The following is a 71,598-nucleotide window of genomic DNA, read 5'->3' as shown; positions in this document are numbered from 1 at the left end:
GGCCATGACAGGGTCCTGATCTGGTGATACTCCATCCACACCTTTACTGGCCTGGCGGTTTGTAAAAGACCATAAGGATTGAACCAAAGCCGACTGGAGGGTCTCCTAGTTCGTCTTCTCTGATGAGTCCAATTTCACAGTAGGTGCAAGACTCTGTGGCTTGTAGGCCTCTCCAGGTCTCCGTCTAACCATCAGACGACCATGTGTTGGGCAAAGCTGAAAATTGGACTCATCAGAGAAGACGAACTAGGAGACCCTCCAGTCGGCTTTGGTTCAATCCTTATGGTCTTTTACAAACCTCAGCCAGGCAAAGTACAACGTTGTCCCGGAAGAAAAACTTGCTTCCTTTTGCTCTGACAATGTTCCCCAACTCTGAGAAGTGTTTTTTCCAGCAGGGCAATGCTCCATGCCACACAGCCAGGCCAGTAAAGGTGTGGATGGAGTGTCACCAGATCAGGACCCTGTCATGGCCAGCCCAATTTCGAGACCTGAATCCCATAAAAAAAACTCTGAAATGTGATCAAGAGGAAGATGGATGGTCACAAGCCATGAAAAGAAGCCGAGCTGCTTGAATTCTTGCGCCAGGAGTAGCATAAAGTCACCCAACGGCAATGTGAAAGACTGGTGGAGAGCATGCCAAGACACATGAAAGTTGTGATTTTAAATCAAGGTTATTCCACCAAATATTGATTTCTGAACTCTTCCTAAGTTAAAGCATTAGTATTGTGTAGTTTAAAAATGAATATGAGCTTGTTTTCTTTGCATTATTCGAGATCTGAAGACACTGCATCTTTTTTGCTATTTTGACCAATTGTCATTTTTCTGCAAATAAATGATCTAAATGACAATATTTTTATTTGAAATTTGGTAGGAATGTTGCCAGTAGGTTATAGAATAAAACTAAAATGTACATTTTACTTTAACACATACCAATAAATAGTAAAACCAGAGAAACTGATAATTTTGAAGTGGTCTCTTAATTTTTTTCCGCGGCTGTATGTCAAAACATCAGGCACTCCTTTAAAGACATGATAAGACACCACATTATGGCCAGGAGCGGATGCAGCCCTTGCACAATGCATAACCTCTTACACCTCTCTCCATCTGGGCGGGCCATCTTCTCCAACTGGAAGAATGTCTGCCAGTTCCACGAGTTCCACATGCCTCTTATTGCCAGTGTATACCTGTTGAAGATACTAGTCCTTTCTTCCAACTCTCAAACTTCCTGTTTTATCGTGAGTGAATCATTTAAATGTATCTCTGCAGAATGAACCCCCTTCCAGAAAGCACCATGGCAACAGGTACTCTTCATCTCTGCCTGCAGTACACTAATATCACCTCTCTGTTCATCATCTGCTCGTTCCCATTGCATCTTGAGCTGCCTCCTCTCTCAAATCAGCCTTTCTATATCAAGCTGTTGCCATGACTTGGCTTCACGTTGCTTTTCTGACAAACTCCATATCTTTCCAGGCAATAATTATAGATGACCCCACCCATGCAGTTCCGCTTGCTCTCCACTGTACCCTTCAAACCGTCCAAAAATCCTTTAAAATCATCATTAACGCAACTTCATTCCTTGGCTTCAGAAGCCCCTGGCCATCTAACCTGCTCATTTCCCATTTTCTGTTCTATTCTTTCATAAGAGAACCATCCATAAAGATGTATGAGGTACGTTTTGGTAATGGGGCTCACTGGAAATGTTGTCCAGTATACAGTAGGCCTACACTTCCAAACTGCACTGTAGCCTGCTCACGACTATTCACAAATCACTGCATACCCTAAATTCTGCATCAAAGAATTTGCCAAAGAAGCAGCAGGTTGGCCCTCCCTGTGGGGTCTTTAACACGCTGATCTCTGCAGCCTACTCCAATAGGGCTCAGATACACATACGCGTTTTTGTAAAAACGGGACGCGAGCAAATGCATTGATTCCTATGGTACGGCGCGTTTAAAGCGTGCGCCCCTTCTCCACCACGGGTTGCGTCTTTGAAGCTTTTTTTAGGTGCGCTTAAAAGTTGAACTATTCTCAACTTTCCAGCGCAAGGCAGGGAAGCGCACCGCTTCGGTTTTGGCCGCCGCACTTTGCCAAGGCGTTACTGAAGCGTTTCTGCCTGAAAAAAGACGCGTATGTGTATCTGAGCCCTTACTAATCTCATGAAGGGTGTGGCTCTCTTTGCAGAACACAAATATTCACCCTGCCCATTAGTCACCTTGAATTTGATTCAGCAGCTCTGTTGGTGGAACACTCTCAGTTTCCACTTAGCCTAAGCTTAGTTTAAAAAACGTGTCAGTAATGCAACCATTCCTGTCCACACCACCGTGTAAACCAAATATAATTTGAGATAGCACAAAAACAAAAGCTCTGCTTAGTTTCAGGGTGTGACAGAAAAGGGTTAGATTCAAGATATTTGTCTTGCAAAACAAACTGCCCCCAGAAAATGCATAAGAAACGTCCACTTTTGGTCAACCCAATGAATCTAACCATGAACCTCAAGCAGGTGCATAGCATACAAGCCCCCTACGCTTTAAAATTACTTGCGCACATCATCAGTCAGGGTATGCCAACCTCAAGATCACCTGGGTGGATGCGAGGAAGAGCGCAATGTAAACAAACGAATAGACTGCAGTTCTTTACCTGCGACACTGCAGTCAATACAGTTTCCATTCCCAGCTCTTTCCAGAAGCTCCAACAAAAGCCGTCGGTTCGTCTCTGTTGCTGTGGCCATACTAACGGTGTATTCCTGTGGTAAAGACGCCGCGCGTAAAGGCGTTATCTCTGTCTCGGCAGAGTCGCCGGTCTGTAACTTGAATCTAATCTAATCTATTCGATATACCGACACTCGTGAATTCGAGCATACTTTCGATTTCAGTACTGTGTATCCAATCACGTAGCAATATCAAACACGCAGTTTCATAAGTTACATTTAACACAGCAACGGAAATAAGTCAAATATACAAACATTAATGCGCGGCAGTCGGTGCTGCTCGCAGCTTTCGCAGGCGCTGAGCACGACATGCACTCCACAGTTTCCCGTCTGTATCTCGCCCTCTTTCACTCTCGTAGGACAGAGACCTCAAGCGGTCATTTTCAATAGTTTCTTCGGTCAGTGAAAACCGTTACAATTCTAAGAGTAATTCCATAGAACTCAACGATAAAAGACATCTGTTAGTTGGAACCCGAACTGGCTTAATATATACGAGCAATAACAAGCAATTACTTACACAAACAGGGCGTAACGTCTATTTCTCCCTTGTTGCAACTCTTCCCTATGAATCAGCTGTTCCGCTGAAAATGCCCTTTTTGCGACACAGCCTTCACAATCGAAGAATCATCGCCTTTTGGTCATTCTTCCTCTTAAGGTTGACTTGCATGCATGTTTCATGTGAGTTTTTTGTTTGGCTGCCGTATGAAAGCTCTACCAGTCAACAACAGTTGGCCTACTTCCCAAGTTTAACCCTATGGATTTAACCATAAACCTAGAGCATTCACAATGGGCACAGACATCACCCGTACTCACTGAAAACAGTTAGTACCTCCACAAAGCGGAGCACAGAAGACAAGCGTAAACGGTTATATCTACATAAACCAAGGAGTTTCAAGACCGTGCCTAAACGAGTAGTTCATTACAGAATATTTATGAAGGCATACAGCCGTCGTTATTCACTTAGACAGAGGGATGTTAGAGGTAATTTTATCAGTTTAATTGTCAAAACAAGTACAAAAGTCAGTGTAGCAAAATGATTTCCCATCTGGTCTACATTATTTCTAAAACAGGACAACATTGTTAATCCAGTATGCACCAATTACTAATGAGACAAGAGTGATATTTCGCCATGACATTGACTTCTTCCGCCTTTAATTAAAAATAAAAAACAAGTCATAAAATAAAATCGACGATGACTATTGCAGGCTCTGAGGCGATGCAGAGAATCTAGCAGTGCCGCCCAGAAAAATGACGGGCAGAAGGGAGGGACGGACTCGCGACACTCTCTACCGAGAGGAGTTGGAGCTGGAACGGGAGCGATGTCGTCTGCGGCCGGGGGATCTGGAACGGGAACGCCTGCGTACAGGGGATCGTCGCCGCTGGGGGGACCGGGATCTGTAGACGTAGAGAATGGAGCACGAATAAGACCGTTTCATTTTAACAAATAACAAGTTTCCCCTTGTTAACTCAGAGCCTTTCAAACTTGATTTCCAGTGGCGTGAAACATCTCAATTTTTGGTAGTCACAAAAGGGAATTTGGAGAAAACTGTTACTGGAAATGGGGCATTTTGCACCAAATGCAGATGCCTTTTAAATAAATACAACTTCTATTGACCCATTTATTCTGAGTAAAATTAGACCAGATGTAGCCTAGCCATGAAGTGTCCAAGCAACTACATTGTAGCCAAAGGACATCAAACCTAAGGGATATTTTACATGCATGCAACCGTCCCTTTAACCAATAGGATGAGAGTCAGGCAAGACAGCAGTCAGAGGAAAATACCAACCTTCGCCTCATGCGGGGGGGCGTGCGGCGCCACATGGGGGGAGGCGGGGGCATCCTCCGCGGGGGCGAGACACGTCGTGGGACAGGGCGAGCACGCTGGGTCAATACAGCCATGGCTGAGATCTCCTGTCCATCAATCTGACCTGAGAAAAATAATAATAAGTGTGTGAAAAATCAAATCAAATAATAATTCTTGATGTTGCAATTCATGAACATTAATTTGGTCCTTGTACATGGGTTTCAACAGAGTTTCATCAGAGTGTTTGAAACCCAACCTCTAGTGAAGCAAGTCTTTCACTACCCAATTACGTAACAAAAGCAAGAGACGCCAATACATTTCAGAACGTATATTAAGAAAAAGGCTAAATTGCATGTCTGCACCTTCAGATATGGTCTTAAAATGACTCAACAAGTTATGTCCCCCCCTTACTTGCAGTTTAGCGACAAGCCACTATTGGTAATGTTTTTCACAAGCATCACCAAGAGTTTTGGCAAAGACACAGCCCTTTAGAGTCTCTTGTACTACACTTTGAGATTATGCTGCCTCACATCAAATGAAGTAAACGTTGTCTTTTAATGAGATAGGATAGTGCAGAACAGGCAGGGAATGAATGAGAGAGGGGTGAGAGGGATCAGGAAATGGCCGCGGGTCTGATTTAACCTGGGGTCCCCGTGGGCACTTGGGCCGTGTACGGTTGAGACGCTGGCGCTTGCACAACAGCTCCCCTGGGGTAAATGTTTTTAACAAGTCAGCCATTCTGTGACTCACTTCCAACTAACTCTAAGATGTAACCACTATTATCTGTATAAAAACTAGAAACACATGGTGGTAGGGGAAAGCAGTCCCTTTGTTTTTGTTACGACACATCTGATGTTTTTTGTTTCGAGACATGATTATAGTTATATAGTGTCATACTGAATGAGTAGTTGACTCATCCATGTAATTCCCCCCCCCCCCCCCCCGTCTCTGCTCAGCTCCTCAGAGCCCTGGGCAGGCAGCTTACAGAAGGCTTGGGAGGTCAGCAGTTAAAGACGCAGTCCTCAATTCTAGCAAAAGGTGGTTGATGTTTCAGCTCAACAGCCAATCAAATGACATCCGTCCCTTCTATGCTCCTGAAGCAACATGTTGATTGGCTGGAAGTGTATATGGCTTCCCATTCACAAAGCCAGAACTGTGTACCAACACCAGCTTACCTCCGTCCATGTACTTGAGGGCTTTCTGAGCCTCCTCTGGGGTTTCAAACTCCACATAGGCATAGCCTCGTGACTGGTGTGGGTGGAGTCTGTCTGGAGGCATATCCACCATCTTTATCTTCCCATAAGTAGAGAAAATCTCCTGGATGTGTTCCTACACAATACAATAGGGAAAGAAACAAAAAAACAACAACTTTAGCATTAACGCAAAGACTTCTGTGAACTGTGACAAAGCTGGAGAGCTGATGCTTTTTTTTTTTTTTTTTTATCTTCACACTTTTAACATAAAGTATTCAATGTCAAAAAAGCTGTCCACACATTCACTTATAGACATCTCTGGTTGTCGAGTTAGATTATAAAACTCCCCTTGTACGTCGCTTTGGGACAAAAGCGTCTGTTAAATGACTAAATGTAAAAGATTAAAGATATAAAGTGCTATAAAGTGAGCAATAGAGCTGCTACTCTGTGATCACTGTGCAGATGTGCTTGTGATTACAGGTCATCTACAGCCAGTTCTCACAGGGATGAGTACCTTAGTGACGTTCCGGGTGAGGCGTCCAACGTGAACTTTGGTGGGTTTGGGGCTCGGAGATCTTTTCTTTCGTTCGTTCTTCTCCTCTCCTCTTTTCTGTGACCTGATAAAAAAGACACAACTGTAGTCATCCTGCCATCTTACGTCACAGGACAAACTGACAAAATACAGCATTCAAAGAAGACACACAGGCTCAAAACCAGATAACTGTGCTATACTTCTGTCCATAGACTAGCCACCAACATCATCTGAAAGGGCGAGTCCTACTCTTCATTTTGATACGGGTTTCCCTTCAGGGCTATGAACACTTTGTTAGTAGAGTAGAGAGGTGTGGAGATAGACTGCTTACATCTCTGCTTATATCTCTGTATCAATGACTGCTGAAATTCCATGTAATTTCAAAGACTGGCCTACCACACATTCATTTGTTGCAAAGGCTAGCAGCAGCACCAATGGAAAGTGATGGACCTGCCGTTTAAATTGATATGCGATTCACGAAGAAGCAAAAAGTACTTTCTGAGATATGCAACCAAGTTTAAGGGGTGTGAATTTGCATCCAACGGTCTGTTACGGTTAAATACCACAATCCAACATGAAGACATACGCTTTCGTAAGCAGATAAGCAGATCGGTGGGAACCATCATGAGCTATTAAGCGATGATGCATGTCTACTATTTATAGGCCTTCAACCTACGACTGTATACACCCCTACTCACTTTGAACGAGACCTGCGTCGGTTGTCATGGCGTCTGCGGCCGGGGCTAGGAGTCCCTGATGAAGAGGAAGAAGAGGAGGAGGAACCAGAGCGGCTGGAACCAGAGCGGCTGGAACCAGATGAGGAACTTGATCCGCTGGAGGAACCAGAGCTAGATCCAGAGCTGCTGCTGGAGGATGAGCTCGAGCGAGACCTGAGAGGGAGAGAGTGTAAACGATTTTTATCAGTGAACAGTGTTTCAGTGAACAACAAAAAAAAACTGATAGTGCACAGAGATGAGTGTTTAAGCAAAAGAGATGAATCTACGTCAGCAGAGAAATGCAGCCTGAGCCTTGAGGAAATGGAAGCAAACTATTCTAAAGCAATAGCATTTACACTCCCATGGTCAGTCTACAGGGCATCATTGTAAATGGTGTCTACGGAAGACCCTCACAACATTACCACATTATTGCAATCTTTGTCATCACAACTCTGGGAAGATATAAGACACAAGTCTATGTGAACATGTCCCTTAAATTAGGTCATCAGTTGTACTTTTTTTTTAAACTGAAAGTATATTGTGGTCGTTTCTCAGTAGCAAGAATTCTCAGCTTGATGTTACTGTGTTAACCAAACAAACTTGTGGAGATGGAAATGACTGCGTTGCAAGCATTTTGTATGTGCAAACACATTGAGGGGACTAATTAACTGAATTTCTACATTGGCGGTACACTGGTCCATTCTGGTGGCTAGAATAACCCCTAACACGGCATACAACTGGTAAGCGTAGGTGGTTTATGTACAATGTGTGGTTTACCAAATTCATGGTGTAAATACACGAGAAACATGTAATCACACCCTTCACATTAGTGACGGAAACTCACAGTTGCTTAGGGTTGAGCCAAATGTGCTAACCCCATAACAACATCACAACTCATGTTATTGATAATCTCGCAGTCCACCCATATCAACACAGTAGCTTCACTTTCATCTGCCCTAGTGAAGGGTTAATCAAAACCTCAGCAAATGCTCTCTTTGTATATATTGATACTCCAGCAGCACCGTCTTAGTGACACCAATATCGTGAAGGAACTCTGATTCACGTAAGAATAAATGTAGTAGTAAAGTAGTCATTAGAAAGAGATGACTGAAAAAATTGCATCTTCTCCCAACCTGCTGCTGCTACTTCCGGTGGATGCACTGCGGCGTTTGCGCGTCTTGTCTCGGCCACGGTCTTTCTCTGCTCCCTCCTTAGTTCCAGATTTCTCTTTGCCTCGCTCCTTGGGTTTATCCTCAGACCGCTCTTTCCGTTTCGTGGGTGATGGTGCCCTGTGCACGGAATGAAGAAAACACTTGTCTCACCGAACAAACCATATCAATTATCTTTACCCAGCTAAGCCAACCGCTAAGTGTCGTTAGATAGGAGAAAGGTTTCCGCACAAGCGGACCAAAAAGCTAACTACTTTCCAGCAGTTGTACTCGGCGAGTTGGTTGTGTTGCTATACAACTTCAGATGAATAACCCGAAATGTGTACCCCTATATCAAATAGCTAGTCCTATGTGGAAGTAGTTAGCTTCCTTTCCTAGCAAGCGTCAGCTTACTCCAGCTGATGCACTTTGTAAACACCACTGCAAAAACATCCTGCATGCTAACAGTTGGGGTTAACACAAATTAAATGGTCTTGACCCAGTGTGAGATTAAGTATTTCTTCCCTCAAGTACATATAAATCCATCAAATGCAAGATCGGCCTAGTTATCAGCTGTTTAGTGATCCCCTAAACGTTTGCATGAAAAGAGCCCCCATTCATTTGAATATAGTCGACAAGTTAGAGCCATCAAGCTAGTAAGCTAATTTGATTCGCTTTATGTGCACGTAGGATACAAATAAATAATGATTCAAAGTGTGCTCATGTTAATGCATAATTCAGACTTTCTGTATTTAGCTAACATGAAATATAGGGAAGGATTGAAGTAGATTCTGCGTTGCAATACTTACATTTTCGGAACAAGGTAACAAACAATTCCCTCCCACTTTCCCGGTCTGTCGCAGATAGATGATGTGTCTTAAGGATGACGTCATGGCGTAGTCGACGTGCAACACGAGTGATTTGTGTTTACATTAGGAAAAAGAAGTAGTGGCTGTCCTGTGCCTTTGAAACCTAAGCTTAATTTAACTCAAATTAAGTGGTCAATGCGTTAAGGCAATAGCCCTACCCCTTTAGTATGTTTCGGCAAAATGTTCTTCCCCAACTAACGTTAGTTCATCTTTATTATTAACATTAGCTAACTAGCGATAGCGATTAGCTCGAGCTACGTTAGGTAACGTAGCACCTATCAACAGTTTGCTGCCCTTTTCGTAAACGCAAGGCAAGGTGAGTTACCCTGTCTAAGGATATATGTGTATTTAATGGAATAACGACAATGTGTTATCTAAATGCGAGGTGTGTTTGCCTGCAATATGTTTGGTAGTAACATCAATTTGGCAAGATCTGACTTTAGGGGGTGTGAACGATATGAATCCAGGTCTGTGGAACGGTGTCATGTAAAGATATGGTCTCTTTCACTAACATGCTATTATAAGATTATTTTTTTCCCTGTTTGACCAAAGTGTTAAGGTCAAGACCCTTGAAATCGGTGACCATGGGTAGGCTGGATGACGCCGCTAAGCGTAAAGTGGTGGAGCTCCGGGAGGCTGGCTTGAGTTTTCGGAAGATAAAGGCGGTTCTGGAGCTGGAGAACATCAAGGTGTCTGCACAAGCTATCTATTTGTTCCTCAAAGAGTTCAATGGCAGGAACGGGACAAATCTGGCGGCGGGTGGTGCTGGTGTGCAGGCCAACATGGGGGAGAGCAGCACGGGCAGCAGGAACAACAGTTGGAGAGACCAACTCCAGCTTGGGACCCTTATGCGGGAGGCATCCCGGGTGGCTGGATACTCCACCTCCCCTGACCCACCTCAACAGGGAGGATCTTCCTCTGAAGACAGAGGGATCTTATATAGTACTGGTGCCACAAGTGGAGCCAGCAGAGGCGGGGTAAAGGGAGTGAGGAAAGAGGACGAGGAAGAGGATATCCGCATTGTCAGCGTGACTTCACTGGCACAAAGACCTCCGCAGGATGGGGTCCACAGCCAGCGGACAAGCATGACCACAGGTGTCGGGGCCATGACGGGGATCTTTGCCCGGAGACGCCTCACTCTCTCCCCTGCCACCAACCCAGTTCTGTTGGCCCGCAAGAGGCTGCTTGATAAAGCCCTGCTCCACAGAGCAAGAGTAGGCAGCCCTCTAGTGATTTACTGTTTTGCTAGACTCATGCTTTGTGCGTATTCATATTCCTTTATTTTGTCCTTGCAGGTCAGAGATGGCGGTCTATCACCTGGCCAGCAGGTGGCGACACCAACGAGGAGGGATCAATCGTGGCGTAACATGATGTTGCCTCAGCCGGCTTCCTCCATCGACCTCACCACAACCAGACCCCAGCAAGTGGTGAGTGGATCCCTTAATAACGAAACACTCATCGGGTCATATCTGACCAATATAATATAAACAATTCATTACCATGCTGTTACTTTATCCATGAACGTCAATTCAGAAACCCAATGTTTTATCTATTACCTTTTTATATAACTTAGCCTTAACAATTGAGAGCTAATGGCTTGCCTAGTACTTCTCTGAGAAAATATGTAAACAAACACTTACCCTCACCCTACAGAGGAGAATTGTGGATGGGCATCCAGATGTGAGGCGAGGTTTCCAGCCGCGGATAGGTGTCCCAACACCGCCCCGTGTGGGGGTCCGACTCCCGAGTCCTGCTGCTCCCAACACAACCACGCAGGCTTCCGTTGCCAACCCTGGCGTTCGCATCCAGCATCCCGCCAACCAACCGCAGAGGAGGGAGCCATCGCCGAACTACCAGCCTGGGGTCATGGAGGCGCTCCGTCAGGGCCTCGGCGAGCAGGTGCAGGGCCTGGGCTCGGAGGTGCGCAGCCTGGGGCTGGCCGTGCGGATGCTGGTGGAGCAGCAGAGCCGACTGGAGAGGGAGCAGGTCCAGCAGACGCAGGTGCAGAAGCAGATCCTCAGCACCCTGCAGTTCCTGGCCTCCAGGCCAACGCCGGGCCCCTGCGCACTCACCCACCCCCCCACCCCCACGCCCCCGTCTCCAGTCTCCCTGGTAGCGGTGTCTTCTTATGGTCAGAGCAACTTCACCTCCACGCAGAGCAGCTACACCCAGGGCTCTCTGGCTTTGAGCGAGAGCTCTGTGCTGGAGAACGCGGAAGCTTTCTCTCTCTCCGGAATGAGTTCGGCAGGCATGAATGGCTTCAGCGTCTCGGAGAGTCTCCAGCCAGCGCACACACACACGTCGCCTTCTTACTCGCAATCCCTCACACACACGCACACGCCTCTAAACTTCACACAAACCCCTGTGACTTCGCACACTCAAACGCACAGTCCGATTCTGCACCAGAATCAGGGCCTGTCGCACACAGACTCTTTTGAGGACAGTAAGGACACAGAGTTCCCAGACGGACGAGTGGACAGAAACCTCCAGGACTACAGCTCGTCCATCCCTGGCATCTCCCCCCTCAGTCTCTCGCCACAGGAGCCCCAGCTCAACATCATTAAGGTGGAGACTGACTGAGACCTCCAGGAACACTACAGGCAGGATTCTACCGCAGGAACTTTGCCACGAACACAGGAATATTTTCATGGTTTTTTTTCTCCTTTATAGGAAATTGTGCCAACATTTTTGCCATCCACTCCAGAACAGGTACAGTGGCTTGCAAAAGGATTCAACTCTCTTGAAAGTCATCACCATTTTCTGGATTCCAAAATATGCTTACACATATTTTCCGTGATAAGTATATCTAACCCTTAGAGAGTGTGATTTTTATATCCAGGGGTTGTTTACTACTCATAGGTAATACCTAATTATGTTTGATTATGGTCAAATAAGTGGCAGCCCTGAATTATTTGTGAATAATTTGTCATCTGTCTAAATACGGAGCTTAAAAGTACAGGGGTTTGAATACTTAGCAAGCAGTACACTTTTTAATGAGGTTTTTTTTATAATGTAAGTAAACAAATAGGTTTTTGTTATTTTAATGCCTTGGGAAATAGTAAGTAAGTAAGACTTTATTTATATAGCACATTTCATGCGCAGCACTTTGGTCAGCGTGAGCTGTTTTTAAATGTGCCTTATAAATAAATTTGACTTGACTCGACTTTGACAAGAGTTGCAGTACAAAATGCTTTACGTAAAATCAATAAACACATGCTGCAAGAACAATGCATGGAGTTAAATAATGATCAACATCAGATCAGAACCTGATGTTCCGATAAGCTTCTTGAATTACTATAATCATGATAAAAGTAATAAAACCCTTTTGCCTGTTCAGTCGGAACCATAGTATTGTTTCATAGATTCCGCCTTTCCCTGTTAAATATTTTCCTCAGCTATGTTTCCCCCGCCCAGAGGCCTACAGGGGAACGGAGATAGATCTCCTAATTCATCTCTCCAGAGACTTGACTATACCTCGTATAGCCCTCGCTATATTTGCCGTGCCCTAAGGACTGGAAAATAAAATAGAAAGCAGCGAAATATATGTGTGAAAAAAATATTGAAGCCACAATATCATTTCCGACAGTGCTATGGTACCCTTAAAACAGTTTTACAGAGAGATAGTAAAAATAGAAGCATATATGTTCACAATTCCAGCTTTGCTCCTACAGGTGGTTGCTTTTTAATGTACACCTGGTTTTACCAGATCTAGGGAGAACAGCATGTTCTTACTATGCACCTTGGACGTGGATTCATCTGTACAAAGATCTAAAGCTAGATACATTTATATCCATTGATAAATGTGAGGCATTTATCATGCAAAGAGTAAAGACATGAGACTGAGACCAGTGAGTTGAAATCGCTGTCTAATGTTGTGTATTTCTGTATTTCATGTTGTATATGTTGTGTTTTATGCTGTATTTGTTACCAACACAAGTTTGTATGGCTGCTATCTAGGCCAGGGCTCTCTTGTAAAAAAAAGATTTGTTTTAACTTAATGGACCTTCCGTGAAATAAAAAAAAAAACTAAAATACTAATTGGGAAAATATGTCTAAGTCACTTTTGTAAGAAAAATAGTGATGACTTTTAGGGGATTACATTTTTCCAACACACTGTGTTTTCATTAGATCCTGTGCCAAGTTACGCTTAATACTTGTTGCTGAATGGGCAATTGTAAGCCTCCAAAAAGGAGAGAGCGAAAGAGAGAGAGTGTGTGTGTATAGTTTGGTTTGTCAGCTCAAAAGAAAAAATAACAAAAATGTTCTATTTGCTACATATACAGTTTAACTCACATAGTTGTCTCAGGAAAAACATTACTGCATTCATTTAACAACAAAACCGAGTAAAAAGTAGAATAAAAGACAATGGGGACCAGAGTGGCACAGAGACACATGTAGATATTCAGCCGCATGAGCTCACTACTGACTCTCATGATCACAGTTCTTCTAATATGATGGAAAAAGCGACCCGGAATTCTCTGAAACTGTAATGTCTTTTTGTAAAGTAACATACATGTTCAATTACACCTCTTCAGGCGACCCTGTTGTAGATAAACAGTTATTTGTGCTGCTGTTTCTGATTGGCTTTAGACTGTTACTGAGTAAAAGCCTTACATTTGCAGGGGGCCTTTTCATATCCACACTCTCCATTATATTATTTACACTGTCGTCTCCAGTATTCACTGCAAGTAAGTAAAATAAACATTCTCACCCCAGAGGTTTGAGCGGGCAGCTCTGATTTATCGTCATCTTACATTTAAGAAAATCAGAGGAATTGATAATGTTGTGCACGCTATTGATGTAAAGAAAGTACGTGTTGATGTTGACTGTGCAAAAAGTCTTTGTACAATTTGTGTTTCCCAAATCAAAAAAATAACCCAAATATACCCTGTAAGAAATTAAGGAAGTTTCTTTGTTTCTGATGCAGCAATCTTTATTCCAGTGAAGTGCAGTAACGAAGCACGTGCAACATACTCCGGATTCAGCGGTGTAGGTCTGAACCACAAGCATCTCCAATTCTAGCCATAGATACTGTTCTAAGACACCTCCTAGGCTTTGAATGTAAATCAGCTAGGCTTGTACTGCGAACAGGTACGGCAACCTTTTGTTGTTCTGTATGATAATTTGGTTTCTCTGACTGAGATGGTTCTCAATGGCCTCACCCATTCCCATACTATGATTAATTGCAGTCACTCACACCTCAGTTTGCTTCCTGACCCCAGGTTTCTGCGCTAATCCAGTGTGGGGACCTTTCCTTTGTTACCATGATTAGATAACCATTTTGGATATTCTGCTGGCCAACTTTTGGCGGTCACAGCAGCTGCTTGATCATGAATCTCACCACCCATATACCAAAACTGCCAAGCAAGTGCTGAAGTCCTCCATTGACCTTCACTCCAACCCCTCAGCTGTTGCACATATACGATTATCCTACCCATCTTCCCACAAATCCTGATTGCTCTTGTACTGTACTAATGTCTTCACAGAGATTTCAAAGACAAGCGGGGTCAGACGGGGTACTGTACATGACCTAAGAGTACTCAGATCACATTGTCTTGATCCATAGGTGGTCAGGGGCACGCTGTGATCAAACATCTCTGTTAATGCACTCTCAGCAGTTAGTGTCACTCTAATCTGTGAAGCATTGAAGGGGTCAAAGGACATCCGATTCAGATCTGGACGCATTGAAAAGGGCATTGTATTAAAACACTGTGCCCCTGTGATCACACGTCCATGCCAAGTATAAACATGATCACAGAAAACAAGGAAACAAGGAAATATGTCCTGGCTTTTGCCTCAATGTTAGCATCAGTCTCCAATTCTCCATGTAGATCTGTTTTTTTTTTTTTCAATCATTCAAGAAGCCTCTGTTTCTTTTCTAGGTTACTGCTTACCTGATGTAAAGTTGTTACAATAACCTTCTTGGCTACCACAAAATGGAACTACTCTCGTCTGTCCATTTGTGTGTGTAAAGCTTTTTAAAACTATAACGTACCAGTGTATGTTTTATGTACATATGATCTTGACCATGTTTATTTAAAACATTTTTGACAATAAAATCGATTGACAAAGAGTATGCAGGATGGTTACAGACTGACTTGGTTTTTCATTGATAACACATGAATGCATGGATAACTTCAACCTTGCACTTTGCCCTTTCTTTCTTAAAGCAGCAGTAAGCTTTTTTGGTCTAAAACTAGCACGGTAAGTGGTGTTGTTTGGCTAAATAACTGGCGGCATCCTGCTCTAAAAGCTTGTTTTCATTCTCCTGGAGTGAATCAGAAATACACGGTGCATAGTATGGGCAGCTAGGGAACAACAGCTGTGTTAATCTGTCCGTCAGATGAGTATACGCCATAAAAATGAATTTAGAGAACACACCTATAAAAACACCTACAAAATGGTAAAATCCTGCATAGTGTTGCTTTAAAGAAATATTTTATAACATACAAAGAATAACATTACAACAGTAAATCAACAAAATAAGTACAAAATGAACAGCTTCCCGCTGTTACCTATTACAAGCTAGGACGTATCACTTAAGAATTCTCGTGTTTCCTCAACACAATACATACAATATAAAATGACATACATTCTCAAAGCACAGAATGTCCTCTAGCAATTGTGTTAAATCTCCATAATAAACTAAGAATAAGAGGTTGCAATGAATCAGTATCATATGAATATTAAACAATATTTACACTTAAGCTTATTAGCATTTTTTGAGCCAAATGTTCCTCTATATGTCAATGGTAGGAACCTCAGGAGCGGCTCACTGCACACAGCTTATGGGGGGAGGGATTAAGGGTGAACCCCACCGATGGTGTGAGGTCCAGATCGTCCTCAGAGACACCAGGAGGAGGAGTATAACGGAAGCGTTGAAGAAGAGTGGTGAAGAAGAGGAAGAGTTCCATCCTGGCCAGACTCTCTCCCAGACACACCCTGCGCCCTGAGAGCAAGGAGAACATGTCCGTTTAGCACACAAACACACAAACACACAAACGAGTAGAAGTAAACATGCAAAATGGCTGTGTCCAGGCAGACTCTGAATAGAAGCCCTCAAAGCACTTTCTTGAGTTCTGTCTGGACGACGGTTATTGAGTTCTGTCTGGACGAAGGTTACCAGTCACCAAGATGACACAAAAATTGTGTATGGAAATGTTGACTATCACAAGGGTTCACTACATAATTCGAGAGAAGCATAAATATTCTTGTCCAAGTATTCTGACCAACAATGTGTACCTGCTGAGAAGGGCATGAAGGCGTCTCTCTTGACAAACCGCCCCTGTGCATCCAGGAAGTGTTCTGGGTGGAACACGTGAGGTTTGGCCCATTCAGATTCGTCCGTCAACACTGAGGTGAGCAGGGGGAACACTATTGTGCCCTGCACGGCAGCACAGCACATGTCAAAGGACAAAAAAAAAAAAAACATTCAAGGACTTCACTAAAGTAAAGCTAGTTTGATGGTGCATCAAAACAGTTGCCCCGGATACCAAAACCACACCTTTTTTATGAAGAAGCCCTGGAAGTCAACATCACAGCTGGTGGTGTGTGGGATACCCATCGGCACGATGTTGGCTAGTCTCTGCGTCTCGTGGATCACGGCGTCGGTGTAGGGCAGGCTCTTCCTGTCCTCCACCGCAGGCTGCCGGTCACCGATCACCCTGTCAATCTCCTCCTGCACTCGGTCTGCAAACAGTTCGCCATGAAGTTCAGTGCATTTAACAGTCACTCTCACTTGGCAATCTAAGCATGATCAAATCCTTCGCCAGCTGTTGTGACATTCAGTGAGCATACTAAATCTGCTGCAGTGGTTAGAAGTCCCTCTTACCCTGTATGTCGGGGTACTTGGCCATCAGCAACAGTCCCCAGCGCAGTGTAGTCCCTGTGGTGTCAGTGCCAGCTGCAAACAGGTTGGCCACAGAGTGTACCATATTTTCCTGATTGAAGAATGTGTCCTTCTGTCCTGATTCCTGTCAAACACAGTCCTAGTTTAGCCAGTTAAACTCTGTTGGAAAATGCTCTGCCCTTCGTCCGGCCAAGATGTGACACAAAATCTGTATGGTATCACTGTCAAGCTTCCATACATGAAATTTCAGATAGCGTATATGGTACTCAAATGGTAATTTATCATATTTTGATGGGTTCTCTGTAATATGACTTGAAAATCTGCCACCATCCGCCTATGACTGAAAAGTAGGCCTTGGAATTTGGGTATGCAATAATAGGCGGATTGAGTAAGTTTAGCTGGTTAGAGGTCATCCCTAAGGGAGTCACTAAAGCTAACACATCGTTAAGGAGACTTAGGAATCCTCATTCGGAGAGAGGATGGCATTTAAACATGGTATTGTGGGAAATGTAGCTGTACAATTTGTCTGTCACAAATAAAAAAATAACATTATATCTTACACCCATAAAACAGCACTGCCAAGCAAATGCTGAAATCCTCCTTTGACCCTCACTCTAACCCCTCTGCTACTACGCATAGGCTTAACCAGGCCATGCGCTCACATTTCCATGGAGAGTTCCAAAACCCTTATTACAAGGGATTGTGATTTTTAAGTGCTGACATGCATGTGCATTTAGCAGCAAAATCAGTATGTGTGCATTTCATTATTCTACCTGCATCTGTGTAAGTGTGGGGCATTAAGGCTATATATAGATTATATATATGTAGTATATAGATTACAATATAGTATATTTTATTGATTATATATACTTTATTATAGATATAGATATAATATAGATTATTTAGAGTACATAGATTATTTCTCCAACTCTGCTTCCTCTTCTGAAAATACATTTCCAAATATACTTGAGATGTGAACAAGCATCCGTCTCTGTGAAATGAACGACATCTACCTCTGCTTTCTGTTTCTGGATCAGGAAGGAGTCAACGAATCCCCTCTGCTCACTGGGGTTCAGGGTGTCTTGCAGTTCCTTGATCAGTTTCCTCATTTCCTCAAAATGCACTACTGATCTGGCCTTGAAGGTTCGCCAGTTCCTCAGCAGGGGCCCCATCCATGGGAACATGTTGAAGATCTGCAAATATAGTAAGCAATGTCCCCCATGCTGCAAATTACCATTACCGTTACCATACCAAATGGCCAAACTATTGCCATACCATGCTAAATTAGCATGCTAAATTACCATTACCATTTCCGTTACCATACCGAATGGTGAAAAAATTGCCATACCATACTAAATTACCATGCTAAATTACCATACCATTACTGTTACCATACCAAATGGCATAACTATTATCATCCCATATTAAATTACCATTGCCATGACCATACCAAATTACCAAACTATTACCATGCTAAATTACCATACTAAATAACCAAATTACCCACCTGAATAGAGGCAGTTCCCCCCAGTCTGATGTTCTCATTGGCTCTGTTGACCATGTCTTTAAACCTGGAATCATTGTAATCAAATCTGCTGCCGTACACAATAGCACAGATGATATTGGAGACGGCATAGTTCACCGGCTGCGTCGTATCGAATGCTTTACCTGCATGAAAGAGGGCCAATCAAAATGCAGGTCCTATACATAGGTGTGTTAAATTGATGTCTGTATTTAAGCATCACAAGGCAATACGCAGTTTGATTGGTTTTACCTTTAAAGTTTTCAAACACCTCTGACAGGTAGCGTGTCTCTTCGATAATTTTTTCTTCACTGCCTTTTTTTCCCATGCCAAAGTCTCGCAGGTTCGACAAAGCAAACCGCCTCATCTCTTTCCACTGATCTCCATTTGCGAAGATAATTCCTACGATGGAGGAAACCAGGAGAGCAAAACATGACTCTACACTTTTGTTTGAAAACTACTAAAGATTGCCACTTCACAGTCGACATGTAAGTATGTTTTTATGGACTGAAATTCTTGAATTCTGGATTCTGAATTCTGAATTCTGTTGTTCTGAGCTGAAATGTTCCTCATGAACATTCAAGAACATGCAAGACGATGAAACAGACTTACCATGTCCGTCATTTAGCTCTTTGAATATGGGGGTGACTGCCCTGTCCCCAAACTCTTCTGCACGGCCAACAAGTGCCTCCTTCACTGTCTTATAACCTGCCAAGACCACAATCTTCTGAGGCCCAAAGTGAACCGTAAAGACAGATCCATACTTTTTGGAGATCTGTGGGTCAGTTCAGTCAGAAGTAAATATTTTTTATGAATCGAAGTGAAATTCCAACATCCTGATAATTAGCATCATAATTAGTGTATAATCATATAGACAGACATATGTGGAGAAAAAAACTGCCATTATATGGGCTCCAGGCCACAGATTGTTCAAGGATATATTCTGCACACACACACACGCAGGCACACACACACGCACACGCACCAGCGCACGCACACACACGCATGCACATACATATAGACAGACACAGACACAGACACAGACACAGACACACACACAGACACAGACACAGACACAGACACACACACACACACACACACACACACACACACACTCACACACAGACACACACATATGGAAATGCAAAGATGTCACTAAATGGTTGGCAATGACTACACATGGCAGCTTCTCCTGATTTTTGTCGTGAGCCATTGGACACACAGTCTTAATGCTTATAAATATTTCATGAACCCTCACCTCACACAGAGTCTCGTATAGTTTATGCATATCCAGCATCAGCAGGTTACCCAGGATGGGCAGTGGTCTGGGTCCTGGAGGTTCCTTCCCTTTCCCTGGGTTGCTGACACCGGAGGAGTAAAGCCAGACAAACAGCAACAACAGCACGGCCACCAGCAGAGTGAATGAGGGGGGAGCCTGGAGAAGTCCCTCCAGTAAAGCCATGTGTAGAGTCAAGTGAAGAGACAAGATGATGAAAAAGCTGTCCCTTTCTGAGGTTCTTGCTGTGTGTAAGGTGACAGCGAGTCCCCTTTTAAAGGCACTTCTGATTTAAAGGAGGAGTCATATGATAAGAGTTATTCATAAAGTTATTGTTTCTGCACATGGCCAAGCAGCCCTTTTACCCACACTGTGCATCATGTGCCAAATGTACACACATCACTGTACACCAGTGCCAGTTTAATGAGGTTAATGATTAGTTTGTGTTTAAGAGGTTTGCCAAGACCTGAGCCAATCAGCGAGCCCATCTCTACCTTACCTTTCTCCCAGAGAGGGTAGGGAAACACCTCCATCCTCAATTACTCTTCAAGCTGAAGGCTAAACCTTCACCTGATACCCCAATAAAATTGCTAGAGCGTCAGTTCCTCCACTGGGCTGACTGCCAGGAATTGTCCTTTCATGATCGTAAATAATAAATCAGGGACTGGCAAAGTGTAGCTTTGATGAAACATTGCTTACGCCGTCCTTTATTTCATATTTTACTCGGAAATATTGGTGCTTAATTCAGGAGGTACTTTTTAGATATTGCATTGAGGCTGAAGCTTTGAGTCTATCTGCAAACGCTTATCCCTCATTTATGTTCAAATTCTATTCACATCGATTATCCTTGGGGTCAATTTGACTCCAGCAATTTAAACTTAAAATTATATTATTATAATTATTTTTTTTACCCAAGCTTATGTGTCAGGTACTTTAGGTTTGTTTGGTGACTACCTAAATAGCCCCACCCATCCCCGATACATCCTGAAAACATCTTACACGACTATAGAGAAATATGAGACAAGACGATGAAAATGCTGTCCTTTCTGAGGTTCTTGCTGTGTGTAAGTTGACAGCGAGTGGTCATATGATAAAAGTGATTCAGTTATTGTTTCTGCACTTGGCCAAGCAACCCTTTCACCCACACTGTGCATTGTGCCAAATGTACACACATCACTGTACACTAGTGCCAGTTACTGAGGAGGTTAATGATTAGTTTGTGTTTAAGAGGTTTGCCAAGACCTGAGCCAATCAGTGAGCCCATCTCTAACTTACCTTTCTCCCAGAGAGGGTAGGGAAACACCTCCATCCTCAATTACTCTTCAAGCTGAAGTCTGAACCTTCACCTGATACTATTTTTCAGATATTGTATTGAGGCTGAAGCTGTGAGTCTATCTGCATCTGTGTGGATATAGAAAATATATGAGGATATGGTGTTTGCTAAGTGCTTATCCCTCATTTATGTTCAAATTCTATTCACATCATTATCCTTGGGGTCAATTTGATCCCAGCAATTTAAACCTACAAAATATTATATTATATAACTATAATATTTTTTTAATGTTTTTTTTTTAAGTTTATGTGTCAGGTACTTAATGTTTGTTTGTTGACTACCTAAATACCCCCACCCATCCCCCTTATACATCCAATACCCCCACCCATCCCCCTTATACATCCAGAATACATGTTACCCGACTATAGAGAAATATGCAGATCACCATAAAATCTCACTGATTGACCTAAAATTGGAAAGAGATATCCTTCTGGTGTTTTTATGGCTTCTTATTATTTCTCAGTAAACATTGTTTATATCTATAACATTTGGAAGAAAAAACTATTTCTGTTATCAAGAATAGTAACAATGTGATGAAAAAAGTTGATATTTCTTATATATATAATATATATTTTATACAATTAAAACAGCCTGGGTCAAATTGACCCCAAACAACACCTATGCGTAAAGTATACAGTACAGGACATTGAAAACATATCATCATGTTAATTTTGTGCTTACCCAGTTGTCCCCATTAAATTAGGAAAAGCAATTAAAAATGAAGCAAAAATAATGATGTCAATCATTTATTAAGAGACGTTAAACATTGAATAGGGGTCAAATTGACCCCAAACATAATAAGAGGGTTAAGTAGGTCTGCTTCGTCATCACTCTATGATCCTGGGTAAAAGTTAAGTGGCAGGTTCTCTGTAGTTGGCAGAGTGCCGGCTGTGGACGCCTGTAAAGAGCAGGCGAAAGGTAAGAGGTGTGTGGGGGCTGCCAGTGAAAGTGTGTTCCTGTGAAAGGTGTCATTACAGGTTACAGTCTTATCGCTTCCACTCTGGGACACAGTTCAGAGGGGACATTACCCAGCAACATGCAGTGGTTACTTCCAAACATGTATTGCTTTACTGTGGTAGCAACAAGCCTGTCAACAAATAACCAAACACTGTCCCACTTTCACAATTCATGGCAAATCATGCATCCTTTTGTATATGAATATGGTTATGGTCAACCCTAGTACAGGAACAAGACACATACCATGTATGTTATATTGGCAAATACTGATGTTTATCAAGCCTTTAGAAAAGCACCATCCTTAAAAGTAGGCATGTTGTTGTTCTTTGGCAACTGAAACTTTGGATACCACTGAGAGCTGCTAATTAGTTTAACTATAATTTAATGTGAGAAAATAGGTATTTGTTAAACAAGCACCTCCAAAGGGCTGTTGTGCAAATTATTTGAATCATCCATTAACCAATTTAAATCATCTTTGCTCAAATAATTTCTAATTTCTGTAGTTTTCGATGTCATATGTATGTGTTTTACATAATCCTTCCTTAATGGTAGGACATATTTGGGGAGATAGTGGTTCAGGAGGCAGAGGAGTAATTTAGCGATCGGAAGGTTGGTAGTTCGATCCCGACTCCTCCTCACCAAGTGTTGATGTGTCCTTGAGGAAGACACTTTACTACTGTCCTTACTTTACTTTACTATTTATATCACTTTGCACTATCCTCACACACACAAGCACAGGACTATGCACATGAACACTCTTGCACTACTTTCCACTACTTGCAACTCTGTCACAAGTAATGCACAATGTTATATGGGGCCAGATCTATCCTGTAACTGTAAACACCCCACCCCCTGTGTACATGTTCTCCCTATGTGTATTGTTTTTGTGTTTGTATTTATTGTGATTTTTGTATTTATTGTAATTCATGTATGTATGTAAGTGTAAGCTACTGGATGACCTTTATTTCCCTCGGGATCAATAAAGTATCCATCTATCTATCTATCTATCTTAACCCCCAACCGCTTCCGATGTGCAGGTTGGCACCTTAGATTGTGTAATGAAGTAAAACATTTAAAATCTCTAAGGTAAGGCAGGCATTTGACTAATGTTACATAGCACCATCTTACGGACACTTTGAGTTAATCTTTTGTGTAGTCTTATGTCATGATTCTGCAACATAAAAATACATAAAAAACCCTTGTTTATGATTAGGAGGCCACACACATCGTTTACAATTATGATATTGTTTACAATTATGGTATGAGCCCCATAGATTATTCTATGTTACAAGTACAATTCACTTCTTTTCACTGTGCAGGACGTGAGTTGAAGCTCAATAAATGATTGAAGATTGGAATTCTATTTTTGTATGCTTATTATCAGGTATGCAGAGCTGGCAGCAGATGCACAACAACAAGGCTGGAAAGCTAAGGTCTGCCCAGTTGAGGTAGGCTGCAGAGGATTTGTAGCCACCTCAACATCCAGGCTTCTCCGAGAGATGGGAGTGCGGTGAAAGGACCACAGGCAGGCAGTCAAAGACCTTTCCAGGGCTGCTGAAAAGGGAAGTCAGTGGCTGTGGATAAAGCGGAAGGACTCCACCTGGGCTGTCGGATGAGTGATGGCATCTAGGGAGTGAGCCCGGGACGCCGGATCTCACTGCTGAACCCTCTGGAGGTGTCGTGGGTCAATCAGCGAAACATCAAAGAAGGAGGGGGCCCACTTGATAACCCATAGGATGCCATCAATCATTCGACCAACCCACAGAGTCTCGAGTATGCAAAAAAAAAGGGATTTTAACACCATGTCCTACATAACAGATCTGATCATCTGGAGAACCAGTGACTGCTGTGAAAGAGCAGCTGGCAACTAGGGAAAGACCTTGTGACGGCATGGAAAGACAGCTGGCAGGAGGGAACAGACCCCAACGGGGCTGCCACGGGCTAGCTACCCGTGGTAGCGGGACTCAGCACGAACGGTGTATGGGTCCCACCCACCAATGGCTACGAAAAACTATAAGAAGAAAATACCCCCTGAGTCAGCGAGAGCGGGGGCGGAAGATGACTCATCGGCGGATAACCCGGTAATTGACATAGGAACGGAAATGACTACGAGTTTGATGATCAGCATACCCGAGACTGCAACAGCTACAGCAGGACACAAGCTCCAGAGCTGCATATGTGGCTGGGCAAAGGTCACTTCCACCAGAGGCCTAAATATACATCAGGGCAGAAAAGGGTGCCTAAAGAAGGGTCAACAGGGATCTCGCATCGACAGCTACTTTCTGAGAAGCAGGTCGAGTCAGTCGACTGAAGTTCAGCAGCAGGGCCAAAACCACAGTCTGCAGGACATCAACATCCCTGTCCCAGAAGAGGTAGAACCTTGCACAGGAAGCCAACCTGAGCCCAGCCCAGCAAGACCTGCAGTGGAAAAGAAGATCCAGGGGCGAAGGCCACTGATCAAGTGGCCAAAATCCTGCGAAAAGGCACTGTGGATGGAGGTCAACACTGACCTCTGCAACATCTTAGAGGGGCTCAGAGGCACCACCAGGAAGAAGCTGGAGAAAATGGGAGATCTTATCTACAGCTATGGATCGGAGCGGTTTGGAGAAGTCGAAAGAAAGAGATCTGAACCAACAATCCCCACTAAGTCCAGGAGGCAGAAGGAAATAGATCGTCTAGTCAGAGAGAGGAGGCAGCTGAAAAAGCAGTGGAGGAAAGCCAAAGAAGAGGAAAAAGAGGGCATAAACGTTTTGCAGGAGGACATCCGGAGTAGACTTGCGACACTGAGGAGAGCGGAAAATCTGGTGAAGAAGCGCAGGAGGAAGGAACAGACAAGATCACGCTTCTACAAAGACCCCTTCAAATTTGTGAAGAGTCTCTTTACAGCGGAGAAGAATGGAAGCCTCTCAGTGTCAAAGGCAGACCTGGAAAAACATCTAGAAAAGGCCTGCACAGATGCCAAACGCCACGAAGAGGTTATTCTCCCGTCTGACATGCCACCAATCAATCCGCCAGAGCATCAGCCGGATATCAGCCCACCCAGATGGAGCGAAGTGGAGAAAACCGTGCGTAGAGCAAGGGCTGCTTCAGCCCCAGGTCCTAACGGAGTTCCATACAGGCTCTACAAAAATGCACCAGATGCCCTGCGTTTCCTCTGGAAGCTCATGAGGGTGGTCTGGCAAAAGAAAGAAATACCAACATCCTGGCAGAGAGCTGGAGGAATCCTCATCCCAAAGGAAAAGGACTCATCAGAAATCGGCCAATTTCGCCAGATCAGCCTCCTGAACGTTGAGGGGAAGATATTCTTCAGTGTGGTCGCTCACAGGCTGGCAGGATACTTGCAAAGAAACCATCTGATTGACACATCAATCCAGAAAGCAGGCATCTCTGGCTTCTCCGGTTGTCTGGAACATGCGAGTACCATCTGGCATCAGATCAAGGTTGCCAAGACGGAGGGAACAGATCTTCACGTGGTGTTTCTGGATCTCGCCAACGCCTTTGGCTCAGTCCCTCACAACCTCCTTTGGACCGCCTTCGACTTCTTCAGGGTTCCTGTAGGCCTAACAAGCCTTGTCAAGGCCTACTTCCAGGATGTGCAGGTGTGCTTGTCAACAGCAGAGTACACCACAGCATGGCAGCATCTACAAGTGGGAATTATGGCCGGCTGCACCATCTCCCCGCTAGCCTTCACAATGGCCATGGAGATGATAATTCGAGCATCTCGGTGGGTGGTTGGAGGACAGTTAATAAGACCTGGCCTGAGACTGCCGCCCGTGAGAGCTTACATGGACGACCTTACCACCCTCACCACGACCAAGGCTTGCACTGTACGGCTGCTGAGGAAGCTGCAAGATAACATCGAGCTGGCTCGGATGAAGATCAAGCCGAGCAACTCCAGAAGCATCTCCATCGTCAAGGGGAAGCTGTCAGACCAACGCTTTCTCATTGGCGATGAGCCTATTCCAACTGTCTCCGAGAAGCCTGTGAAGAGCCTTGGTCGATGGTATGATGCCTCCCTCAAGGACAAAGAGCAGGTAGATCAGCTCAGGAAGGATGTAGCCAGCGGCCTTAAGAACATTGACAAAACCGCACTACCTGGCAAGTTGAAGCTCTGGTGCATGCAGTTCGGGCTCCTGCCACGCCTCTTATGGCCACTAACCCTGTATGAAGTCCCGATCTCGAAGGTGGAAAAGCTGGAGAGGATGGTCAGCTCATATGCAAGGAAGTGGCTTGGGCTTCCCAGGTGCCTCAGCAGTGTAGGGCTCTATGGCAAAGGAGTTTTAGAACTGCCCATTTCCAGTCTAGCAGAGGAGTATAAATGCGCCAAAGTTAGACTGGAGATGATGCTATTGGATTCAAGTGATCCATTTGTAGCCCAAGCTGCCCCCATCCTGGCTACTGGGAGAAAGTGGACCCCACTGGAGGCAACCAAGCAGGCACAAAGTCAGCACTCAAGCACAGGGACATCGTGGGCCGAGTGCAACATGGGAGGAGTGGTCTTGGAGCTGTAGCCAGTACACCAGCCTGGAACAGGGCTACTCCGTTCCAGAGACGCAAGCTGGTGGTCCAGGAGGTACGTCAGCAAGAGGAGGCAGCAAGGTGTGCAAAAGCTGTATCACAGGCAAAGCAGGGGCAATGGATGACCTGGGAGGGAGTGGAGAAGAGGAAGATCTCCTGGCAGGAGCTGTGGGAGATGGAGGCATTCAAGGCTAGCTTCACCATCAGGGCCGCCTATGATGTACTGCCGTCTCCCAAGAATCTTAGCCAGTGGTACGGAGAAGACCCAACATGCTCTCTCTGCCCGACTCCAGCTACACTTAAGCACATCCTGGTGGGCTGCAAGACCGGCCTCACTCAAGGCCGGTACACCTGGCGGCACAACCAGGTGCTACAGTGTCTTGCGGCAGTGCTGGAGAGTCGACGGATGAGCGTCAATGCCCTTCCTCCACCATCTCGTAGACCGGCAACAACATTTGTCCGGGAGGGCGGGGGCCAAGCCACACTCACCTCCTCAAGACCAGAAACTGGACAGCTAGGTGGGGCACGGGACTGGAAGATGCTGGTAGACTTAGGCCAGAAGCTACATTTCCCAGCAGAAATAACAGCAACAAATCTGCGACCAGACCTCGTGCTTTGGTCGGCCTCACTCAAGCAGGTCTACATCATCGAGCTCACGGTGCCCTGGGAGAGCGCAGTGGAGGAGGCCTACGAGCGCAAGAAGCTCAGGTATGCAGAGCTGGCAGCAGATGCACAACAACAAGGCTGGAAAGCTAAGGTCTGCCCAGTTGAGGTAGGCTGCAGAGGATTTGTAGCCACCTCAACATCCAGGCTTCTCCGAGAGATGGGAGTGCGGGGAAAGGACCACAGGCAGGCAGTCAAAGACCTTTCCAGGGCTGCTGAAAAGGGAAGTCAGTGGCTGTGGATAAAGCGGAAGGACTCCACCTGGGCTGTCGGATGAGTGATGGCATCTAGGGAGTGAGCCCGGGACGCCGGATCTCACTGCTGAACCCTCTGGAGGTGTCGTGGGTCAATCAGCGAAACATCAAAGAAGGAGGGGGCCCACTTGATAACCCATAGGATGCCATCAATCATTCGACCAACCCACAGAGTCTCGAGTATGCAAAAAAAAAGGGATTTTAACACCATGTCCTACATAACAGATTAGAAAAGAAAAACAAAACAAAAAGTTCACTTCAAGTTGAAACTAGAGACAGACATTTAGAATATCAAAAGTGTGTTTCTTTTCTTAAGGTAAAACTCAAGACAAAAGCAAGATGTAAAGAGATGACGGTTACATAAAGTGCAGATTAAAGTCAAACGTCAGCCAATAGCGGGCAAGATAAAACTCCTGTGAAACTTGTAAAGGACCAGGGTATGTGCAACAATGGCCAGTTCCCAAAAAAATGGAAAGGTCAACAAATCTTTAGGCGACAGGCAAAGCGTGCTCTCGTCTGACCTTGCAAAATTAACACCAGCCTCTATTTCCTGAGCCCAATTTTGTATTAGTGTGTAAAAGAATATATAATTATGCAGTGGCGGTCCGTGCATTTCACTACTGGGCCTTCAGTGATGTCCTACACGATGTTAAACTGAGTGAATCCACCTCCTAATACTATCATTATGACGCCATGGCTCTCGAACCATTATATTTATGGGTGATTCTTTGATTGCGGGCACTTTTATGTCCCCAGAGGTAAAATGTCTGTTTAAAATGATATTGTACAAAATAAATAGCTTAGTTATTTTAAATAATATTTATTGTACTATGAAACAAAGTTTTACACCCCAATCATGAGGTTTTCTATTTTTAAAAATATTGTAAATACTAATACTTGGCCAAATAGGCTCGTCCCCAACCCAGATTTTTAAACTTCTTTTCTCCAAAACAGATATAAAATATTATTATCTCATTAATAAGGGTCAATGTATGTTATGTTAACATCTTTAAAAGAGTGTAGATATATTAGCTGTGTTCATATCTATACAATTTGAGAATATTTTTTAACAATATAGCCCTGTCCCCAACATATATTTGTATGAGGGCAAGATTTGTTTATGCTGTAACCATGGAAATGAAGGCTGGCAGAGGTGCACATGTCAGCCATGAGGGAGGAGGGTCATTTGATAGCTTGAAAAGTAAGTAATTTATTATTGTTTTCCTCTTACCCATAGAGTACATCAGTTCAGCGTCATTACCACGATGGCTATTACAATAACACTTTTTGTGAAAATAATGAAATATACAGATTATTCATATGTATTTTAAGTACAGTTTGAACTAGCTGCTGAGTGGTGTTAGCTATTCAAAGACTTAGCACCCTTTATCCTGAAAAAAATAAAAAAATGTCATTACCACAACGGTCATTACCGACACAAAACTCACTGTTCTGGTAATGACGGGCTGTTTTGGTAATGACATGTTTTTTGTTTTAACATTGTTATCTTAGTGAGGTTTTTGAAATTAAGCGATGTAAAACATAGTTGAGTGGTGTTATAATGGAATGGATCACTCTTTAAATCTAATTCTGTGCATTTTCTACATTTTCCATTCAGTATGGCACCCGGAACATCGGCACAGAGGTCTAGAAAGCATAGAAAAAGACTAAAGGAGGATAATAAACTTGTTTGAATTTGTCATGAGTTATGTGTTTGAACATTTTGTTCTTTTATGTCAGTGTTAGTTGACAGATAATCTGACTACTTTTTTACACTTTTAGTCTTTTGTTTTGACCATGAAGTGACTCTGTCATTACCGCAACAGCATGTCATTACCGCATTGCTATTTTAATGAGTTTAATTAAGCATAAAAGTCCTTTACAAATGATTTTATTTGAAATGTGGTGCTGTAGATTAATACCCTAATTTTATATGCACCTATTCAAAGAAAATTTGTATATTTACTTTTATAGAAATTAAACTAAAGTTCGCATTGTTGAAATCCTATAAACATGATTTGATATTGAATACATGAAAATATACATAACTTGATGCCTGTAAACCTTTCTTTATTTGAAGTATTGTTAATAGTGCCCCATTTTTACTACATGGATGAGATTACATTTTGTTCCTATTGGATCATTTTAATTTAAAGGCAGTTTTTGATGTTGTGATGGTAATGATAACAAGTAAGCATAAGCAAAGATTATCAATTTTAATATACCGTTTATCTAGGTGTCTCTATCGCCAATAGGCTGCATATCATTTGTTAACAAACGTAAAACTTTTTTTTGCAGAAAGATGATTTTCTTTGGCCTGTTAGTGGACTACCTTCACAGTATGGTGGAGGGCCGCCAACCTCTGAGAACAACGCACAGAGTGTGCAACAGGACCCGTTCAGCCTGCGGTGTCTCCAAGGCAATTCCGTATAAGACGCTGCGGCGGGGATGGAACAGCTGGGCTCGGAGACTTAGCATCAACATGGAAGAGGTATTTTATAATAGAATTTGTAACATAAAAAGTAAGAATTACACATATGAACATAATTTGCTGGAACATTGAACATTACATGGACCAATAAATCACAACAATCGTGTTTTTTTCTGTATTGTTATAGGTATTCTCTTGTAACATCTGCGGCAAGGAGCCAGGAACCATCATCTGTGACGGTATATTAATCAACTTTTTTTAAATGAGTGTAGAACTACATACAATAATGTGTTTCAATCCTTTTGTGCACCTAGAATCTAATCTAATCTAATTGTGCATTTATAATCTCTAGGAACAGCGATGGGCTTTCGCAGAGACCTCCTCCAGGACGAGCCCAGACCACCAGTTGGAGAGGACACGCCAACCGTGACTGGGTCGCAACACAGCCAGAGGGTTTTCATAAACTGCGCCCGAGGACTTCTCCTGAGGTATTCAGGGAGCAAGCGAAAAGGAACAGCAAAGGGATCCTCCAACTCAGGGATCAGCGATGCCGAGATGGAGGATCTCCTAGACCGTCTGCACCAGGTGAATCGTGAGGACGTGGCAGCCCTCCTGAGACGCCTCGTTGAAGAGGGATACACAACGCTGGCTCCGAGGGCACACAGCACGTTCCTGTCCGAGCTGGCAAGAAGTACGCCGGTGTGTGGGATGGTGCAGATCGCCGGGAACACGGATGCAATCAAGACGATCAAACTGGTGGCAGAGGGTACGATCGACTTAAAGAACTCCCGCTTCCATCAGTACCTGGGTCATCTGCAGAAGAAGGCGCCAGTACTGACAGAATTTCTGTGCAGCGTGACCGAGGCAGGCCGCCTTCCTACAGACATTTCTACTGTAGTGCTTGCACTAATGACTGTTCTCACTGAGACTTTTGAACAGGTCCCTCTGCCTTCCCCTGAAAGCTTTCCTGCTCCTCCCCCTCCATCGTCTCTCGCCTTTTTCCCCTCCCTTCCTCAACACTGTGGTCTGCCACGGTACGAGATTGACAAAGCACTAAAGACCAGAAGTACTGACAGCTGTCGGAAGGAGTCGTATGGGCATCCCACTTTGACACCTGGGATATTCACCATTTTCTGTCCACACGGAATCTGCTACGGGTTCGAAGCCATGCGCAGCTGTGAGTCTCCACATCACCCCTTTGAGATCCTCCGGACCGGCTTCAGAACTGTCCCAAGAGTCATGGTGTACGACAACAGTTGCCAACTGCACAGGTATGCCATGAACAGGGATCCACATTTTTTCAAGAAGACTGTCTTCCTGGTAGATAGATTTCACTTCCCGGGACACGTTGGGTGCTCCCTTGGATATTGCATGGACAGCTACAGTGCTGCGCTCGACATTGTGTCCATCAACTCCCAGGTTAATGAGCAGGCAAACTCCGGCCTCATCCGGATACAGCCGCAGCTTGCGTACATGTCTCCGTCCAACTTCATGTTCCATGCATCTTTGTTCCTGGCGGTGAAGAACATGGATCTGCAGGAGAGACAGATCGTGGAGGATGACTCAGATGGAGAGGATCTGTGACTTTCAATTTCCTAGTGCACTCCATTTGACTTTATATTCTTTGACTTTTGACTTTGTTAGTTGATTTTTTTCTTTCATATTGACCATTGTTACCATTGTTATTTTTTTGTTCAGCCACTTAACATTTTATAGTGTATTCATATCTATATCTACTTATTTAAAAGTGTTGTCCCTATTCATTGTATTTATATCATGCCTCCTACCTCATTTTCATTTTCTATATCATGCCTCTTACCTCATATTCATTGTACTTATATCATATCATGACTCATACCTCAATCATAACTTCTATTGCTACCTTCACCTGTACCTGTATCATATCTGCACTTATGACCAACTATTGCTACCAATGTTACTACTGCTCATACCCCATATATCTTGCGCTGTCATATCATACTGAATAAAAATGCTAGTACAATACATTATCTGTGTGCAGTGTGCAGTGGTAATGTAAGTTGATATTGATATATGTTTTTATTCAGTCACGCACAGTAACAACAAACAAGTTCAACACTAATAATAATACATTCAAAGTGACTGAAAAGGCACAAGCTGAAGCATAATGCTTGTATTTAAGCCTGTCCTGTTTGACCAATTTAAGCTACCCATCAACGTATGCATTTTTTGTTTTTACAAGTAATACATGTAATGGAAATAAAAAAACAAACAAAAGAATTGCCTCCAAAAAGTTAGTCACAAGAAGAGCAATGAAGCTCCATGACTCTCATCCTGAGCAACTCTGTGAACTTTTCATCTGTTAAAAAGTTTCAAACTCAGGGCCTGATTTACTAATATGCGAGCGCTTCTTAATCTGCGTTCGCAAATTAACGCACGGTGTTTTAGCGCATTTTAGTTGGTATTTATCAAACCAGATCGCGCTGGGCAATCTGTGTTTACTCCGCCCTATATAGCGCCTGATTTACTAACATTGCGACCGCTGCTTAAACTGCGTTCGCACATTAACGCACGGTGTTTTTCCGTATTTTCCGTGGTATTTATTTAGGAAGAGAAAATGAAGCTACAGCAAGTGGAGATTGATATATTGGTTCACGTTCGCTCAATCACTGAACCTGATTCAATGTGTGCGCTGCTATAATGTTGTTCTGCCCGCCATCACCTACAGCAAGATGTTTAAAAGAACACGATTATAAAGAATATGCTATTGGTGGCATTAATGCATAAACTGTCTATTATAACAATATAGATGTGTACATGGCGAGATTAATAATTTCTACAAGGGACATGGGTTCACTACAATATATATGGACGTGGGTGCAATCAATGGTTCATATTATGTTCGGAAAGTTTGCGATTTCAAAAAAAGTCCTGTTTGATGTCTAAAATTTCGGCTGTGGCAGTGGGGAAATGTATTGACCAGTGCGCCATAGCAATGCTTCGAGTACCTGTGTGAATATTTGTGAAGGCTGAGATATATCAACTGCTGATACTATAACTGTTTGAAATGATCCGGTGCCAATATTTGCAATGTTTACCAACTGATTGAATGGAATGTGATCTCCGGTTGGAGGGTTAGATGTCATCTCTGATCTGGTTCAGTAATTTAAGTATTGCGTGGCTGGTTAACCTGTACCGTCTAATGATTTGTGGTTCATTTAACTGAAAATGTGTTATGCGAGTTGAAAAAATTATTTCTGTGCGCTGTCTCTGTCTTCTTTCTTCGCCTTTCTCTTATCACTGCTGCCATATCAACGTTTTCAGACTCAATGAAATTGCGCCTGGTTAAGACGTGCTTTTATGAGGCGGAGAATTAGCCTGCAAATTGGAGACGTGCGCTCCACAGGCAGTTTAGTAAATACCACGCATGACATCATTAGGCGCACTTACCTTGTCTCCACCCATGTAAATTGCGCCTCACGCCTACGTTACCACCCACCTCCAAGTTACCTCCCCTGTTCACACCCACAGGCGTTAATATGCGCTGCGGCCCATTAGTAAATACCGTTTTATGTTTACGACCGCTATTTTACGCCAGAAATGGGCGCAATCCTGTTAGTAAATCAGGCCCTCAGAGTTTAAAATTTGTCATTGAAGTTCCAGTTCCATGCGAAGCATACGCTCTACCACTGAGCTACATCCCCTGTACCAGCTGGGTCTCCCAAAGAATCTCTACAATCCGTTCCTATTCCTGTCAATACTAAGGCTCCTTTTTCACAGAGATAGTGGCAGCCATCAGGAACCAATTCAACCAACTGTCTCCTCCGTCTAAGGGTACAACCCTTCATGGCTCATTGTTTCCTTCCTCCACCCCTGTCACTGAGACTGAGGTCTCCAAAAACAGGTAGCCGTCCTACTACATGCCCATTGGATCCTATACCCTCCAACGTCTTTCAGGCCATACCCGACCGTCTTACTGGCAATCACACAGGTGATTAATGCTATATTTACTTCTGGAACATTTCCTTCTTCATTCAAAGTGGCTCGGGTAACACCACTGCTCAAGAACTCGTCTCCTGATCCCACTCAGGTGGAAGACTATCGGCCGGTCTCACTTCTCCACTCCTATCCAAAACCATTGAGAGGGCAGCTTCCAAACAGGTCACAGAGTTCATGTCAAGGAACAATCTCCTCGATCCAAACCAGTCTGGATTCAAAAGCGGTTACTCCACCGAAACAGCCCTGTTGTCAAAAAAACAAACAGCTAAAGCAGAAGCTCAATCCTCAGTTTTCATCCTGCTTGAATTATCAGCTGCTTTTGACACAGTCAGCCACCGCATTTTTCTGTCTACACTGTCAAGTATGGGCATTTCTGGCAGAGCACACTCCTGGTTTGAATCTGACCTTACTGGGTGCTCGTCAGCTGTCTGTACCTCACTGCCTCACCACAGGGGTGCCCCAAGGATCGGTGATGGGACCACTTCTCTTTACAATGTACACCACCTCGTTGGGCCCTATCTTCCCCTCGCATGGTTTTTCCTATCACTGCTATGCCAGTGAAACACAACTGTATCTGACTGTGTCTGCGCGAATCTCGGTCTTTCTGATATATCCACATGGATGAAGAATCACCACCTTCAGCTGAATCTGGCTAAATCGGATATGATGGTCTATCCAGCTAAACAGGCCATCCACCAAAACATCAATATCAAAATTGACTCCTTATCTCTTGTTCCCAAATCTGCAAGAAATCTCTGTGTCATTATTGATGACAAACTGACATTCACTGCCCACAATGCCACTGTCTCTCGGTCGTGCCCCTTTGAGCTATACAACTTCCGCAAAACAGGCCGTACCTTACCCAGTATGTCACCCAGCTGCTGGTGCAAACCTTGGTGAGTTCCTGCCTTGACTTCTGCAACGCGCTCCTAACGGGCCTGCCGGCATGCATTGTGAAACCACTACAGATGATCCTCAACGCAGCAGCGTGTCTGGTGTTCAACCAACCCAAGAGGGCACACGTCACCCCACTATTCATTGAGCTACACTGGCTGCCTGTAGCTTCTCGCGTCAAGTTCAAGCCACTTATGCTTACCTACAGAGTGATAGCTGGTTCTGCTCCCATCTACTTAAAGTAAATGCTATTGTAAGTGGCAAATGAAGAGGTGTTAAAAGTACTGAAATATTGTACCTTATCTTTGACTAAATTTTACTTAAGTGCAGGTAAAGTTACCCATCTTAAAATATTCTCAAATAAAAGTAAAAAAAAAGTAGTTCATTTAAATGTACTTTAAGTTAAAGTTCCTTAGTTACTTCCAACAACTTGACGGGGTCGCCCATTTACAGTGCAAAAAAGGACAAGGGGTCATAAAACCAATCCAAAAACTTTTTTCTTCTAAAAATATCTCTATGAAGAATCCCATTCATTTCGACCCAGCGTTAGGAACGGTACCACCAGGGGGCAACTCGATTACTCTCGGATGTGACTAGGATTGTATTTCCTGTGTCGTGGTCCTGAAATATGTGAATCAGGCAGTCCGAGAATTGGTAAGATGGCGGCTGCGGCAGTGGTTGAATTTCAGAGAGCACAGTCTCTGATCAGCACGGATCGGGACGCTTCTATTGATATTTTACATGCGATCGGTAAGTACATTATGCATCAGGCATTATGTTGTGTCACAAATCACTGTATTTATTTGACCTTTAGTTTGGCGTCATGCTAGTTCTGGCACAAATCAGCCAAGTTCTCATTCGCCCGTGTTGATAACTAGCCGGTTTTCTTGCTGCTGACTCACTGTGACAGGCGTTAGTATCAGCTAGCATTTTTAACTAGCTAGATAACAGTAGCGTGCCTGTTTACTACAGCAGTGTATGGTGTTAACTATGCATAGCTACCTAGTGTTAATATGCATCTAACTTTTAATGAAGGTTGCTGGTGGCATTTTTATTAAGGCTTGCTACCCTTATATTGCAAGGTAGCGTCATAGTCTAAGCTAGTTAGCTGTGTAGCTACGCTTCAAACCAAAAGCGGTCATATCAGGCAGACTTTTGTTAGTTTCGTAAGCAATAAAGTCACTATCTACCCATATATTTTGCTCGCTGTTTAACCATGCACAGCCACTCTGCTAGCTGACCTGAATGTCCTGAGAAGTTGGTATAAGGATTTTCAAGATTTTACCAATTGGTGATATGGGATATATTAAGTCTCTTCCTTTGTGCTATCAAACACAAGTTACCCTGGGTAGCTAATGCTACCTCTTAGTATCTGGCCAGCCATCGTTAGTTTTCAACATTGATGCCACCTTGATTTGTTTTCCAAAGGAATAAGAACAATATTAGTGATCGCAAACCGGGTCAGTACTCGATAAGACAAACGGCTAATTTGCACAAGTGAGTGAAGGGTTCGCCGCAAAATATCTTATTAGCTTTGGCTAACTAACAGCATCATTCATTCGTCTCACTGTTGAATGTCTGCGTCCTGTGACAGGGCACAGGGATAACTAAGTGGTAACGTAATCTTCATGACAATTCAGTATTTAAATAGCCGGTTCTTTCATTATAGAAACCCAAGTCCATTCTTCATTAGAAACTCCTTAGCAACTTGAGTCATGACTATCATATTTCACTTTATGCGAAGCGGCGTCAGTCTTTGCTGTCAGGATGTGTTTCCTCTCTGAGCAAACTTGTTTATTGTTGCTGCAGTCAAGCGGGACGTCCAGGAGAGCGATGAGGAGGCTGTGCGTGTCAAAGAACAGAGCATCCTGGAACTGGGGGGTCTACTGGCCAAAACGGGGCAGGCAGCAGGTGAGTTCAACCGCCTTGCTGTCAGTTAAACAGTTACGCCTCTGCTATGGATGGGTGGGTGTGTTTCAGAACTTTTGTCATAGAATATGCTTGACACTGCTTCCAGTTGCATTGCCTACTTTGAGAACATCACGTATCATTTTGGCCAAGAGCACAATAGACAGGTTGTGTTACTTTTACAGTGACCTGTTTGATGCTCTGGGAGAAGTGTTCTCTTATGACCTTTCCATCAACATTGTCAAGGCACCACTGTTTTGCATAAGTATAAGGGGGGGATGGTTGTCAAGTGTATAGGGTATAACCTGATCTTCCTTGATACTCTATTCTCAGAGCTCGGTGGCCTCCTGAAGTATGTACGACCCTTTTTGAACTCCATCAGCAAAGCCAAGGCAGCGAGGCTGGTGCGCTCTCTGTTAGACCTCTTTTTGGACATGGAGGCAGCCACAGGACAGGAAGTCGAGCTGTGTCTGGAGTGCATTGAGTGGGCCAAATCTGAAAAGAGGACATTCCTGCGCCAGGCATTGGAGGTATGTCATGAATATGTCTCACACAGTCAGGTGGCTGTCATAATATATACAGGTTGTATGTATAAGGTTGTATGTATAAACCCATTGACCTGTGTATGTCTGGACACATGGTTTAAAATGTGTGTGGAAATGGTCTGAGGTGAAACATTACAAACCAATTAAATGGCTTGCTGCTGAGATTAGACCCCGAAGCCATTTGTTTTGAGGATAATGGCTGGCTGATGAGGTTATTGGCTGGCTAGCCAGCTCAGCCAAAACCTAAATGGCTGCTGCAGCCGCCAAAACTTTCGTAGCTTCAAAAGGCTGAAACTGCCACTTCGTGTCTACAGAAGATGTCATACTGATTTACTAGATCTCAATATTTCCAAGCAATTTATGGCTTACACGTGTATATATTTCCACAAAAGGCAATACCATGTAATAAAAAAACACCAGATTTATCTTTAACAAATTATGTATTTATTGCAGCGTTTGCAGTAAAGTTTGTCATCAATGCGATTGTTGCCCACATACAAATCGCCCACATGTGTCCAAAACTGTGAACGAACACTACGAACGGAATTAACTCTTTGAGGCCTCCATGTCACACCAGAATCATATAAATGTGTGTGTGGTTGTGTGCTGCTGACATATTTGTTAAGTCCTAAAAGAGTAACAATATCGATAAAACACTAGTCCTGACACAACGCCAAAACGGCATTCTAGTCCTGACAACACGGCATTCTTACTTCCCAAACTGAAGATCTAACAAAAGTCTGGAAATCCTACGTAGAAAAAAGGGAAACTATGTGAGAACAACACAATTACCGGTTCTAGGTCCTCCATTTCAGCTCAACAGCGTGAGAGAATGCGTTGCTTCTTTAACTGTCTATGATCATCACTATCGGAAAACGCAAAATTTTGATTGGTCATCAATTCAATGTGAGTCCTGTGTATCATAGCAACGAGCACTAGACTGTGGCGAATGCGGTGTGCAAAATTGATTCCGTTTACTTTTTGTACGTGTATGTCTCTATGTGATGGATAGAATTATTATTTGATGCAAATAATAATTTGGCTCAGCCAAAAATTATTGGCTGGCTTTGGCTGAAACTCTAAATGGCGCTGCTTGGCGGCAGCTTCGGGGTCTAGCTGAGATGAGCTGCTAAGGAGGAGCCTTTCAGATTCAGTCACAAATGGTGACTGGTGCTTTCTGCCTAGTTGTGAGGACCTATGAGGCGGAAGGCCCTCCCTATGCCTTTTCTCAGCTTTTGATGGCATTCAAAACCACAATTTTAGTGTGCAGTCTCCAGGCTGTCCTCTTGTAATGAAGTGGAGAAGCTGTGGATGGCCTTGAACACTGCTTCCTGGGCATGTAGTGATCAGAGAGACAAGAGACAAGATATGCTAAAGTAACCTCAGGAGTAGAACTTTAAGCCCCCGCCCCTATATAAATTACATAAATACAAGTATAACTTGAGTTAAATAAACTTCTATTTTTGTCATTACTTCTCAAAAAATGTGATATGAGACATCTCAGTGGCAGGCTGTCAGATGTGGTGTATATGTGTTTTTTTTTATGACTGATTTATTTATTTTCAGTTATTTAATAGTAAATTGGTGTTTACCCAGTGCCCATGTCTGGTTGGGTTCTCCCAGGAAATTGCTGGACTTGAGGGCTTGAGTGTTTGGGAAGGTAGTCTAGGAGTGAATTATGGGATTGACCCAGTGATTGATGGATTTTTCCAGTTCCTCAGATAAGTATCTCCCTTGTCTTGCCTAGTCCTGTGCCTCTAGCTGTGTTACTATTATCGGGTCAAATCCGGGCGAGCTAGTGCCTGCCAAACCACGATGCCTTTCCATCTTCACTTCTGGGGCTTGAACATGCCTCCCCAGGGCTTTTGGCCCGCTGAGTCCCCTTATGCAAAGCAGGGCTAACTGGTTCTTGAGGCGCTGTCTAGGTAAAGGTGACGGAAGCAGAGTCAGGTAAGAGCGGTTCAACGCTACCAAATAACCTAAGCAGAAAATGAAAAATGGAGATTCGTTTGCGAATTCGCAAAATCAGGGCACAACTTATATACGGGCTGATACAAATGTGCAATGGTAGCTTGGTCAAGTAGGTGAAACTGAACAACTAACACGATTGTAATGCTATGATGTGTATCCTTTCTGAGAGACTCCTGCGCCTTCACTTAAAATTAAACTCAGAAGTCCGCCAAGCAATGAATTCTCTTTGATTGCATCTATACCTACTCAGAGTTAATTCTCGTCACTAGAGGGTAATGATGGTACAGACACTGTTTGCACTACACTGAGCTCTTTTCTGAATGGCGTATCTATATAACTGCCAAAAAAGGCATTCTACCGAGGTAAGGTTGACAATGCCATACATGGTAGGAAACTATTTTCTACTTTGAAGAATCTCCTTAACCCCCCACCTCCACCATCAGTTACCTCCTCTTCTTTATTGAAAAATGTGCTGCCATTAGTGTGCAATTCTCCAATCCTCCTAAACAGGTTTTACCTTGTTTGGACATTGGAGCCCCGTTGAATTCATTCTCCTCGATCAATGAGAAAGAGGTCTCATGTTTCTTCAGCGTAGTTGTCCTGTGACATGTTCTTTAGCTACTGCTAAATATCTAACTTTAACATGAAACAAAATAAATAAATAGGCCTACACTTTAGTCTGGCAGCATCTTCAATTTGTGAAGGTAATTGAGTGTACACTCTGTTACTGGCACATCTTGAAACCATCTCTGTTCTGTCCACAGGCACGTCTAGTCTCGCTGTACTACGACACAAAGAGGTTCCAGGAGGCCCTACTGCTAGGTGAGTGTGTGAGCCAAAGAGGCATAGGCAAAGTCTTTGTGTGTCATTGTTTTTAATCTGCTCTATCCCCAGTCTCTTTCACACTGACATGCATGCATGACTCCTGGTCCAACATCATGCTGTCAGTCAAATTGTAGCCCAAATCAATAGAACAGAATTTCATTAACCACACGATACATGAAACAAAAGTTTTATTTTCTTACTGTTAATACATTGTGTTGCACTCACTATACACTCCATATAATGAAACTGCTTCAGTGTTATTTCAGCTACTAGCCAGACCTGTCAACGTCACATGCACTAAACCTAAAGGACCCTAAACAATGTACTGTGACACCAGGGCACACCACAACCACGTCAGTAATACTTGACACCAGGCTCAAAGAGCTTCCCTCATGAGTATTCCAGTCATTGTCAAGTATTCTGTTGAATTAGACCCACAACACCTACATACCCAGAATAGCTTAAGGCATGTGATCATGCTTGCCCTGTCAGCAGCCAGCAGTGTAAGTTGATGAAGGTGATGGTTTTTATATTATTTGTTGTGCTGTAGGTGAGATGCAGGTTTGGTTGTCAATTATTGAAAAACAATCTGGACCGATAGTGTAATTTTGAAAGCGGGGTTTAAATTATCCCATTTTCCAATAATCCTTAACTTTGTATGCATATAGTTATTTTGTTTCATTACTTTTTGTGAAGTCTTAGAAGAAAAAGCCAACTGTCTCCCCTGGTCTTCTCTCAGGCTCAAAGCTCTTGCAGGAGCTGAAGAAGATGGATGACAAAGCGCTGCTGGTGGAGGTGCAGCTCCTGGAGAGCAAGACGTACCACGGGCTCACCAATCTGCCCAAGGCCCGTGCCGCCCTCACATCCGCCAGGACCACAGCCAACGCCATCTACTGCCCACCCAAACTGCAGGCTGCCCTTGACATGCAGTCGGGTAAGTCCGCACTCTGAGCACCCCGTTCCTGCACGCTCTCTGCCCGTCGGAATTCAATTACATTTCCTTCTCTCTTTACCCTGCAAGGGTGCAAACCGAAATTGGCTACAAATCATGATTCTTGACACAAAAAAAAAAATCACATCTGGTCTCCTGATGTAGTGCCTCTTTTTGTCCTTGATCCATAAACTAGCATTATAGGCATTGATGGCTGTTCTTAGTCATGTGATTTTTCATGCTATAACCAAGTATTTAGCCAATGCTTTTATCCAAAGCCACTTAATATAACAAATAGTATTAAACTTATGCAATGTAACATGTTACAAAGTCTGTCTCTCTAAACTCAATAAAGTATAGTTTTTTAACAGTGTATTTTGTGACGTTTCATGAGACTTCCTGTCAGACATTCCTGTTAAACATGCACTTAGCCCTATGCCAGAAGGGCCTCGTGGCATGGAGATGTTAATTGCCCTTTTCTGTCTCAGGCATTATCCACGCAGCAGAGGAGAAGGACTTTAAAACTGCGTACTCGTACTTCTACGAGGCCTTTGAGGGCTACGACTCCATCGATAGTCCACGGGCTATCAAGGCTCTCAAATACATGCTGCTGTGCAAGATCATGCTCAACACGTAAGCCACCTTCTGAAGACACACACACACACACACACACACACAATAACTCTCTCCTTCCTTGTCATGATTACTCATACAAAGTTTTCCTCTGGCTGCCTTATGTTAATATGAAGTATACATGGGGGAGTCATCAAAAGGCTAGGTGGAGTGCTTTCTGATGAAAGGGGATTAAGACCATGTCTGATTATGTGTGTGCCTTGTTTTGCAGGCCAGAGGACGTGCAGACGTTGATAAGCGGGAAACTTGCCCTGCGACATGCTGGCAGACAGGTATGTGCCATATGATCAAGCCACAGAACATCACCACACCCCCCAAATGTTTATGACTCCACTGTAGTAATTAGGATGCTCTGATGGTGTCCTCAGCACCAGTCTCCCACAGCCAGTATTAAACAGAACCGTCTGCAGACAACTGTGGGATAGTCACTATTTGTAGGTGGGACCGATTAGTGAATATGGCTTTTGAATATTAGAAAGCAACAAAAGTGGAATCATCAGATTCATTTAAGATCTAGGCCAGTGGTTCTCAACCCTTGGGTCGCGACCCAAATTTGAGTCGCCAGAGTTTCTGAAAAGGTCGCGAGACGAATTCTAAATGTAAAACCTTTTTTTTCAAGCCATGCTCCCTCCGTCCATTGATTAGGGAATCCCTGCCCCCAGTTCTGACATTAAACCACATAATGGTTTTGCATGTAGGCCTATCTAACGATAACATGTTCGAACATTCAGCCAATCAAATTTGCATATAAGATATTTCAAATGTATGCAACATGTATTGCGCGATAACATGCTCTGACATGACCGGAGAATGTCTATAGGCGACTAGTGTAGGCAAAAAGTCAACAGAGTATCTTCGTGTAAAACGAGTACCAGCTCAGATACGACTTCTTCTGAAGAACCAAAGAGGGAGTTTTACAGGCGTGTGACCCGGTATTTCTGAAATATGGATTTACGTATTGCGTGAAGAATGGTGAGCACCCGCCGTTGTGTGTGCTATGCAACGAAATACTGGCTAATGAAAGCCTGAAGCCTTCGAAATTGCAGATACATTTTGAAACAAAGCAGGCCAACTATAAAGATAAAGACTTTTTTTTTTTTTTTAAATGCATGAGCCAAAACCTCGAGGCATCCCAAAAAAAAAAAAATCGTTGTGCACTCCACTCATAGGTGAAAAAGAAGCAGCGAACTTAAAGACAATTCCCATGACAAACGACACTGTTCATGTGAGGATATGTGACATGTCAAATGATGTTGAGCAGCAGCTCACTGAACGTCTCTGCGCTTTTGACTATATCGCCTTAAAACTCTGTGAATCCACAGACGTGGCTAGCCATGCCATTCTCTTGGTTTACGTGCGGTATGTGCGGAATGATGACTTTGAAGAGCAGTTATTATTTAATTCAGATTTGCCAACATTTACCACTGCAGGCAGCAGATCTTTTTTTCTGCAATGGACACATACTTTAACTCAGTCAGCGCTCCTGGTCAAAGTGTGTTGGTGTGACAACGGATGGGGCAGCCTCGATGACAGGAAAACATTCAGGGATCTCATTTACTATTTGAACATGTCCATTTCTCATTAAGGAGTTGAGCATGTAAGTAAGGATTTCTCATTTAGAAAATCAACATAAGTCCTGTGATAAGTGGAACATGTTAGTCCATCTCTGAATAAAAAGGTGAACATGTAAGTCCATGGATTCTTCTTAAAAAGTTGAACATTTAAATTTCCTATTAAAAAGTTGTATGGCTTAAGTCCATTTTTGTTCAAAGAAGTTCAGAAGTCAATGATTGCATAACTGATCCTGACTTTTAAACAGTTGCATGTGTTTTCAATGGTAAAACAGTGGTAGATGATTAAGCCTATAGCAGTAGTGGTAGTAATCATAATAATAAAGTAATAATACAATTGTTAAACTATTGGCCTGATGATTCATGCTGATTATTAATTGTTGGGTCGCAACTGCGCTGGTCTCTAAAAATTTGGGTCATGGAGCAAAAAAGGTTGAGAACCACTGATCTAGGTCACATTGTACACCATGCAGGTGGCCTGGGGGACTACCTAAGTTAAGGTGACCTTTTATTTATGTAGTACATTACAAAGCTACCAGATTAAGTACAAACTCAGCAGTAAATATACAAGACCCAGCACTGGCTAAAATCATAGGCAGCGGTGGCAAGGGGAAAAAACACCTTTTAGCAGATAGAACGCCCTGAGCAGAATTCAGCCCTTGATGAGGTCTGTGACTAAAGGTTTAGGCTGTTAGCCTTCAGAATCTGGGAGAGACATGGCATACATACACACCCACACACCCTTCATATAGACCTACTTGGTGTGGATTTGAATTTGTGAGCATCCCTTTCCTGTGTTTTTTACTTGACAGACGGACGCACTGAAGAGTGTGGCCCAGGCTAGTAAGAACAGGTCATTAGCTGACTTTGAAAAGGTGAGACAAAAGCAACTGGCCATCTCTTGTTTTTGTTTTTTTCCCCTCTATCTTTTTTCAACCTTTCTTCTTTTTTCCTCTATTTTTCCCTCCCTCCCTCCCTCCCTTTTGCCCTCCTCACCTTGTACCCCCATTCTATTCCCCCTCTTGTTTTTCAATCCCCTGTCACCCTCATTTTTTTCTCTCTCTCTCTCTCTCTCTCTCTCTCTCTCTCTCTCTCTCTCTCTCTCTCTCTCTCTCTCTTTCTTCTTCTTCTTTCCCCTCTCCCTCTGCTCGCTTGAGTGGTACTCCCCCCCCCCCCCTTCTTAATATGATGGTGAGTGGCGTGCGAATGACCTTGAACTGCCCTTTGCTGCACCTTCCAGGCACTGACTGAATACAGAGCTGAGCTGAGAGATGACCCCATCATCAGCAACCACCTGACCAAACTTTACGACAACCTGCTGGAACAGAACCTCATCCGGGACATCGAGCCCTTCTCCAGAATCCAGGTGGGCCAAAGCACTCTGTTTTGTTGTTTTGCATTAGTTTTTTAAACACATTTAATTAAAGTTTTAAAGTTAAAGTTGATTTGTGTTGTTTTTTGTCTCATAAATTATTATTATATATTGTCTGAGTTTCTAATTGTGTATAAAGTGTTTTTCTCACTGACTTTGGCCTGTGTCTCTCGTTCTTCTTATACCTTACAGATTGAACACATTTCCGGTCTTATTAAACTGTCTAAGGTGAGAAATCTTTGAAAACTGCTATCCATAGCAATTTATTAAAAAAATTTTAAAGCTGGTCCGTGTGAACAAAATATGACTCTGTTCCTCTTCCCATGCAGGCAGACGTTGAGAGGAAATTATCCCAGATGATTCTAGACGAGAAATTCCATGGTAAGTGATCACAACTCCATAGAGGATTTGTTTCCACTTCTGACGTAAAACACATTCATGTCCGCATGCTTCCCAAAGGCTGGTACCTTTGAATTGAGTGTTGGGTTGGGTTTCAATTAGACCTTGCTGTAGGGTAGGCACACCCACTATCTACAATTTCTTTGACACCCTTCAACAGGTGGTTTCATGGAATTGCATTGCGTCTCAACGACGAAATGAAGAATTCTGATCCTTGTGCTTTTTTGCAGGCATCTTGGACCAGGGAGAGGGCGTCCTGATTGTTTTCGACGAGCCCCCTGTTGACAAAACGTACGGAGCAGCTCTGGAGACCATTCAGAACATGAGCAAAGTAGTGGACTCGCTCTACAACAAAGCCAAGAAGTTAACATAGGTCAGTCAAAGGTTTCTTAAAGATCGTCGTACTGCTCCACCTTGAGGCCTCTGGCTCAGTCAAACATTTCATGCACATCCCTCATCTAAACTGGCTTTCTCTCCCAAGGACCATCTTTATGTTCTGAAGGCAAACTAAATTACAAGGTCTGCAAAGCAGTGACTCTGCCGTGCATTGAATTTTTTTTTTTTTTTTAAATCAATAATATACGTGATATGTCATCCATAGTGCAGCTCTGAGTTCTCTGATCAGTGGGGATCTTTTGAAGGGGCCATGAAGATTCATTTTGATGAGCAGTTTTGGAAAAATTCAGCAAGTATTGCTGGAAAACGAGATGGTACATCTCAAGGGGTTATTCCCAATAAAGATAATTTAGTATTAAGTATTAGCGGTGTACCTATGAGGCAATGGCTGTCCCTTGTAGTCCCTTCATTGTTCTTTGTTTGCTATATTTGCATTAGCACTGGTTTCCTTTGTATCATTCTGGACTGATTTTAATGTGGTGGCATCACCTTTCACAGAGAGCTGCTCTAGCTCACCTTGGGGGGCCTGATGTGACTGGCCCCTGGTGACAAAGGTACACCATCTGGAGCCGACTTGTGTAGCTTTAGGTATTGACTGAGGGTGAGAGTTGACCTCTAGATTGGCTCTTCTAAAACCTGCCTGTAGCTTGTCAAAAGCACCTCTCATCTTCGCTGGGTTCTGTATCAATCATTGCTAATCCGTTTTACTACTTTAAGCTTGGCCTTCACAAGAGGTTGAGTTGGTTGGGAAGGTTTCAAACACACTTCATGCATATTGTGCCACCACATTTAGACCAAGGTTTTGCACAGGTGGCAATAAAGGGTGACCGAATGTTGTAATATATAATGGAAGATGACCTTGTGTACAACATGTATGTAGCTAATTGTCTGGCTGTGTGAGACTTTTCTGAACATTGTCTGTTACTGTCAGCAGCTCACTGGGTTGATGTCTGTTCGCTTTTGTCTACTGTCCCCGCAGGTGTGGACTGGCATCTCCATTGGGCCTAAATTTGGCCAATTCTACAAAAAAAACTCTGAGGAGAGGAGGCGCAATAGGGAAGAGCGGAAATCTACACCCAGGACACAACAAATGACAAAAAAAATATTTGAGAAGAAAATGGAAAAACCAACCCCTCCCCCCTCTTGCAAAAAAAATAAAAAAGACGACAAACATAACAAACTGATAGGGCTCTTCTGGCACCTCCAGCTTTCACCTGGAAAGTTTTTAAAATGTCGTCAGTTTCCTCAGCTCCCCCTTCAATGGACGGTTGTCAACTTTACCCCCTAAACACTTCGTTTTTGATTCTGGGTTTGTATTTGTCTTCCGTTTTCCTCCCTCTCCTGTCCTCCATCACACGTTTCTTTGTAACTCCGACGCTCTTCAAGAGGGCTATCAGGGAATCCTTCTGATAATACAACAGTTACACACATCATATACACCCACAACAGAGTTCTTTATGAAATGTACATATACAGATCTGGCCTTGAGCTCTGCAGGCAGGCCAACCCCTGGACTTCAGGTTCAGCTGTGTTGCCAACACCCGCGTCCCTCTCCCAGAATGCGGCTGTGGACGAAAGTCTCCCCGAAGTCCCCTTCCCCCCAGACGCGTCCATGAGCTACACCAGAGGAACGGTTTAAAGGGCCTACCCCTGCACCCCAACCTCTTTCAGACCCCCACTCCCATCCCACTGCACCCGCATCTGGCTCCCCCTGCGAGTGTGGATGGGGTGTAAGGACTGTTTGTATCCGGGGCGAGTGATGGAGGCGATGTATCAAGGGGGAGATGCCATCACTAGGTGGGGCATGAGCTAACCACCTTCCTCCGCTCCAACTCTCCTCTCACATTTGCGCCTCCCCCCCCCTTCCAGGTCCCCTTTGTACATAACGTTGCCAAGAGCCTCATTCCATGGCTTGTATGGCCATCACCCTTTTTTATAACGCTAAAAACATGATAATAAAGTCACAATGGGAGAACCTGTGTGTTGGAGTGGTTATTGGCCTAACTGCTAATCACATAGCTGTGTTATCATTTGTCTCTGCCTGTTTATCAGTTCGGATTAATATTAAAATGCTCTGTCTGCTTTGCGCTGTAAGCATCTCCCCTTTATTTTTCAGATCTTGCATTAGTAGCCTATTGGATATCAATGTTATTTTTTGTTTGGTCCATGCATATAAGGGCAACCGTCGTGAGGTGACGTTATGATGATAGGGATACGTTTGCATCCAAATTATATAAAAATAGAACTTAACTTTTAAAAAGCTTGTGCAGGATGAATTTCCGATGTGTAGGTAGATCCGCAGTTGTCGAAACATCAATTGGTTAGGGGTCTCCTATGAAGCCTACAAAGGGTTTTGGTATGGTTGTATGTCGCAACTCCTTTGGTCCTACTCGACCCGTTATCATTTTGTAAATAATCTAAATTGTTTTGATTTTGTAATCTAAATTTTTCGCATTGCAAATCAAACGTTAAAAAAAAGGTGAAAAATATTGTTGCTTGCCTGACCTCTCCTTGTGGTCTGCCCGTTACTGAAAATAGGCTACAGTTGGGAACGAAATGTAATTCACGGAGTTTCACTGTAAACGTTCACTATTTACGCATAACATAGCGTGATTAGGCTCCCTGTTTGAAGTGGACTGGTATTTTGGCCAATCGTAGTTGTATGACGTAGAATGCGGTAGTTGAAATCCCAACGCTAGATTGGCTGTGACATACGTGGCGCATGCGCAGTGCTTTGCTCCTTATATCGCTGTCCACTACATCGGTGGTGCTGGTTTATGAATCCACATTCTGAGCTGCATATCTACGCATCAACAAACGCGAAGATGGCGGCCAGGGTAAGCTATTTTAATCTGTGATTTTCCTCCCCTCACCTTCATCAATGCCTTCTAGGAATGGTATTACATGGGACATAATGTCCTACCTTCACCTAGGTTCTAGAGGTTTGCGTCAAGCCTCAAAAAGCCTAACCACTGGCTCTGCGGGAATGTCATCTAATTGCCATTCACAGTTAAAAAAGCGCGTCATTCAAAAATAATGTTAATAATCGAACCTTTACTCGCTTGTTTTATCAAAACATGGAGGCTGACGATTGTGCATTGTCAGGATGGATTGATGTTCTATCTAGGGGGTGGCATGCAAACCCTATTTACTTATGTTATGCTTCTATACGGTGTCAGACGTGACGGCTTAAATTATTCAGGTTGTAAAATGTATTTGTTTATGCTTTAAGCCTATATTTGAATATCTGACGAGAATGAAATAGCCTAATATAACCCTATGTTTATCTACGCAGTCCTCTAGCCGTCACGGTCCATGGCAAACAGCTTTTTGGCTATCTTACTATCGAATTTACGTTTTCTATTTTGAACAGAACATAGGTTATAGTACAGGCTGCAATGACAGCCAGTCCACAATCATGCCTTTTCATTCACTCAATGTTTCTATTCGGGTAGATCTAGTTGTGTTATTTGACTGATCATAACTGAAAAATGCCTTTGTATCGAATTAATTGTCGGTGCTACCTTCAACCAGAGTAGGGTTTAACCTTGGCATGGCTACCAGAAGAGATTAGCTAGGCTACTCTTTTTTCTGTCTAAAGACTGTTATGGTTGCAGTCATCTTGATGCTGACGCTGATCTTGGCATTCGCTTTGGGCTAAAAGCGCATTGTGATATAAAGTCATAGTCGCATTAAAATACATCACTGGACATAACAGTACGTTCCGTGATTTTTAAAGAAATCTGCCTTCCAACGGTGCGTCATTCAAACCAGCTAAATCCTGTTAACCCAACAGGAGTACCGAAATCCGCTGTGAGGCCTAACTCACGTCAAGGTTTCCCCCCACACTAGAGAGGATGCTCTTTTTTTTGTTTGACACCCGCATTGCTTCTGACTGAGACGTTAATTAAAATCTGTTGGCACACCTACATGTTCGTGTTACTGAAGAGATGTTCACTTGCATGAAGTTGTAGCAGGTATCACCACAACATACTGTGCGCTGCAGACTAACCAGCGATGCTGCATCCACTTTAGAATTAATAAACGCACATGTCTGCACGTATATCAGAAGTATAACATGCCCTTCATCTGCCAGACAACATGAAGAGTGTTACTGGACGAGGACCATCTTTCTTGTGCATGTCCTTTCAAACAGCTCCTCGTCCAGTCCACTCTTTATTCCCCTTTATCCATCCCCTGAACTAATATGTGGCAACAGCTGACCAGCTCTCTCAGTCCTCTGAATGAAACGCCACCTTTTATACATGTATTATATGAAGACTCACTCTCAGTATGTCCTTGGCATCATAATATGTCTGCATTTATAGAGACAGAGGAAAAATGTTTAATAATAACAGGTAATGTATAGAGGTCGGTATTTGGGGATAACTGTTATCAATGTAGGTAAGGGAAAGTAGGTCTAGAACAATATTCTATCCAGCTCACAAGGTTCCTTGCAAAAGAAAAAAAGCACAGATTGACTGTTGACAGATGAGTACTGTTTGGACCGATGGACCTCCTCATCTCAGTGTGACCTTCTGAAGTTAGTAACGCAAAGGCAGAGATGATCAAAGCATAACATACATTCCAAAGGTCTGACTTTAAACATGAGATGTATTTTTTTAAATATATTTAAATATTAAAAATTAGTCCAGTCTATGACTCTAGAGTCGTTTTCCCCAGATTACACGTAATCAGACCTAGGGGAAAATAGGAACTCAAGTCCATGTTTAAAAATATGAACTGATAATATACTGTATTTGTGGCAGCAAGCTGGTTCCAGATTCAAATTTGATTTGCTCATCCTGTCTAACAGGGGAAAAATTTTTACCTCAAAAATACATTCATAAAAATACTCATGAGCAAGTTACACAGTTTAACACGGTGCACATTGATTCACCCCTTTCAATCTAGATCAAATCTTTCCTTTTATGAGTAAAACCATTAGAGGCCAGTGCTCTGACTGCCAAAGGGTGGCCAAGTGAAACTTGGCAGTATTGCCTTTCTGTGTGGGAGGACAGGCAGTGTGGGCGTCCACAGACCTATGGTAAAAGGATAGAAAAGACTTGCAAGTCATGCAATACCTTGACTGTCTGACTAAGGCCTGAGTCAAGCCTGCTGCTGAAATAAGTGATGGCAAAGAACCTATTCATGAGTAGATTCATGCTCTTCACCTCTATATTTTAGTGACGTCGTAAAAATGTGTCCTACCGGCCAACCCTGAAACATCACAATCTGGTCCTGGATAAATTGCAGAGTCGGTTGCGAGTTACACAGGAATGTTTTTATGCTTCTAAGATATGTATTGGTTGCCTCTAGGATAGGCTGCACCGATATATCGGGCCGATATTTAACATTTTGGGGATATCGGTATCGGCCATACTTTTTATAAAAAATGTATTTTATACATTCAGGACATACATAAAGGTTACAATGTTCACATTAACAACAACAACAAAACATCCATCCCCTTACACACACACACACACACACACACACACACACACACACACACACGGCCATACTTTCCATAAATTCCCACCGATAAGTTCATATCATTTTCACAACCAATTTTGCAGCCGAGTCAGTGTGTGCCATTTTTAATTTATTTGAGATTTTTTTTTATATATATTTATCGGTTGCACATATTGGTTATCGGCCTCCCATTTTCATAAATATCGGTATCGGTATTGGCCCTGAAAAAACGTTGAAGGACGTATCTGAACATATACTAGAGTCATCATACTGGATGCTGATGAGGGAAACCTATATAGATATTTGGAGAACAAAGGATGATTTAAATTATGTTTGTTTTATATGAAAGATATGAAACATTTCAGTGAGTTCACATATGTGAGTGTGTGTGTGTGTGTGTCCTTCATGGTCCATCAACAAATGAAGTCATTAGCAGTAGGGAAAGGGGACTTACATAATTCCCCTCCCCCTGTTGCTCTCTCTCTCTCTATCTCTCTCTCTCTCTCTCTCTCTCTCTCAATTCAATTCAATACAAATAGCTCTATGACAAAACATTTAAGTCATATTGCCAAAGCATACATATTTTTAAAAAAGAAAGTAAAATATTACATAAAGACAGTACCCAGAACCCCACCCTCTCTCTCACACACGCATACACACACACACACACACACACATGTTCCTTCTCTATTTCCAGATCTATGTATGAATGTGTTAAGATGTGCCAAAGATGACAGGTGTTGACTGGTAGAATATAAGAGAGCACTGGTATGCATGCGTGAGTGTAATCTGTAATCTCTCTGTGTGTGTGTGTGTGTGTTTCCAGAGCTATAGCTCTGAGCTACAGCTATATTTAGGTCCAAACACTCTACCCTTGCAGACACTGTGCAATTCTGCTCAGATGTACGGTGAATGCTACCCCTCTATATCTCCTCCACCTTCTGCTCCTGAGCAATAAAAGGGAAGCCATAATTCACACACGATTGTGACCATGGCCGAAACATAATCACAAAGCCCACCATTGTATGGTGATTTGATGATTGCTCTCTGTTCTCTGACAGCAATGAAGGAACGACCTTCGCTCTGTGTCCTCTCGGTGACCAATGAGAGTCAGAGGGGAGGGGATATGACTGTGCTTAGGGGGGGTGAGAAACAGTGGATGAGTAGTCGGGTGATCGGCCTATGAGACTGAACCTTACTCGGCTTGTGATGCACGTCACGGATGGATCCAAGAGGATTAATTGGCTTATTCTTCTTGTAGAGTTTTCAGTTTGTGGTGGGAGAGCACATGCCTCATTACATGTAGTTAGTCTTATCTGAATCTTCTGAATTCTCACATCGCATTTTTCATGCGAGTGCTAGTATGGTATTATAAAAGCTGAAGGATATGTCTATGTCTCTGTCTGCGGTCTCATTTGAATCCTTTAAACAGGCTGTCTAAATTGATGTTGATACCCTTACACATTGTTATTCAGAAATAACTGTCTGACTTAGTAGGGGGGCTATCTTAGTCTTTCTGCCCAACAAACAAATCAGTTGGTCATAAGGCCTTTTGGTCTACACTGGTAAATGGTCATTGTCTAGAAATGGTTATTGTCTAGGTCAAATTCAAATGGCATGAAACTCAGATGGACTAGGTGTGTGTGTGACTTTGTGAAGAAGAACAGAATCAGCACCATAGCCCTATAATGGTTTAAAACAGTAATGGAATGAATAGGACTATAGGACACTGCAGCTCATCTACAGGCAACAAAAGTCATTATGATTGGCTGTCTGAGGGTGTAGCCTATTAAAAGCCTGTATTGATTTGTTCTTCTACTACCTGAACGGACACTTCCCCTGAGACCCAGGCTCATTAAAAATGGAAAAGAGGATCTCTAGCAGTAGATGTTTTTTTCATGGCATGGAGAAGGAGAACTCAATTGTGTATGGTTTTCCCTGTAGGCGCAGTATGTAAAATATCCATTGTGTAGCACTGTTCATTTGGTCAGTGTTAGTATCAGCAGTTATGGACCTAGAGACATATTTGTCTAGTGTCAAAAGAGCCCATTTTTATATATTTGGAAACGTTGCTAATAATTACATAATTGAAAGAGATCTTTTAGAGGTCTTGCCATGAAACTCAGTCTTTACACTAATGAGTTTCAGTGAAGCATTGAGGTTAACAAGGTTTGTCTCCAGTTGGCCATCATGTGGCAAACTGCGTTGTGGAGCTAACAGAGATAGTTAGCACTGTAAATACCCCATTCAGTTTTGGGTGGCAGTCCATATACTTTACATACAGAACCATGTAGTAGACAATTATGCAAGTAAAATGAATCTACATTTCAAGACAGTAAGAACAGTAAGACAGTAAATACATCTGGTTCCTCCAGGACAACTTCCTAATGCTTAACAGTGATTAGCCGGCTTAGGAAATAAATTTAGAACAATACATGTTCAGGGTAGCCTCAGTAGCCTGAACAAGATTTGGACTGGATTCCAATGATGAACATTACAATGTGCAGTATAAGTTGCTCCCCATTTTCTTATGTGTCAGAGGCCATCCAATGTGTGTAGAGCAACGTGACACGTGACAAAAAGTGGAACAATTGCAAAACAAAAACATAATAATATTAACATTAAATAAAAGCTGTTGAGAAATGTAAAAAAGAAAAGTTCTATAGAGATCCCTACCAGATTGATTGGCATAAAGGACACTGACAAGTTGTATAAAACCTGTTAAATGTCAAACTCTGCTTTTTACAAATACTGATGGTTTCATTGTGTAGCAGCTTTCATAGCAGCTACAAGTTTTGTGCTGTCGGAGGACTGACTGACTGATGGAGAGCTTTATATTGTGTGTCGTGACATTTGTGCATCCACCACATGCATGTGTGCCCCTTTTCCCTTCAGATTTGGGGTCAGGGGCGTGGAGAGGTGCTGGCTGGCCCTGTGCGCCGTGGGCCAAGCCCAGCTACGCCTTTAAGAAGGAGGAGACGGAGTGTGCCTCTGTGATGGCCAAAGTGTGAGAGGCCGGCAAGCCCGGCCCGAGACTGTGTTTTAACCCAAGGCTATGACCCCAACTCTGACTCGCATGCTTCATGCTACACACTGTGCTGCTCAACTAAATGTGAATGGACCTCTACCCTTCACCCCCTCCACCTAACCCTGCCCCCCAACCACCCCCCACCCCCACAACCACCCCACCCCCACCCATACAAGCCTTAAACACAGTGGTCCTGGCTGTTTCTATTCTGTGTCTGACGTCCTCTTCCCCTCCCTCTTGCTTGCGTGCGTCGGCCCCCAGGTCGTAATATTTTTCAAGGTATGTATCTCTTTATGACCAAGAGGTCAGCAACCCTTCTCTGTTGTTCTAGAGCGCCAGACGCCTGTTGCTCGGACTCGTTAGCTTGTGGTTTTTTATTTTTGTTGTTTGATTGCTTGTTTTGGAAAGTCCGCTTCTGTGACAGTAGCTTCAGCTGCAAAAAGAAAAAAAACGCCAGAGACGCCCCATGACACCCCCTTGACCCTGACCCACAACCCCCCACCCCCCCCCCCCCCCCCCCGGCCCCTGACCCAACCCCTGACCCCACCCACACCCCCAGGTTTCGTTAGCAGTACTTGTCAGTGGAGGCCATAGGAAGCTGGTGTTGCAAATCCACGGAGCAGCTTGCAATGCCTAGATGGAGTGTAGACATTGGTTACTGGCTGAGTGGTTCCTGCGGTGGTGGTTGCTTTTCTGCTTTTCTCCCCACTTGCTCAGCAGTAGGATGTCTTTCCTGCCTGGCTGTAGAGCTAGAGACTGACTAGCGTGTCTGTGCTGAGTCTCTGGGCCTGGTGCCAGGGCTGCAGTGCCAATTTTTTGCTCATTCATTTTGTCCAGCCATCTCTCCCTTTTATGTCCAGTGTCTCTCTTTTTCTCTCTCTCTCTCTCTCTCTCTCTCTCTCTCTCTCTACCTCACCATCTATCCACTTCCCTCTTTCTCTTGTTCTCTTCAGTCTCTCACTCACACACTCTATCACTCTCTTTCTCTCAGTCACTCTTTATATTTCTCTAGTATGCTGACAACCTTGCAGTGACGCGCCCTTCTCCCTCTCTCTCAGTCATCGCCTCGCCCCCTCTCTCTTTCAACCTTCCCTATTTGTCCTTCTCTCTCTTCCCCTCTTCCCTCCATCGCTCACTCGCTCTCTCTCTCTCTCACTGGTATGTTGACAGCCTAGTGTCTCAGTGCTGTCTGAAGGACCCCAAAGCTTCTTCCTCCTGGTGCCAAACCCAAACCCTTAAAGGGATTCCTATAACCACGCAGCCCCCTTTCCTCCGGCCAGTTCTCATGGTGGTGCAGTCTGAATTTAATGAGTGCAGATACGCACATTCACTCAGGAAATCGCTGTTATCCCATTTTAGTGGGTAAATGTGCGGTAAAAAAATACTCAATCAGATATGTCGATAATATCACCAGAACAGAACAGAATGTTCCATTTTTGACAACCATTTAAAGGCAACGAAAAATGTCTGGAAAGGTGTTGCTCTAGTTTGCCACCTCCCACCACCCCCCACCCCACCCAAACACTCTCTCTCAATTTTTTTGTCCTCTGTCTTTTCCTTTCATACATTCTGTCTCTGTCCTCCCTACTGTGCTCCTACACAGAAGTAGAAACTATAGATTACCGCCAGGTAAGAGCCGGGCTTGTTGGCATGGTAGTCAGAGCGCACACTTCGCCGCAGTGACATTCTCTCGAATTACTACTGAGGACACTGAGGTCCTGTCCTCTGTATTTGTTTTGATTTTGTATCGTAATAATGGATGCATCTTCGAGCAAATAGCATCAAGTTCAGGATGCGTATGTAGGAAAAAAACTGTAGGGTAATCTTCGCCTGCCTCGAAGCCAAATGACGTGGCAAATTTGAGGCACAGAATCTTCACAATTGTTAGCTGTTCCTCAGGCGGCCCTCGCCCTTCACACCAACCCAACATCATTTGTGACTTTGGTAATTAAAAAAATCTAGCCATGGCCCTTGTCCAATCTTAAGAAACGTTTAACATGGAATGGATGGATGCTGTGGCAGAAAAGGAACGTCATTTCTCTGAATGTCCCTGAAAAAAAGACTCTTCAATGCAGCCAGAAGTAGGGATGAACGATTAATTGCATTTGCGATTAAATCGCGATATGGTAAAACGCGATTTCTAACCGCAATTACAACGTGGTCTAAAAATATATATATATCTTTTTTTTGTTCTTTTTTTTTTTTAAACAGTGGTAAACAGTGGTACATTTTGCACACAGTGTCTAAAGCAGCATAACGGATCAATTGCTAATCGCTAACGAGATGCTAGTGGCTCAAACTAGCGAAATCCCTTCAAATGTGTTTACTTTGACACTATGACAACCTAGTCAGTCAACAACTGTCCTAACACAGTCAAACATTAAGCAAGTGCAACACAAGACAAAGCAAGATGGCAAACAAGCTACTTACTAGATCGGCTAACAGTAAAAACCGGGCAGCTTCAGGCAAACCTACATAACGGAGTCATTTGCCTACGGACCCTGGTATGGCAATGGCACGGAGGCGATTCTCCATATTAAAAGTCATTGTAGCGCCCCAATTTTTTTAAAGATGTTATTTTAAGGTAAAACTGCTTATCCTAACCCTAACCCTGAAGTACAATTACTGCAAAACGGCACTTTAAAAAGTGTTTATACTTACAATGACTTTGTTTACATTGTTTAAATGCACAGTGGCAAAGCCACCGATTTGTTTCTGTAATGAGCAGTTAAATAAAAATGTAAAATTACGGTAAGAATATTTTACACTAAATGTATCTAATATTATGTTGGTCATATTTAAATCATTCATTACTTTTTGTTGGGGAAAAAAGAGGATAACATTAAAAAAATCACATATTAAATCGCAATCGCAATATTTGGGGGAAAAATCGGAAATAGATCATTTGCCCAAATCGTTCAGCCCTTGCCAGAAGAGTCTGCTGTTTCTTAATTATATCTTGTTGTTAGTCTTCACAACTATACCTTGGCATTCTGTGGGTAGGTTTCTGTTCATCAAGATTACACCCTTCTCAAGTTTCATATGAACCACATCTGTCTATCTGTCTATTCTCTCTAGTCCTGATACTGCCTATAAAGTTTCATGCAAAGGTTTTCAGCAGGTGCAGAATGCCTGAGCACATATACTGATTTTACATAAAACAAGCCCCTGCGTTGTTCCAGTAACTGCGCTCCCTGGCTTGTAATGTTCCCTTGCTGTCCATCACTGCTTGTGTTGTCTCCACTCGTGTTTATGTCCGTCTGTCTGTCTGTCTGTCTGTCTGTCTGTCTGTCTGTCTGTCTGTCTGTCTGTCTGACTGTGTTATTGAGCTTGTTCCTCAGCTGCTCTCTCCTCTGTTGTATTCCTTCCTTCACTTCTCTAACAATCTGCCTATTGCCTTGTATGAGCTACTTTGGTGGAGTTTTGATTTATTTTATGTGGCATGTGTTTTCTGCATGTGTCCTGATGGGATGTCTCTGTTAGTTGTACTGGATGTGCTGTGTTGTGCTATGCTGTGCAACCCTGTGCTTTGGTCTTGAGCGTGTCAGTGCTGGGCTGTTTGGCTGGCTGTGATGGGCAGCAAGTCTGAGTGTGTGAACTAAGGTGTGGTGCTGCTGCCGCATTCCTCAAGCTGCTTGCTCTGCCTCCCTTCCTCTCCCCGTGTCATTGGTTGCCATGGTGTCCTCTTTGACTTAGAATTTTTATTTTTAAAGCGTATAAAAAACGGTGTCATTGCAGAATGAGCTGTACTTTGTTTTGCATGGTATGCATGGTCTTCGTGTGTTGCTAGGAGATGGTTTTGCAGTGTTGTGAATAGAACATTCATACCAGGAGCAGCTGGTATTGGAAGTACATTTCTCTCTCTGTAAATGTCTTTTTTTTTGTGGTTCAATATAAAACAAATATACTGTCTTTGAAGCACGAAAATTGGACTTCCTCATACATATTACATACATGTACATATATTTACATACCTGATACATATATATTATACAAATAGAGTCCATAAACAGTCTTTTGCACATGGATAATTCTCACTGATTACTCACTGATCGCTTAGGAGCCTATGATGGCTTTTAATGTCTGTAAAGTCTTAAATGTACTTCCGCGGACATGGCTACGTTTAGGTCCGGGCACAGTGCGCTTGGCGCAAATGTCATTACCAGTATGGTCCACACGGACGGTCCATGCAGCACCAGAATTTGGTGTCTGCGCAGACTTGTGCACGTAGACTGCGCATGGGCATGCATGTTTTAAAGCACTGGCTCATGGTCATGAGAAAACTAAATCCATTTTTAGGTTATTTATTCATTTAGAAGACGCTTTTATCCAAAGTGACTTACACTACAGAACCACATTTGTATTAGTAAGTTTGCTCCCTGGAAACAAAACTACTGGAGACCCGCTGATAAAATGAGAGTTATGTTCGTTTCATGCTTCAGCAAATCACAGCTGATTAGATAACCAGCAACGGTATTTTAACGTTTACTATCGCTATTTAGATAGAAAAGTGAATGGAAGGGGCAGAGAAAACTATAGACCTCTTAGAAATAACGATGTAGAGATATTATTTTAAACACTGTGATTGCGCTAAAAAACGTGTCTACATCGGCAAAACTAGTATACCTCAGAGACACAAATGCGCATTTTTGGAGTATACTTTCATAAAGAAGACCTATTATGCTTGTATGGGTTTTCCTCTCCTTGAATGTGTTAAATAGCCTTTTTGTATGTAAACAGCCTGCAAAGTTACAAAGCCCAAAGTACATGCCCAAAGTAGTAACTCTCTCCCACCAAAACCACTCTGAAACACTTTGTTGGAATTACAGCCCTTTCCCATTATTACAAGATGGCCCAATCACCTATCACAATCCTTACTGCCACTCCTAGCTGATCAGTCATAGTCACACTGGGCAAATCAGGAGGAGGGTCTTAGAGACACTAAAATAAGGTTTCAGACAGGGTGAATGTTTTTGAAATATGGAAGCATGTAAATCTACCCAAGTAAACATAAAATTATGAACATTGAAAATTAGCATAATAGGTTCTCTTTAAGGCCTTATGCCTCTGTGTGTTGTGTGTTAAGTCAAAGCGAATGACACATTCTTCCTATTGTGATACGGCTTGAATGAGTCTTGAGTAAAACTCTGAAGCAAACTGCCATGGGTCCTCATGACTTATGGGAAATGTAGTCCCACTGAGGAGTATAAGCAAAGTGCCATGCGGGAATAGAGTATGTATAGAGCACAAACATACAGAATATATATAGGGTTTAGTATAGGAGCAAGAAATCCACAAACTGAATAATCAAATGAAAGTAATACCCATATGGCCATCAGTATTTTGACAGCTTTAAGATACAGTAGGTTTGGCTTTGTTGCTTTTAGAGCATGAAAATGTGTTCTTTAACGATGCAGTCATTAAAAACAGCTGCACTGAGTCTGTCAAAAATGTCTGTCTCACCTGCAAGTATCTGTTTCATATGGTTTTGTTTGAGCCTAATGGTTGATCTCCTCGGTGTGTGTTACACTGAAGTGTCCATCGTGGGGATATTATTGTTTCTGGAAGTTTATGGAAATGGTTTGCTGAGGAAGGATGGAGAGAACGTATCCTAACCTTTTACCTTTAACTTTAACAAATGATTCCCCCCCCCCCCCTCTCCCTGTCCCTTAGACAATGCAAGCGGCGCGGTGCCCCACCGACGAGCTGTCTCTGACCAACTGCGCGGTGGTGAGTGAGAAGGACCTCCAGTCTGGACAGTAAGTCACATTTGTTTTCTCTTTCATTCCTCTCACATTCCCTGTTTCCTGATGGTGACATTCACTGTTTGCCCACCGGAGACACTGAAGGATGTAATTTCAGCATTTGACACTGGTTCAGATCTGGCCCAGATTTGGCCCTGTTTCTGCTCCACCCGGGTCCGTGTCATTTTCAGGGGCCGGGTCTCTTTCCTGACGCTAGCTTCAAGTTGAGAAGCTTCCGTGTAAGTAGCAGACTCAGGGTCAGTTCCAGCAGAGCTCTCCTGTCTTAGCACAACATCAGGGTCAAAAAAGGGTTACGATTTCAGCTTCCTCTCCTGACACATTACAGCTGTTGCCAGAATAACAGATGTGATATTCAGATGTGTATCTGAAATGAACCCAAACCCAGCAGAGCGGCACCAGATTTGGACCAGATCTTCCCCAGTGTCAGGTGCTGAGTAGGTTCATCTGGCACACTGTGTGTGTGTGCGTGTGTGTGTGTGTGTGTGTGTGTGTGTGTGTGTCTGTATATCCTTGGGCTGCTGATTCAGAATGGATGGTAACACAGACTGACAACAGCTGCCACTGTGCCTCCAGATCCACTACATGTGAAAAGGATAGAGAGAGACAGTGCAATGTCATTATGGCATGTGTGTGTGTATGTATGTTTGCCTGTGTGTGTGTGTGTGTGTGCCTGTGTGTGCCTGTGTGTGTGTGTGTGTGTGTGTGTGTGTGTGTGTGCGTGTGCCTGTTTGTGTGTGAGTATGTATGTGAGTTTGTTTGGGTGTCCCTCAATGTGCCGATACAGCATTCCTCTCAAGTGGGGAAAGCCTGATCCATTATTGTTGCCAACCTGCTTACAGTGCAGTCTGCCAGGCAGGTTTATGGGTGGGTGTTCCCAGGTAGAGCGTAGGCTAAAGCTCCTCTTATTAGGGTTTTAACGAAAAGTTACTGTCAGTCTCTTACATGTTATCTGTCTTTGACATCATTAAACCGTGGGTCTGTCTGTGTGTGTGTATGTGTGCGTGTGTGTGCGTGTGTGTGTGTGTGTTAGAAAGACAGCAATACAGATACCTACAGATATCTTTGCACTGAAAAATTGAGTGGAAAAGAACACTCCCAATGAGAGATCACTACTATCCATCCCCCCTGGATGACGTTCTCTCTCGCTCCCCGGCCCTTCCTCATCTCCCTCTGAGCATAATCCCTCGCTCATCTGAAATTAGCCAGACCCATAATCCCTTGTGGCTGTGACAAGCCAAGAGGGTTGCACCAGGGACTTCCTGTTTGTCTGATTGTTCCCTTCATAGCTTACATAACCAGGCTGATTTGATTATTTCCAACAGGGCTCTTCTGCATTGTAAATGCCAGTCACTGAAATGCAACAGCTACTATGTGGGACATGTTTAAAAATTAGGAGACAGGGTTTTTTGGCATTTTGTGTGCAGTTCATACACTGTTCGTTCAGATAAAAATGTGATCATTTGGGTGTGGTGTATTCTGGCCTCTCTCTTTTTATTCAGAGCACGTTCTGCCTTTATTACTGACATGATGAAGAGGTGCAGTCTGCGGTGCCCAGTGTGTGTGTGTGTGTGTGTGTGTGTGTGTGTGTGTGTGTGTGTGTGTGTGTGTGGGTGGGTGGGTGTACATGCTTATGTGCATACGGGTGTGTCAGCACTGCTTGCCCACTGCAGCAGGACTGTGAGAGAGTGTGTGTGAGTATGTGTTTGTGTGTGTGTGTGTGTGTGTGTGTGTGCGTGTGTGTGTGTGCGTGCGTGTGCGTGTGCGTGTGTGTGTGTGTGTGTGTGTGTGTGTGTGTGTGCATGCTTATGTGCATACGGGTGTGTCAGCACTGTTTGCCCACTGCAGCAGGACTGTGAGAGAGTGTGTGTGAGTATGTGTTTGTGTGCGTGTGCGTGTGTGTGTTTGTCTGTGTATGTGTCTATGTGCGTGTGTGTGTGTGCAGTGTGTGCCCATTGCAGCAGGACTGGGAGAGACTGCAGTTGTGCGTGTGTGTGTGTGTGTTTGTATGGTATTGTAAGATTTTTAGAATTTCCCAACCTTAAATATGAATTGTAATTTTTAAAATTCAAGTGAAAGACATTTTCCATCCACTGTCATTCTTACAAGTATGCCACGAAGCAACTGATTATGATTCAACTCAGACTCTGATCTGACTCTGATCTACTGTGAATACAGACTCAGCTGTTCTCCAGGATCCTGACCCTCAGGAAAATAACATCTTTGAAGAACTTTAAGAACTTTTAAAGGTTCTTGTTTCTTTCCCTCATGTAGGCATGTGACGGTGAAGACCGCACCCAACCACAAGTTTGTGTTTACCACCAAGAGCCACCACACTGTGACACCAGGCACCATCGCCTTCAGTTTACCCCAGGTGAGGGAGTATGTGTGTGTGTGTGTGTGTGTGTGTGTGTGTGTGTGTGTGTGTGTGTGTGTGTGTGTGTGTGTGTGTGTGTGTGTGTGTGTGTGTGTGTGTGTCTATTCACGATGGGATGCTGGACATGCTCTTGTTAGCATATAATTGTATCTATGGAGGGATATTGATGGCACTCTCTGTATGTATTTTAATGATATGTGTGTTCTCTATCCTTCTCTGCTTCTTCCTTCAGAGAAAATGGGCTGGTTTATCCATTGGACAAGAAGTGGAAGGTAATTATTCCACACACTATGACACTCTTCAACAAATTTCTTCAAGTATCTTCTACACCGGATACATTCCTCCTGATGTCTAACAAGGTCTTTCGTTCCGTCTGTGTCTGTCAGTGGCCAACTACAACTTTGACAAGGCTAAGCAGTGTATCGGCCTCATTTCACTCGAGATCGACTTCCTGCAGAAGAAGAGCACAGACACCAGCCCCTATGACTCGGACAAGATGGCCAGTGAGTTCATCCAACAGTTCAACAACCAGGGCTTCTCCGTGACCCAGCAGGTATGAATGACTGCAGGGTAATGGCATGGATACAGCACCATGTGGGACCTGACGGTATATTTCATTGTGGTGCATTGATACTAGATTAGATTAGATTAGATTCAACTTTATTGTCATTGCATAGAGTACAAGTACTGAGGCAGCGAAATGCAGTTAGCATCTAACCAGAAGTGCAAAAGCAGAAGAGTGCAGAGTATGTGCATATGTACAGTGGTAATATAAAAATAGATAAATAGGATATATACAGTATGATATAAGATATAAGTGGAATGAACAGTAAGAAGAATAGCGGGGATTAGTGCAGATGTGATATAGGGATATACATGTATGCATTTAATTACCGGTAGTTAGTTTCTGTATAACTTGTCATCACATGATGTGTTTGAAGTTAGGGTTATGATTAATGACATTTAATTAAGTGTGCGTCATGAAATGATACTGTGTTACCTACTGTTGTCTGGGTATCAGACTGGTGTATCGTGTTACTACGCATCCAAAAATGCTTAGATTCTAGAATTGTTTTAGATGACTGTTTTGTTTTATGATGGTAGACTACGGGCCTCAAGTGCTTATACAGTATATGCACTCTCTGCAAATATGCAAATGTATGCCTACATTTAAGTGTTGTGTGAGTGATGGTGTTAAAGACTACATCATGTAGTCGAATTTGAACGCTAACACAAACCCTATATAACACAAGCCTCTGCATATCCTCTGACACTATTGGATCTATGTAATCCCCCACAGTTGGTGTTCAGTTTCTGCGACAAGCTCTTTGGCATAACAATCAAGGATATTGAGGGCATGGATCCCAGCATCCTGAAAGGGGAGCCGGCTTCTGGAAAAAAGCAAAAGGTATCGGAAGCTGCATGACTGCACATGGTGTAAATGCACTGTTAGCACAAACCAATGGCAATGACCCATTCCTTCCACTTTGCAGATTGAAGTTGGCCTATTGGTGGGAAACAGTCAGGTGATGTTCGTGAAGGCAGAGACCTCCTGCCTCACACTAGTGGGTAGGTTTTACGCATACTTGTATCAAATTACTTTTTGATATGAACATTAACCTTACCACCATAATCAGTTACAACATGCATCAAGCAAATGCTGTATCATCATATCCAAGATGGTGGAATGTTTTACATAGAGCGCACTATAATTTAAAAATATCTTTAGAAGGATATAACATGTATCCTTATATCAAGTCCTTGTTATGATTTGGTTTTGTTGACCTTCAGGGAAGGCTAAGGCCAAAGAAGCCCGTCAAACCATCATTAACCCTGACTTCAACTTTGAGCGTATGGGCATCGGTGGTCTGGATAAGGAGTTCTCAGACATCTTCCGCAGGGCCTTCGCCTCTCGTGTCTTCCCCCCAGACATTGTGGAACAGATGGGTAGGATAACTAGCTTCATCATTTTCTATGTATATATTTGCATTGGTTAGTTATTCAGGGCTTTCTTGTTTTCTCACTGTCCCTCTCTCAGTCTTTTATAGCTCTAATTTGAGGGTGGTTAGAAGGAATTTAAATATCGGCCATGAGTATCAAAATACTCCTAAAGTTAAGGTAGGCTGTTAGCTAGTTAGCGTGCTTACATTCACATGAATCTAACATGCTAACTAGCTAGTGAGCCACTAGAGAGACATATTGAAAGAGCACATGGATGGTATGGCCACACTCACACTAGATTTAGTTGTCTCTATTTGCTTTTAGCTCTCTCATCATCTATCAGAATGTCTTTACCAGCACAGTGTTTCTTTGTTTTGTTCCAGTAAAGATAAAGCATACATTCTGATCAGAATATGTTCCCCAGGCATTAAACCCATGAGTTGGGTGTTGTTTGCACGTTGCTTTACCACCTGAGCTTCAGGAACACTCTTTTACTTTCCTTATCTCTCCCCTACACCTCTTTCTCTCTCTCCCTCTCTCTCTCTCTCCCGCCCTCTCTCCCTCTTTCCAGGCTGTAAGCACGTGAAGGGCATCCTGCTGTTCGGGCCACCTGGTTGTGGTAAGACCCTGATGGCCAGGCAAATTGGCAAGATGCTGAACTCTCGCGATCCCAAGGTGGTCAACGGCCCTGAGATCCTCAACAAGTTTGTGGGAGAGTCGGAGGCCAACATCAGGAAGCTGTTCGCAGAGGCCGAAGAGGAGCAGAAGAGGGTGAGACACACAAGTTAGAGAAGAGGCTGAGACACACACATTAGAGTAGAGGGTGTGACACACACGTTTGAGAAGAGGGTCAGACACACAAGTTAGAGAAGACTGGCCAAGTAGCACCATAGGTTCTCATAGACTTGCAGGATTACCCAGTTCTACCCTCACTACAGAATAACCATGGGAAGGGCTCCGCTACGATCTCCATAAAAATAGCCATACCCATTTTTGAAATACTAAATAGCACGGCCTCCTTTCTCTGCTTTTTGGCTAAGTTGTAGTATAACATGAAAATACTATAGCTTTTAATGAACTGGGTAGGTCTCGTAATTGCATTGTTAAACAGCAGAACATTTGTAAACATTGTCATTGGTAAACAACTCACAACATTTATAAACATTGTCATTGGTAAACAACTCACGACATTTATAAACATTGTCATTGGTAAACAACTTACAACATTGTCTGTCTGCTCCTGGTAGCTGGGTGCCAACAGCGGCTTGCACATCATCATCTTTGACGAGCTGGACGCCATCTGCAAGCAGAGAGGCACGGCCGGCGGCAGCACGGGCGTGCACGACACCGTCGTCAACCAGCTGCTGTCCAAGATCGACGGCGTGGAGCAGCTTAACAATATCCTGGTCATCGGTATGTATTATATGTGTGTTATGTATGTTTGTGCACGCGTGTGTGGGTGTTATGTATGTGTGTGTGTGTGTGTGTGTGTGTGTGTGTGTGTGTGTGTGTTTCTGTATGTGTGTGCATACTGTATGTGTGCGCCTGTGTGTGTTGGTTACGGCACTCCTAGGTTGGTTACCGTCTCTCTCTCTCTCTCTGTCTTCTTCAGGCATGACCAACAGACCTGACCTGATTGATGATGCTCTTATGCGACCTGGCAGGTTTGAGGTCAAGATGGAAATTGGTGAGTCTAACAGACTGTGTGTTTGACTGTCTGATACATTGTGAGAAAATGTCTTCATGTTGCTTTTGGTTGTTTAGATAAACGGACATGTAGACATGTGTGTGCATAACAGTAGACACAGGAACTATGTGTCAGAGTTGTATTTTTAACTCCATGTCTCTCTCTCTCTCTCTCTCTCTCTCTCTCTCTCTCCCTCGCAGGTCTCCCTGATGAGAAGGGCCGTTTTCAGATCCTGAATATCCACACAAACAAGATGAGAGAGTTCAAGCTGCTGGCTGGTGATGTGGACGTCAAGGAGCTGTCAATTGAGACCAAGAACTTCAGTGGTGCTGAGCTGGAAGGTCTCGTCAGAGCTGCCCAGTCCACCGCTATGAACCGCCACATCAAGGTCAGACCCAGTGGTCCAAACCTTACAGCACAATTAAATTCTTCAGTCAACCAAATAATCAATAGATTAATCAGTCATTTAGTCAATAAGTCAATCAGTCGATCAACCAACAAATCAACAAACCAAAATGATCAGTTATCAATGAACCAATAAATCGATCAATCAGTCAGTCAGTTAATCAGTCAATGCATCTATTCCTCTGTATGTACATAACACACCAGCCTATTGTTGTGATTGCTGTGACAAGATAAGATCAATTTTGTGACACTGAGATGGATATCACTGGCTGTAAGAGTGGCCAAAAGCCAGCCTGCCAATCCCTCTGCCTGTCCTGCTGTTCCAGGTGTTTAATGTTAGACAACATTTATTTCCTAAATTGTTTAAACACACAAAAAAAAAACAATCACTGATACTCACTTATGATTAGATGACTGCAACTTATACTGATAGATAAGATGGATGGTTGGGTGAATGGTCTCTATACTCTATTTCTCTCTATTTAATCTCTATTTCTGTCGTATTTAATTCACAAAAAACAGGCTACAGCCACTGTGGAAGTGGACATGGAGCGTGCTGAGAAGCTGCAAGTCACCCAGTCCGACTTCTTAGGATCCCTAAACAATGACATCAAGCCTGTAAGCATTCTTTCATTCATTCATTCATTCATACATTCATTCCTTCATTCATTCAGCCAGTAAGTTAATCAATTATTCAATTATTCAGTCATTCAATTATTGATTCATTCATTTGCCTCTTTCATTCTCACTCATATGTTTATCAACATTATAGTTATATATAATTATTAATCAACAACATCTTAAATAAAAATACATTCTGAATGAATAATAGCGATCATGCATTAGTTTTGGCTATTAATAGATATCTGAAGCATATCAGGTCAAAGGTCGTACCACACTCATGTGCCATCCTCCTCTTCCCTGCATGTCCATGCTGTAGGCTTTTGGTACGAACCAGGAAGACTACTGCAGCTACATCATGAATGGCATCATCAAGTGGGGCGACCCAGTCACTCGTGTTCTGGATGACGGAGAACTCCTGGTGCAGCAGACCAAGAACAGTGACCGTACACCCCTTGTGACTGTCCTGCTGGAGGGTAGGCAGGATCCACACACACACACACGCACACATACATAGACACACATGTTTGCACACATACAAACTCATGCATACACACACACACATTCTTATATTTATTTTTATAAGTGCCATTGTGCCATATTGTCTCTCAATTCCCATGCTCCACTGACAGGACCGCCCGGCAGTGGTAAGACTGCCCTGGCTGCCAAGATCGCAGAGCAATCTGAGTTCCCCTTCATCAAGATCTGCTCTCCAGACAAGATGATTGGTCACTCTGAGATCTCCAAATGCCATGCCATCAAAAAAGTGAGTCATGTTGGAGGGAGAAAGAAAAGTGAAATTTGGAAGAAGAAAAAAAAGACAATTTCGATGGAAAATATGAGTACAAATGAGTGCGAACTGATTTTATGATTTTATAACAGATCATATAGTGTCAATTATTTACCCATGGACCATTGTAATGTTGTGATCAGAGCCAGTTTAGCATGACTGGGTCTTGAGCCCAGCTAGATATCTAATTGAGTAATTGTTTTCTTTTCACAGGTTTTTGATGATGCTTGCAAGTCACAGCTGAGCTGTGTGGTTGTGGATGACATTGAGCGCCTGCTGGGTGAGCTAACATGCCTGTTCTCTGTGCCTCGAACAGACCCACGCAGACACATACCCTCTCTCTCTCTCTCTCTCTCCCTCTCTCTCTCTCTCTCTCTCTCTCTGTCTTTCTCTCTCTCTCTCTCTCTCTCTCTAGACTAGTCAAATATTCACTTTACTTGAATTCATTAGCTATAAAAACACTGGAATGCATATAATAAAAAGCATAATGAAGCAAACATGGTTAAGCCATAATGTGTAACAGAAAACACTTTGAGGAATATTAACAAATTGTAAAGATATATTAATGTTAAGTAGATACATCAAGGGGTTGTCTCCCCCCTACCAACCAATGAAGAATGAATTAAGGGAGTCTGTTGAAGCCCGTAAATGTTTTGCTGAATTTGAGATGAACTTGTCAGCATACTTTCAGGAACTCGTGAGGTAGTCGTGTTTCTCAGTGAAGAACAAACTCAGTCGAAACTAGAAAAAGACCATGAACCGTGAATCCACCTCCTAATTAGGAGAAAGTGTGCCACATCCCCCTGTGGTAATCTAACTCTGCTTGGCCTGGTTAGCGGTGCTGTGTCTGCTGGGAGTCCTCATTAGAGTCCTCTGTTTACCACACAGTAGAGAGCCCCAACTACCTAAGCACTGACACCTACAATATCGTTTGTCGCCTTTACAATAAAGGGGTTATGATGTTGCAGGATGGATGACATAAATCTTTCAAACTGTTGATGATGGGAATAATCTGCTCATGGTAACTGTCATTCCACAGACTACGTGCCCATTGGACCCCGGTTCTCAAACCTGGTTCTACAGGCTCTACTGGTTCTGCTCAAGAAAACACCCCCGAAAGTGTGTATTCAATTGTGTGTGTGTGTGTGTGTGTGTTTGTGTGTGTGAGAGAGAGTATAGCCTTGGATTGATTTATGTGGATTCATGATATCACTTTGCAGTAAACTCCATAGTTGAGACATTTGGATGTGTGCACTTCTAGCGTAAATGTCTTACAACCTTTCTATTTCAATTCTGTATCTGTGCATGTGTGTCTGCCTGGTGCGTGCGCGTGTGTGCGTGCGTGCGTGTTCTTCTGCTAATGTTCTCTGCTGACCATCACAGGGTCGTAAGCTGTTGGTGATCGGTACAACCAGCCGTAAGGACGTGCTGCAGGAGATGGAGATGCTGGATGCCTTCAGCACCACCATCCACGTGAACAACATCTCCACCGGAGAGCACCTGATGGAAGCTCTGGAGGTCTGTGACTCTGTTTCTTGCTTAATCTCTCTCTTTCTTTTGCTCTCCTCTTCTGTCTGCCTTTTTCTTTCTCTCTTTCCTGCCCTCTCTTTCCTGCCCTCTCTTTCCTGCCTTCTCTCTCCTGTGTGTGTGTGTGTGTGTGTGTGTGTGTGTGTGTGTGTGTGTGTGTGTGTGTGTGTGTGTGTGTGAGTGTGTATGAGTGAGTGTGTGTATGTGTGCTATATCTATGGCTTGATCTTTATTCCATGTGTATTTCTAGTAAACCAATACAATACATAATGCAGATGCCATACAAAATCAAAAAATATAGTTTAATTTAAAGAATGAACACTTTAATGAATAAATGACAATTTCAAATAAAAAACAGCAACTGAGTTCCTCCATTGAAACAAACAGCCTGTTTCTCCTGGCCCCTTTCCATGTTCTTTGGTTAGTGATGGATCCCCTATTCTTAATGTCCCCTCCAGCTTCTGGGCAACTTCTCGGAGCCCGAGCGGGCCACCATTTCCAAGCAGGTGAAGGGGAAGAGGGTCTGGATCGGAATTAAGAAGCTCCTCATGCTCATCGAGATGTCCCTACAGGTGAGCTGGACCAGGCCAGGTTGAGCCAATCCAAACCAAACCAAACCAAACCAAACCAAACCAATTCTTTTAATAACAACATCAATAGACTTTTAGAATAGAATAAACAGGAGCTTTATGAAGACACTCATCAGAGGGTCCTTTTGTTGAATTTATGATCACTCACCACATTAATACTGATTTTTTATTGGAAAAGCATTGTGCTAGACAATCTTTTAGGCCTGTGTCCCATTGCAATACAGTGCTACACCCTCCTACTACACAGAGTATAGTCATTGGCTATTTAACATGTATTTATCCATAAGTGTGAAATTATGGGAGGTGAGAAGTCATTAGACTATCTGAATATTCTGCTCCATTTTAATCTCCTGGACCTCTTGTGTATGTGTAGTCATATGTATAGCGTGTGAAGGCCTAGCCATAATTGGTTAAGCATTTGCCAGTTTGAAATTGGCAGCAGCTTGATTTATTGGTAAGTGTTGCAATTCACTTAGAAAAGCAATGATATTTAGTTTATTGCTCTCTCTCTCTCTCGCTCTTTCCCTCTCTCTCTCTCTCTCTTTCCCTCACCCTCTCTGTAGATGGAACAGGAGTACAGAGTCAGCAAGTTCCTGCAACTGTTAAGAGATGAGGGAGCGTAAGTGTCGTTATTCCGCCTGTTTAATATTCAGCTGACCATGACTCATCACATTCTCACTAAGTCATTACCTCTTGCCTGTCAACTCTGTTCTGCTGTTGTGTCTATTAGTTCTGTTTTGCAAACAGATCTTTTTTACAAGGTACAGTATCTGTGTGTGCTCATGTTCTCCATTGGAAGCTATGATGACTCTGGTTTGAAATGGAAGTCTTCTGCTCTACTACGATGCCAAAATGTCCGCCTGGTCGATTTGACCATCTATTCTGTTCCACTAGGATGGACGACGGCAATCAGATTCGAGTATAGGGCCCTTTGTCTCACTGCACAGTTCTGCCAAATGTGTCCTGTATGGTAAGAGAGTTGGCGAAGTCTCGTTGATTTGCCCCTTGCGCTAGTGTCAGTGTTAATATTAGCTGTAGTTCCCCATCCATGCCCCAATCTGATAGACAGACTTAGAAGCTAATAGTTGCTTTAATGTTCTTCTTACAGTCATAATCGAATAGCTGTTGTATTCCTATTAGTTTCCGTGGTTACACTGTGTCAGTCTCCCTTTAGTCCATGAGAATCCCCTGTATCCTGATTTCATTGGCAACCATTTCCAAAAGCTTACATGTCTGTAGCAGTGCCTCCATGTCCATGTCTGTAATATTGTGATGTCTGCAGTACCTTAGTTTGAGTAGTAGTCTACTACGGTAGACACCACATAGGAGTTCACTACAGTTCACTACCAACTCCGCTAAACTCTGACTCTCCACCAACATACACACACAAACACATACGTGCTCCCACATACACACACACACATACACACACACATACACACACACACACACACACACACACACACACACACACACACACACACACACACACACACACACACACACAGTACATGCTCTCACATATGCACATACACAGATACACATACAAGCCAGAAAATTATATACGTATTTCTGACAAAAAATAACTCAAAACTGATTACTTGCTGGATAAAAGTGTTCGATGAGCCCGTAACACACCTTAGGCCCTAATCTGATAGATGCGAACTACAGGTTCTTACACGCCACAAATAAGGGACATTGCATGAAGTTATTTTTTGATTAATAGAGCACATTCATTTGGTAATTTCGTACAGATCTAAGCATCTTTGAGGCCAGACCTTTGCCTCTTTTGGGTGGCAAAAAGGTAGGCGTTTCATGTAAATTGTTTTGAAGAAGGCGTTTTGTCACTTCCTTTTTTGAAATGCACATTTTACATGCCTCCACAAGAGGGAGCTCTACAGTGGCCAGTGTGTTTTGTATAAAAGATGAAGGGCTTTGACTGTGGGTTCTCATGGGGTCATTTTCCCAGGTGGCATCCACCCAAAGGGCCAGTGCTTTGCTGTGCGAGGGTCTGTGTTTAGAGGGGAGAAGGGTTCTCAACAGAAACATTGGCTCGGAGGTTAGACTAGGTGAGGGCAGGCTAACAGAGGTAGACATGGAGGTCACCACACACACACACACACACACACACACTCACACACACACACACCCTCAGATACACACACCACACACCCTCAGATACACACACCACACACCCACTAA

General features: G+C 43.3%; 5 protein-coding genes across 5 annotated transcripts in view; 2 read left to right on the top strand and 3 right to left on the bottom strand.

Moving 5' to 3' along the window:
• LOC308379179 (arf-GAP with dual PH domain-containing protein 1-like) overlaps positions 1-2,725 on the bottom strand; it is a gene marked incomplete at both ends in the record, with an annotated part of 24,862 nt that extends 22,137 nt beyond the window's left edge. Inside the window, one exon of the mRNA XM_080856237.1 lies at positions 2,635-2,725. Within this exon, the coding sequence (XP_080712363.1) occupies positions 2,635-2,725 (91 nt within the window). The remainder of the gene's footprint in view (positions 1-2,634) is intronic.
• A 1,096-nt stretch (positions 2,726-3,821) lies between these two features.
• On the bottom strand, positions 3,822-8,944 carry LOC308379327 (uncharacterized protein). Its single transcript, XM_080856413.1, has 7 exons — positions 8,908-8,944; positions 8,084-8,239; positions 6,933-7,124; positions 6,217-6,319; positions 5,685-5,838; positions 4,492-4,633; positions 3,822-4,099 (listed from the first exon to the last, which is right to left on the bottom strand). Coding segments are annotated over exons 1-7 (858 nt in total). The 5' UTR covers positions 8,910-8,944; the 3' UTR covers positions 3,822-3,990.
• A 6,784-nt stretch (positions 8,945-15,728) lies between these two features.
• Positions 15,729-19,800, bottom strand: LOC308379323 (cytochrome P450 2K1-like; the record flags this gene model as incomplete). Its single annotated transcript, XM_080856409.1, has 9 exons — positions 15,729-15,916; positions 16,210-16,351; positions 16,472-16,656; positions 16,799-16,940; positions 17,830-18,009; positions 18,324-18,484; positions 18,591-18,740; positions 18,951-19,113; positions 19,597-19,800. The coding sequence occupies 9 exons, from the start codon at positions 19,798-19,800 to the stop codon at positions 15,729-15,731; spliced, it is 1,515 nt and encodes a 504-aa protein (XP_080712535.1).
• A 15,486-nt stretch (positions 19,801-35,286) lies between these two features.
• On the top strand, positions 35,287-47,168 carry LOC308379324 (26S proteasome non-ATPase regulatory subunit 11). The gene is made up of 13 exons (XM_080856410.1): positions 35,287-35,392; positions 36,452-36,553; positions 36,884-37,080; positions 39,831-39,888; positions 40,631-40,825; positions 41,311-41,455; positions 41,667-41,727; positions 43,839-43,901; positions 44,267-44,392; positions 44,591-44,626; positions 44,728-44,779; positions 45,028-45,170; positions 46,173-47,168. Exons 1-12 carry the CDS (start codon positions 35,302-35,304, stop codon positions 45,168-45,170), a joined length of 1,269 nt encoding a protein of 422 aa, XP_080712536.1. The 5' UTR covers positions 35,287-35,301; the 3' UTR covers positions 46,173-47,168.
• Positions 47,169-47,970: 802 nt separating this feature from the next.
• Positions 47,971-70,321, top strand: LOC308379322 (vesicle-fusing ATPase-like; the record flags this gene model as incomplete). The annotated part of the gene is made up of 22 exons (XM_080856408.1): positions 47,971-48,030; positions 53,958-53,975; positions 59,370-59,455; positions 61,733-61,832; positions 62,068-62,107; positions 62,222-62,388; positions 63,136-63,243; positions 63,329-63,404; positions 63,627-63,782; positions 64,348-64,547; positions 65,024-65,189; positions 65,389-65,463; positions 65,664-65,851; positions 66,391-66,486; positions 66,809-66,965; positions 67,122-67,255; positions 67,493-67,559; positions 68,319-68,398; positions 68,663-68,797; positions 69,265-69,378; positions 69,960-70,015; positions 70,291-70,321. The coding sequence occupies 22 exons, from the start codon at positions 47,971-47,973 to the stop codon at positions 70,319-70,321; spliced, it is 2,310 nt and encodes a 769-aa protein (XP_080712534.1).
• Positions 70,322-71,598: the final 1,277 nt, after the last annotated feature.

The sequence above is a fragment of the Sprattus sprattus genome (assembly GCF_963457725.1).
Source record: "Sprattus sprattus genome assembly, chromosome: 18".
Taxonomy (NCBI): Eukaryota; Metazoa; Chordata; class Actinopteri; order Clupeiformes; family Clupeidae; genus Sprattus; species Sprattus sprattus.
Note: the sequence above shows the minus strand (reverse complement) of the source record. Positions and strands in the feature narration are given on the sequence as shown.

What these genes read in the sequence shown, in the direction of transcription:
- LOC308379327 (XM_080856413.1), bottom strand. An exon ending in CGACGCAGGTCTCGTTCAAA is followed by an intron (nt 6,320 to 6,932) that starts GTGAGTAGGGGT and finishes CTTTTTTATCAG; the next exon opens with GTCACAGAAAAGAGGAGAGG. An exon ending in CCTCAAGTACATGGACGGAG is followed by an intron (nt 4,634 to 5,684) that starts GTAAGCTGGTGT and finishes TATTTTTCTCAG; the next exon opens with GTCAGATTGATGGACAGGAG.
- LOC308379324 (XM_080856410.1), top strand. Translation starts at nt 35,302, where the DNA reads ATGGCGGCTGCGGCAGTGGTTGAATTTCAGAGAGCACAGTCTCTGATC. An exon ending in TGCAAGATCATGCTCAACAC is followed by an intron (nt 41,456 to 41,666) that starts GTAAGCCACCTT and finishes CTTGTTTTGCAG; the next exon opens with GCCAGAGGACGTGCAGACGT. An exon ending in CATTAGCTGACTTTGAAAAG is followed by an intron (nt 43,902 to 44,266) that starts GTGAGACAAAAG and finishes TGCACCTTCCAG; the next exon opens with GCACTGACTGAATACAGAGC.